Genomic DNA, 72089 nt, shown 5'->3' with positions numbered 1-72089 from the left:
CCAGAAATATGACTTCTAATTTCGACCAGTTCTAGCATTGTTGGCTCGATTCTACTTCCTGGTTGAGTTTTTCTCACTTTTCTGAAAACCATATGTGTTCTACATATGGCCATATCCCTCTGGGAGTTCATGCTCCATCTACCTGATTGAACGCTTTGAGCAACAAAGGGTACATCCGAGAATGTTGAATTCACCAAACCGTGGAAGCGAGTTTAATTCGCGGGGTCCCATCCACACGAGCCAACCCTTCCAAAAGTAAGGCTTCCGCGCGGTGCGTTCGGACTCATGACCATGGACCCTCTTTGACTAACCCATATCCCGAACATTAGAGAACTAGAGTCATGGTTAGGTTGCAAACTCATTGCATTATGTTGTGCCTACTTAACTACTTGTGCATCTCTTACTTGAGCATACTTATTATGTGACTAAAATAACCGTTTGGTTTGACTTGTGTTTGTAAATAAGTCTTAATAAACTAACCAATTACTAAAGGGATTTGCTTAATTAATTGATTAATTAATTTGATCTAATAAATATGCCTTAAATCAAGTCATAGTTCCTTTGAGTCAACCCAGATTTTTATTCCCATATACTGCACAAGCGTCAACTTGTTTTGGTCATATCTAGAGTTCTGGAAAGAGTTACGAGTCGTAAAACCTATGGATCTGTAGCCCCAAGTTTTATCTTTAATTTGGAGTTGGTTTCGTCCCAATCAGAGTCACAGATAAAAAATAATGACTAAAATACTACAACCTGTCCAGTTTGGTGCATATACATGAAGTCTTAACTTAGTCTTTGATCGAGTCTAGTCACATAGTCTAGCCACATGGTCATGACACGAGTCTTAACATGTCACCTACACTAAGGCACACACTTTGTATATGTCACCATGACCATGTCTTAGGTTCATGCATGAGTCGGTTTTTTCCGTCATTTGAGTTGGGGTATATTCTATTCCTAATTTTTTCATATCTCTCCATCTACATCATCTTTCCATTCTCTACATTCTTTCTCCATATCACAACCTTCATTCTTCCTACCTTCTTCCATCCATGCATGTTGAATCGAGTTTGAGTCATGTGATTGACAAACAAAAAAAATGAGGGTAATGATGAAACAAATGCACAAGACAAGCTTCTCACCAAGATTTCATGCTTTCTTCTTCTTTTTTTTCAAACCCTTCCCCAATAAGTCTAGCATAGACACCCTTTATCCTCCTTGAATTTATTTCTTAGAGTTTGATTTTTACCCTTCACTTTTTTAATAAAATGAGCATTTATTTTCTTGCATACGATCATTTCATTACATCGCTAAAAAAAATAAAAAAAAAAAAAAAAAAAACATGCCGAACTAAGCATAAGGTATACCCATGATTAGAGGCACCCCTTGTAGCCATATCATATTACCTTTCACCCTTCAAATATACAATCTTTTCTTGATAAACCACTTTGAACCTCGTCTAACGATAGACCTTTCTTTCTTCACCTACATCTACCTAACCTTGGGATGGGATGGTGTGTAACTTATGCAATTTTCAAAGAACAAAAGCTTGAGTGATTTCAAAAGATCAAAATAAAACAAAAATAAAAATAAATAAAAGTGTACAAAAGGGCAAGTGTTCCAATGTCATTGACATAAACATGTCTTTGATATGAACACGTCTCAGATTGCGTCTCTTATCGAGTGCTCGGTACCATGCCTGAGAAACATGAATGCCAAGTGAGTGATAGACCGCATGATCGGGATTTCCCACACTTATAAAAATAAAATAAATGCTAAAGCAAAAAAAAAGAGCTAAAAAAGAGTGAGAAACCTCAAGCATGAAAATACAAATATTCACAAGCAAAGCTGCACACCTTGAGGGCTTATCTAGGGTCTTGAGCCTTTATCCCTTTCTTCTATAACCCTTATCCTAACCACTTTACAACCCTTAAAAGACCTCTTTGAGGTATACACACACTTGTGCGGGGTTTTGCTAGAGCTACGTTCGGCCTGATTCCTAACGGATACGTAGGCAACCTCACATCGAGGTACGACCGTGATAATAATGTATTCATATTTACTTTCATAATTGATCATATCTAGGAAATCTCCTATGCTCATCCTTATCCATTTAGAGCTAGACTTGGGGGCTTGATCCTTACATTATTGGCCTACCCAGCCTAAGAGTCACCACCATTTGACTCTTTTCAATATGCTTTCCCATACACTTAGCCCTTGCGGCCTAACTTTTGTGTCACTATCACACACATCACAGATACATGACCAAACATACTTCCCTTAGGAACCCTTTTGTCATAAAATCTTAACACAATGTTGAAGCATGCTTTGTCATATCAACATCAATCATCATTGCATCACAAATTATGAAGTACTTAGCCTCCGCGCCTAAGTCACCTAAATACTTTTCATTATCGAGTCAACTAGGATAGTCTAAGATGTTACAATCCTTGTATTGTAAGAGAAAACGTTACTGGATTAATCTCATTAAACATGTACCATCAAACACTTCTTCTTTTTGTGTCTTTCTTTTTCGGGAGAAAATCGGTACCCTCCACAAAAATGACGGAAATTTTTGTTTTTCTGCATTTCGATTCATGTACATATCGGGCTTCATGAGTCAACACTATGCAAACACGAGTCACACAAAGTGAGTCATCATTAAGTCAAGTTTATACCTTGAGTCATGTCAAGTCAAAGAGTCAAGCAACACTAAGTCTTAGGTTAACCCTAAAGAAAGATAAGCAAAGTCCTATAGTCCAAAATATAAATGCAGGTACATTCCAGTGAGCAAGAACATTCCTGGATTTTTTTTTTTTGGAAAAACCGCAAATGAAAACCTGACTCCAGCGTCAGACCACAAGGCTGTCGCCTAGCAACAGAGCGAGAACGCGTCGACAATATGTTCTAGCAAGCGCCGGTGCAGCGACAAGATGCGTGGTCCCATATTGGATTATGCGGACCTCATACAACAATTTCGGGTTCCTTGGTATGCCAGTTAGCCCCTATAAGCAAATTGACATGATTAGTAGTCGGCTCGATTACAATCGCAGTAAGTGATTGACCTAACGACGATCGTCTCACTTAGCTTAAGCGCCTAAGCATTGGCTCATTACAAGCACCAACGCATCGGTTCAAAAGCAAGCACTTATACGACAATTTTTCCAAGATTGGATTGTCATCCCCAACTAAAATTATTTCCAAATATGGATTGTCGCGCAACTTCTTCAACGACAATTTTTCCAAGATTGGAGGGCAAAGTTTCCAAGCGTGATTGTCGTGCTCCTTCTCTGTTTGGCAATTTTTTCCAAGTTCGGATTGTCATCTCTGCAAGTTTTCCGAGATTAGATTGTCATATACCCAGTTCCCTATGGAAAAATTTCCCAAAGGATTATCGCAGGTCTCTATTCATCTTAATATTTTGGCAAAGGTTCCTCAACGTGGATTGTCATTCATTTCAGTAAGTGGCAAATTTTCCCGAAGTGGATTGACGGTCGACTCTTTTTTTGCAAATGTTCCAAGATGCGGATTGTCAATAGTGGCAATATTTTCCTAAAAGGATTGTCGCATAGCGTTGCTAAATTTCCAAGGTGGATTGCTCTTAAGAGTTATATTCCAAGATGTGGATTGTTGATCGTAGCAAAGTTTTTATGACAGATTGTTACGAAGCATTGACAACTTTTCCCAAAATTGGATTTTGGCAAATTTTCCGAGATATGGATTGCCACTTCATTGTAACAACATTTCCAAGGATGGATTGTTACGTGGCATTGAAAAATTTCCCCAACTCGGATTGTCATACATCATACAAGAGTTGTGTTGGCAACTATTCCCAAAGAAAAGAGGATTGTCATCACCCAAAGTATCGCAACAGCAAAGTTCAAGCGAGCATTAAGGATCGACAAGCGTTGATCTTCAATAATTTTCTACGGAATATTATCGCAACAACTAAGGATGGCTTCGGGCGGAGCAATCTTCGATCATGTTCCATGGCTTGCAAAAGATGGTCACAAGGCGATAGAAGATCGTTTTAGGCGAAGCAATCTTCGATAGTATTCTCTGGCTTGCAGAAGACTATCACAGCGGATATTGGAGGCAGTTACAGACATAGCAGTCTTCAGGCAGTATCCCCTAGCTTGAGGAAGATCGTAAAAAAAAAAAAAAAGAAGCTCTTTGCTCAGAGACGCATGGGCATATAAAAAAAAGCTCTTTGTTCAGAGACGCATGGACATATCGAAAAAGCTTCATTGTTCAGATGGTGAGAGACGAGTGAACATCAAAACAGCAAGATGGCGTTCCCTAGCTTGTGGAAGGTTGTCACAACATCAAGAGCAACAACAAATCGGTTACTTCAGAGACGTATGCTCGACGGTGAAAGATACGCGTTTCTTAACTCTCTTATCTGTTTTAAACTAACGCTAGTTTGAAGGTATCGGCGTTACAAAAATGATTTAGGATTGTAGAACGTTCGGAATCATTCTCCGTCCCTATCGATACTTTGACTTTTGTTTTCGAAACTTGTGTTTCTCCAAACTCGGTCAAAGTGGGGGCTTCTGTAGACACCCAAATGTGTCTCCCCAAAACCAAACCCAGTGATGAATACCTTTCACGTTATTTGATTATCGAACAAAGCGAAAGTGTGAAAATTCTAGTGATGAGGATGTTTTTATTAAATTATCTCTTCTTTCTGTTTTTGAAACTATTTCTTTTCTTACCCTATTTATGAAAAACGTGCATTCCAGTTTAGTTTGTTCCATGATATGGGTCCAATAATGGTATAGTTGGATAGGGCTTGAAAAGACCTTTCCAACGATATATTATAAGCCCAATTCCGATGAATAATGAGGAAGTTATGGCCAAAAATACTAAACTGGCCCCAAATCGGTTTTTACCTATGGCCCAATGATCATGTGGAGGGTCCAAAGATCTAATCCAATTACTAAACTAATTAGAATTATTAAGAAGCTTCTATAAGTTTCTAAAATATCTTAATTATCCTTTTTAAAAAGATAAGATTAAAGAGGTTGAGTTAAATAAAAACTTTCCTTTTATAAAAACTTTCCTTTTTTTTTAAATCCTAATTCTATTCGAATTTAAAGATGTTCAAAGACAGTCAGATATTATTTTTGTGCCTCATAATCTTTATCCAAATCTTATATGGTTGGATATATATTGGAATTATCTTTCCAATGATATATTATAATATTAATTCCGAGATATAACGAAAAAGATATGAATGGAATATGAAACTCTATCCAAAACTAACACCCTTCCACTATTTCAGACATATCTTTTTATCTAAAAAAGATTTTAATCTGATTCTAATTTTGTTAGAAGGTAGACTTCAAGATCTTTCCAACGACATATTATATGCCTTATTTGAACTTATGGATTGAAAGATATGATAAAAACAAAATCTGCAAAAACTGTCTTGCATCGCCGGATGACAGGCTTGTTGAGCGACGCTGCACTTTGTCGCGCGGCGCTGCACTCTGTCTCGCAGCGACAGAGGCTATTGCGGCGACAGCGTCGTGTTTTATTCCTTTTCGAATTTTGATTCTTTTTTTTTATCATATCCGGACTGTTTTCATTATGAATAGCCTCCTAAAACCTCCGTTTTCAATCACCAATTCTCATCAAGAACTCTTGACTCTCTCTCTCTCTCTCTCTTTCTAAACCAACCCTTTAACAAATACAAAATTCCTCATACATTATATCTAGACACACCTAGCCAAATTCAAAGTTGCCTTCGCCCTAGACGTGAAAGGTTTGATATTTCAAAGGGTTTGGTCCAAAATCTAGTCTAAAATTTCTTGTCTCTATTTCAATTATTTAATTTAATTGTTTAATTTTCCTTGAAGTTACTAACGTGTGTATTTTGTTATTAGAAAGAGGTACGAGGCATCAAAGTAAGTGTTTTAATTGTTTAATTGATATTATGAAATCATGTTTAGATTGTTATTTTGATTCCTAGTATCATGTTAGGATGTTTTATTGCTTCCTAGTATCTTGTTTAGGGTGACAAGAATAAGTTTCTTATATCAATTATGATTTCTATGATGCTTCCTATTTTCTTTCCTAATATCATGTTAGTATCATGTTAGGGTAAATGATGCTTCCTATTTTCTTTCCTAATATCATTTTCTTTCCTATTTCTATGATGCTTCCTATTTTCTTTCCTAATTCTTTCCTAAAACTTCCAGTTTTGGTTCAAGAACTATTGGAGTTAACGATCTCCTGGATCGTTAAGGGGTATAACCTTCACCTTGTGAACGGTTTACAAGTTCCTAAAACTTGTTGACGACTCTTTTGCTCTAGCTTCCTTGCCTTTGAACGCCACCATGCTTAAGTGTATGATCACAATGGGGTTCAAGCTTGGGATAATGCTTGAAATATTCCCTACAGTTAGCAAGAAGGCAAATGTGAACCCAATAACTATAAATAAAGAAGACTATCCTTGAAAAGAAAAATTACCACCCCGAAAAGATGTCTTAGTCCTCCCTAGATGGTTCGGTCTCGTGTTTGAGAATTATGAGTCAAGATTCAAGATTAGGTCTGCAATAGTCAAGGATCCATGCCGCTCATGCAAGATATGTAGAAAGCTTGAAAATCATGAAACCTCACAAGGATGTGGCAAAATCTCACTAAAAGCTTCAAATTCACCAAAAGGGAGCGATTGTAAATTTTCAAAAACAAATAGAATCTGGCTTCAAGGTCCCAATAGCTCTAAACGACTACCTTAGAATACTCTATCCTAAAATCAACAAAACATACTCTCAAACCGTGCACACCATTAAGAAGAAAAGCATTCAACTATACAAGTCCAAAAGTATTATGTCCAAAGCAAGAACAAAAAAAAGATACATTGCAAATTTGCCTTGAAAGAAACAAAAATCTTTTTGGAGTTTTTCTAGATATAGAACATGGAAATGCATATACAAAGGTGCATAGCATATATGAATCAACATCCCATCAAACATGATAGAATACCCTCCCCCAAGCTTGAATGAAACAATACACTCAAACATATATCAAATAATCCATGGGAGGGGAAAACAAGGTGATCAATCCAACAAACCAACATATATCCAACAAGTCATCATCCACTTGAGGAAGAGCAAGGAAAGATATTACCGGATATTAGGTGGGTGTAAATACCCACAAATGACCCAATTAAACCTTTCAAAGCTAATTTCCTCAAGAATTGAACCTTGCCTTCCATATGCTAGCAAAAATAGGAGTCAAACTTCCTTAATTCTTTATCCAAATCGAAGCACCAAAGTATATCAAGTCATGTACCTAGAAAAAGGCACACAAACATTTCCATGAGAGAAAATCCAATCTAAAAAGAAAAGAAATGAAAGCAATAAAACACGGGTTACTTCCCGAGAAAGGCTTGCTTAACGTCCAAGCTTGACCGCTCTAGAAAACAATAATTCAATGCACGCAAGAGCTTGTCAAATGCACTACTACACATTTCATATGAGAGCAAGTATGCACATGACAAAAATAAGGCATGCAACAAGCTTAGTGCACACCTATGAGGTTGAGAAGAGGAATGCCAAGAAGAAGAAGGAGAGAAGGGAAAAACGGGAATATAAGAAAAAGGAAGAGAAATAAAAGAAAAGGAAGAAGGCATACTCTTCTCAATAAAATATTTTTGGTTGGAAATCCCACCATTGTCCTCAAAAGTCATCAAAGGAGGCACTTGGGGGACTAAAGGCTCTTCAAAAGGAGGGGATATGAGAAAAGAAGGTAATGACATGGGATAGGAGGGAACAAGATCAAGCTTTCTTGAAAATGAGGTGTAAGATGAAGAAATGGGAATTAGTTGCTCACTTACACCACTATCCATTGAAACACAAGCTCTCTTATCCAATGAACTCACATCCAAAGGGCTCTCCTCCAACTTCTCATTATTCAAATTTACCTTATTCTCAATCACACCCTCCTCATAAACTTCACACCCTAAATGAGCTCTCAAAAGCTTTAAATCATCATTAAGGTTCAAAGGAAGCTCATCTAAGGGTTGAGGGTCAAACTTGGGAGGTAGCTTAAAATAAACATGAGAAGTACAATCTCCCTCTAAAAGGCCTCACCATTCTCAATGATGGAAAATGTAGAAGAGAAGGGATTATCAGAGGTGAAAGAGGAAGGCAATGGTTAAACATTTGAGATAGGAGTTGGAGACTCAAACTCACCAAACACTTCCCTCTCATCTTCATAATCATCAAAAGTAAGCTCTACCCCCTCAACCTTATCATATGGAACCTCTTCTTCATCAAAATCATCTAAGCTCAAGGCCTCACCCTCAAAGCAACCATGGTCATCATTCAAAGGAGATGAGGTGGAAGAAGATTGGTTTTCAAAATTAAAGAATGGAGGAATGAGATTACAATCAAGGGAGGTTGGTGGGGGAATTAACTTACCAATTGGTTTTTCAACACTCAAAACCTCTTGGTCCTCATCACCCTCAAACATCCAATCTCCCATGGAAACTACTTCATCCTTCTCATCCTCACTCTCTTTCCTCACGACTTCTCCACGCTTCAAAAATTGCAATGTCCCATCCTTCTTAACTTGAATTAATGTTTCCTCAAAATTAAGAGAAGCCAACATTTTTAGTTTCTATTCAACTAAAGGCTCAATGGAACGAAATTCAAATTGGAAAGGAGGTTCAAAGTGCAAACTCTCTTTTGGAACATCCATCTCCTCACCCTTTTCCTCTCTCATAGGCTCTCTAACATCCTCCTCGCACACCTTGTAGCTCTCAAAACAGTCATCATCATCATCTTCCATATCTACCAATGTGTTAGAAACTTCATTTACGTTCAACATCGATGACAATTGACTCTCCATCTCCTCATCCTTCCTAAGAACACCCTCGTTACTCTCTTCCAACATTTTTAACAATTCCATTTGGCTTCTCATAATCCGAAAGTCCCATCTCAATTGGTTCTAAATTAGAATTCATCTCTAATTCTCTCAATGAGCCACGAATTTGATTATGAGGAGACTCAAAGCTAGACCCTAAAGATTGGAAAGATGAAGAGCATTGAGGAGCATCATGGGGGAAAGAATTGTGTGCAAGCATGCGAGGATCAACATTAGAGATATGAGTGACATCATCAAAATGGGGAATGGGAGCACAAGAAGGCATGCAAGATTCATTATTCATGGAACATGGACCATAATAATCATCGATAGAAGCATTTGAATAACCATGACCACGATCATAACTATCTCTAGCAAACCATACATAAAAGTCTCAAGCATCATCGATTGACAATGCCCAAAATCTGCCATTAAACATGCTTTCAACAATGTCTCTAGTTTGCTTAGTAAAATTATGATAACATATCCCACAAGCCTCCCAAAGATCATAACCATGGTAACTAATGAAGTTCTCTAGTCTATTAAAGTACACCCAAAATGGCTCATTCTCAAATTGAGGAAACGAGGTATTTCTCATTTTTATCCAAAACAAACAAAAATCAAATAAAAGAAAATTTTATACAAAGACCTAGACTCAAGCAATCAAAAACACTTAAACATAGACACCGTTCCCCGGCAACGGTGCCATTTTGACGAGGGGTGAACTAGGTCGTTGAAACTAATCCTCCTTCGGTCAAACTAAATTTATAAGCACTTAACCAACCTAAATACTAGTAAAGAGGCAAATCAAGGGTTGAACCCAAAGGAACGATAATGTTCAAGCGCTCTCAATTATGCGCCTAAGCTAGGTCGAATTCTAAGGATAAAAGGAGAACACTAACCAACTACCAAACAAAGAAACCAAACAAATAAAGCACTAGGAACGGGGATCAACAAGTAATCATGACAATTGTAGCAACTCGGAAATACATGCAAGTCAATGGTTGTGAAGACTAATGGCAAGCTCAATCAAAAGAGTCAACAAGCTATCTCCTAGAGGTCAAACTAGCGCCAACTATGAGAGACTCTAACTAGGAGCATCACTAATCAAGCTCAATCAAAAATTGCAATTCCTAAATTAATGGTCCGTATCATTAGAAACTACAATGCAAACTAGCATAATTCTCAAGGCCTAATCGAATTACACACATGCAAACTTCCATTAATCACTTTAATCCCAACAATTAATCAACACAATCCCCAAATTAAGCACAATCAATCAATCATACAAGTTTCACCCAATCCCTAGCTAACAACTACTCTAACATCATCATCTAATCAACAAACAACTAAAGAAATCAAGATTCAACAATCTATGAATAACTATTACACTAATCTAAGATCAAACAACAAATCAAAATCAAATCAAACAAAGTAATAAAATGAGATAGAGTTAAGAATGCTCATTGATAATAGAGAAGATATTCAACACAATTGTCACCATTGAATCTTCAATCTCTCAATCACCACTGAAATTCCTCACTTTCTCTCTCTAAAATCTACTCCTAAACTAACCCTAAAAACTAAAGCTCTCAACTATGCTAAAATTATGATCAAAATCTAAAATGAAACTTGACCTAAAATTTACCCCAAAAATCGGGTTACAAAGATATGTAGGAGGCGCGAACAAAAACCGGACAAGATGAATACCCAAAGAGGCGCGGCCGCGCGGAGGGGCTGCGCGCCCGCATTCCCTTGGGTTTCTTCGATCTTCTTGCGGCTTCGTGCTTTTGCTAAGGTCTTCGAGTGTACACGCGATATGATGATGATGAACACTAATAGTGGCAGTCTCAAAAAGTACTTGATAGTGGGTTCAACACCCCATTTCATGAGAGCACGGCTTGAGAGCGCAAGAGATAGAACTTGGAGAATCCACTTCCTTGCATCTTGAGCTTTCCAATTGCCATGAGCTCGCTCCAAAAGCATCATCCACCTTAGTAAATCACCAATATCAAGACCCGGACCTCGTACAATATCTACAACTACGAAAATAGAGCTAATAAAGGAGAAAATAGTAGAAAAACAAACAAAATGCACAAAAGCTACAAAATAAGAGAGGAAAGGTAAAACTAAGACCGAATGCATAAAACTAGGCATTTATTACGCATGAAAGCTATGAAAAAAGGAAGAAAATAACCTAAATGCTCGTCAAATGGGTGCCATTTATGACACCCACCAACCTTAAACAAATAATATTTAGGCCCCGTTCACTTCACCTTATTTTTGTTGGGCTGAAATTCTTTTTACTGAAATGAAATTATTTTTGCTGAATTTAAATTTTTTTTACTGAACTGAAATTAATTTTACTGAAGTGAAATTATTTTTGCTGAACTGAAATTATTTTTACTAATTTTCAGTTATATTTCTTCTGTAAGAATATAGATTTTTACTGAACTTAAATTATTTTTACTGAACTTAACTTATTTTTACTGAATTAAAATTATTTTTACTAGAATATTATTTTTTAAGGTAAAGTGAACAGTGCCTAAATAAAAATAATTTTAGTCTAGTAAAAATAATTTCAATTTAGTAAAAATTAATTCAGTCCATTAAAAATAATTTCAGTTTAAAATTCAGTAACTATAAAGAAGAAATATAATAGAAAATCAGTAAAAATAATTTAAGTTCAGCAAAAATAATTTAAGTTCAGCAAATTTAATTTTAATCCGCATAAATAATTTCAGTTTAGTAAAAATAATTTCAGTTCAACAAAAATAAGGTGATGTACATGTGAACATACCCTAATTTGAGTTCAGTTTAGCTTCAATCAATTTAGTTCAGTTCAGCTCCTAATTTATTTCTCTTATAAAATATTCAGTTCAGCTCCAATCAGTTCAGTTCAGTTTAGTTCGGCTCCAATCAGTTCAGTTCAGTTCAGCTCAATTAATGTAAACAAAACTTAAGTTTAACCTAAATTTCTCTTTGTATCATTTAAAACAAAAACTTGAGAGAATCTCCTCATTATTTATATGAAGCTGAGAAGCTGAGAGTAGCAAAAGAATGTTTTTATTCAATTCAATTCATTTTTTTTCGGCAAATTCATGTTTATCACCGTGAGAGACAAAATATGTTTCTCACGGGGCAAATTCGTCTTTTTACGTGTTAAATTGAAGGCTATTATTGGAATTTGATGTGTCTGACTCATTTGGTTGGCTGACGAAGCTAACAGTCCCAAACGGCCAAAACGAAACCCTTGGAGTGAGAAAATTCTCAAACACCAAGGCTTTGCTGAGGGAGTGCATTTCAAATCGTGAAGTTCTTCGAAGTGTGGTAGCTGGTAAGTATATGTTAGTGCTTTAATTTTCGTGACTTGCTTGAATTTCAATTTGTTGGTGATGTTTGATTTTCAATTCGAACTTGTTAGATTAATTCCAATTTTTGTATTTGAACTTGAATTTCAAATTGTTCGTGACTTTTGATGTATACTTTAATTCCTTGGTGAGTTGCTGAATTGAGCATTCTTTGAGATGAGTTACTGAATTGAGCTTAGCATTGCAGTAAAATGTATTTAATGTTGCTGTTACTGCATTTAATCACCTTTCTGTCTATTTTGGAAATTGAAATTCATATTTTTCTGTTAAATTATGTTTGTTTGTTGTGTGCAATTGAATTCCTACCTGAAACTAGTGTTGCATCAAATGGACCATATATTTATGTATGCAGTGTAGCTTAGCTTGTAGGTATTATTAGGATAATTTCCATATGCCGCTTAGATTGTAGCAAATTAGTAATGTGTTTGAATATTGTCAATATGCAGCTTGTACCAATTAGGATAGTTTCTTTGGTGGTTGGAGGTCGTCTATTTGAGAGAATGGTAAGTGTCATTGTTATCTAATTCCCCAGTTGAACCTTTAATTGATAACATGAAATGGTGAGATTGTGTACCTGTAATATGGGGATTTTGTTTATTTTGAACAGGGCGATATGAATGTATTAAATCATACAAAGAGGAAAGTCTTAACCAAGGAAGTCTTTATGGTATGTTAAGTTTGTAAGTTTGTCTGAAATGTAATATTCAAGAAAATGTAATAATGCATTGCTTGGTGGTCTGCAGGATGATAGTTTAAGCATTGGTGGTATAGTGAAAGCAAAGGGTGAAGTTATAAAGCAACAATGTAATATTTTCCACCAGGTATGTGATTAACTCAGTTGTATTAATAATTAATAAGAGTACCATATTTGTTAATGTCCTTAAAGAAACTAGTGTTCTGTAATGTAATTGCAGCCGCCAAACATGAACTGTCGAGTTGAGACATTTTCTAGGATATGCAATACATTTGACGAGAGGAGGACAAGATGGGTAAATGAAATGGGCTTAGGTGGGTTGTTGAAAGTCCCAACTGACATTCATTTGCCCCGACAAATGGGTTATTGTTTAATGAGTCGTATTGATCCGTTGAATAAGTAGCTAGTTGCCCCGGATGGAAAGCAATTTAGGTTATCGGCTAATCAGGTATACAGGGTTCTAGGTATCCCAAATGGTGGGTTAACTGTTCCCACTGGGAAATCCATGTCAGGTGATCTACAAAAGAAGGTGAATGAAATCCAGCAAAAATATGGCCAATCTTCAAAGACCAGATCGCGCAAGCATGGAGGCCGTGTTTATACTTCTGTTGGAATACCTGTGAATTCCAGGTTGATGGAAAGGTTGGAGGGTGAATGGGATGTAGATGAGGAAGAGGAGTTTAAGACTATTTTTCTGTTAATATCATTGGAGATGGTTTTATGTCCTACGCAGTCTCCTAGGCTGGCGTGTGATTTATTTCCCTGCCTTACGTGTGCTATGAATGCTGCCTCGTACAATTGGTGTAAGCTTGTTCTGAATAAGTTGATGGAAAGTGTTGCTAGTTTTGCGCGTCGTTTTTATTCAACGAGAGTAGCAGGAGGATGTGGTGGATGTACCATATTTGCTGTGGTAGGTTTTGTGCATCTCTATATTACTAATGCCTTTACATTGTACCGCCTTATTACATTGTTCATGCATTTGTTGTTTGTAGGTATTCTATTTAGATAAGCTGGATAGGTTTCCCGTTCAATGGGGTGAATTCCCTAGGACTAAGGTTTGGAACCTAAATCAGATTAGCATAGCCACTAAAGAAGATCGTATTGCTTGTGGTGCTGATTATGGTGTGTTGGGGGTTAGTAATTCTATCAATTTTGTTACATTGTCTGTTGCCATTCATATGAATGAGTGTTTATTGGTCGATTAACCCTGTGTTGCTTTTTTGTTTTACATTTTTATAGACGATGAATGTCGCGTACGGTGAGAGCCACCCAAAGGAAGCAAGAGACACTGATGGACCTTGCAGGGTAAATGAATTTTTTCATACTCCTCAACACGACAGTAAAGCGAAGAAGAGGAGGGGTGCACCACCAAACTCTTTTTTACATCATAGTGAAAGCTCAAACCCTTTTTATCCTATAAGCACGCGATCTATTTCCGATCAATTGGTTTCTGTACCCTCTGCTGCTACAACTCAAGAGTTTTATGAATTTCTCCCAATGGTGGCAAGACTAAGATGATGGTTGTGTTGTTGATCAACCCTAATAACTTGTATTCTATACATTGTTATTACTTTTATTTTAGCTTGTATATCCAGCTTGTTGTACTATCTGTTAGAATTAACTTCTAATAGGGAATAGCTAATTACCATATTGAGTATCGGAATGCATATACTTGAACATCAGTAATTGGGCTGATTGATGTTAGTAATTGGGTTGGACTATGTATTAGAATAAGTGCGTGATTTATAATATATTTGGCCCACCATATAGTCTTATTAGTGTTTGGGCCAACATGTGCATAAGCATTATTAGTTTTCACTAGGGGTGTGAATCGGGTTTTCGTTTCTGTTTTGGGTTCAGTTTATCAGTTTTTGGTTTCTAACGAGTCGGTTTTTAACGGGTTGGAATTATTAACGGGTCAGTTCGGGTGGGTTTTAAATAATTTTGGGTCGGTTTGGCTTGGTTTATTTTAATTACAGTTTCTTTTCGGGTCGGATTCTAATCGTGTCGGGTTATAATTGGTTCGGGTCATAATCAATTCGGGTTAAATTCGGTCGGTTTAAAAATGGGGTTTGTCAGCTTAAAGCGGGTTTTGGGTCAACTCATATCGGGTCCTAATCGGTTCGGGTTGTAATCGGTTCGAATTGAACTTAGTCGATTTGACAACTTGTTTTGCCAGTTTTAAACGAGTTTCGTGAACGTATATCGTCTAGTATATCCTCAATATTCTTTAATTAGTTATTCTAGTTGATCATATGGAGTATTAATTAGTTGTTTAACTTTATGTCCCTTTTTTGTATAATGATTTTAAGGATCAAATAATAATGACAAATCTAGAGTTAGCTTTTGATTTAGATTTTAAATTTTTTTAATACAACTTAGTGTTTCATAAGTCATTACTCATTAGAGGACGATAATATTGTAGCATAAGAGTTTCAATGACATAAAAATTCCAAACCTTTTCAATATAACTACTTTATAATTCAAATTAAACCCTTTTGTTTTGCTGTTGATAAAATATACCCAAAAAAAAGGAAAAAAAAAATTCTCCGATCATAACGGGTTACGGACTTAAGGATTATAAACGGTTCGGTTATAACCTATTACGGGTTGTAACTGATTCGATCATAACTTATTACGGGTTATAAACGGTTCAATCCTAACTAGTGACAAGTTGTAAACGATTTGAGTTTATCGGGTTTTTGTCGGGTTCAAACGGTTTTGGTTTACAATGGGTCAGGTTGCTATTGGGTTCAAAAGTACTAGGTTTGGGTTGTTCTCGGTTTCGGGTCGTATCAGTTTCGCTTGATAACGGCTACGGTTCATTAACGGTTGTCAAACATTCGTATCGGTTCAGTTTCAGGTTTTTAAAAATCGGGTCGGGTCGGTTTATGGTTTTAAAATAACAGGTTCTTAGCGATTCGGTTTCTTTTCGGAACATTTCAAAATGGTTCGGATTCACCAGTTCGAGTAGGTTTTTGACAGCTTTAGTTTTTACTAGTTAACATAATCACACTCAAACCATACTTATCAAAATGAGCATGATTAAACTAATTGCTTTAAAAAGATAATCCGATTACAAATATCCAAAATACGATTTAATTGTTCATAAAATTATCAAAAATTTGTGAACTGCATGATTGAACTATTTTCTTATAAGAATCATAACAGATAATCACATTACATGTCCAAAATACGATTAAATTGATCTCAAAATTACCATAAATTTACCAAACTGCATGATTAAACTAAAACTAAAGTTCCATTGACAGAAAATCAAATAAACATGTCCAAACTACGATTAAAATGTTCAAAATCAATCTGTTTACTTAACAAGGATTAAAATGTTTTAAAGTTGAAACTATCAAACCAGACATATATTTAAATCTAAGCCAACTAAATTAAAAGATTAAAACTTTTCATGATACATTAAATCCAAAAGCATATTTAATTGGCTTAGTTTACTTTACCTCCTTCAGTCAAATTTTTCAATGCTAGAAGCTGAGTGACCGTAGTCACCGGTTTCCTGGTTAGAAACCTCCGGGGACCACCGGTCACGGACGTGGTACGGAGCGGGTGATACGACATCTCTGGGGTTGTCTGGACTCCTCTGCCTCACCGGCCACTGCCTTGGCCTTGCCCTCACTGGTGGTGCCATGGCCGGTGCCGCCACGACTGCCACTTGTGTCGGAACTACTTCCCCACCACCTTGCCCTTTTGCTCCGGCTGCAGATGTGTCTCCTTTAGCAGCATTAGTGCGACCTTGCCCATCACCAACTGGTGCTTTCCCTGCTGCGCCACTCCGACCATAAACCCTCTTAATAGTCGTTTCTTTCGCTACCTTAGTGGGTCTTTTGGTAACCCCCAACCTAAGCGTACTTTCGACCACCATCGTGCTCTGTTGCTTTTGATTTGGTGCCTCAGTGCTCTGTGCCTTTTGACGGCGAATGTTAGAAATGCTTGAAGTAACTTCATTCAGTTGGCTCTGCAAGCTTTGGCAAATGAACTGATGGTCGTTCAATTGCTCTCTCAGCACCTTCTCCTTCAACTCAAGGAATTGAAGTTTTATGTATTTGGGTTTATCATCTGAGGGTTTCATTGGATGTTTTCCTTTGTTCTGATTCACCATTTTTGCAATTTCAGAAACTAGAAAATTTTGGGAATTTGTGTTGCAAAATACAAGAACAATAGGGTAGAGAAAGAGAAAGAGAAAGAAATCGGAGAAAGCAAAATGAAGTTTGGAGACAAATACAGAGGGGAAGTTAATTAAAGATAGGGGAAGGAGAATTTATGTGATCAAGGGATGATGTCATACATAACTCCTCAACTTCCCAATTCTTCGCGCCAATCTATGTGACACAATTAGGAAGTTTTTATGATGACGTGGACAAATTTTCAAATCATCTTTTTTTCTCTTTTTTAAAAGAGACAATTAAAATTTTGTTACATTATGTTTATTTATGTGACACAATTAGCAAGTATAATTTGTCCTTCTTTTTTATTCCGTATGGTATTGCCCGAGTTACCCCGATCACAATTCACGAGTCAATTTTTAACTAGATTCAATCGCATCCGTGTTTTGGCACAAAACGAGCAAGATAAGTAACAATGTGCGGTCAGAACGAATAACAACTATCATATGAGTTACCCTTTTTACGCTTCGGAACACTGATGTCGTACTTAAAAATTGGAAGTTCATTTATAAAAAAAGGGTTATAATTGAGGTTAAATTAAAATTTTAACAACAAACTAGTAACAGTAAATCAATAACTTTGTTGATTTCGAAAGGTAACTCCTGACACGGTAGATTTTTTTTAATAAAATCAAATAAATCTTTCAAGTGTAATTACCAGCTTTTTAATTCGGAATGTTTACTTGATGATGTAAAATGAAATTTAATTAGTAGTAACAACATAAACACAATGAAATTTATCTAAGTCCGTTGAGTAAAATGACTAGCAAAATGAGAATTATTTTATTTTATTTTTGTTCTTGCTTTTATCTGATAGTCTATCCCTTAAATGTCTTTATTAGGGGTGCTTATGGTGAGAGTCAAGTTCGAGTTTGGGGTACGGCGACTCGACTCGTTAACATATTACCTCCGTTCATTATTATTTGCAACGATTAGACATTTTTCTTCTCTACTTTATGTCAAATCATTCCAAATAATATGTAACGGAGGTAGTACGAAGAGTCTTGTAAGTAAATTTGAAGGGGATTTAATTTGAAGGGGGTAGTCTTCCACGTATTGCGTGCGCCTCTAAACTAGCAGTCTTAATATGGTTTACACAATTTTTAATGTAAATTTTTACTCTTAACCACTACACTATTTTAAATATGTTGTTGGTATATGTGCCATCATCAATGATAATTGTCTATTTATTGTTTTATTTAAGTTATTGTCCAAATAATCAATTATAGTGTGCACTAGCATCAACTTTTTATTTTCATATTTTAAAAATCATTTCGTATTTTATGGATTTAAAAACGAAAGAATTACCGGTGACACTTGTTAAGGGTACATGCTCACACTTGTAATGGCTTCACGACGGATCTCGTACTTTCCCTTTTTTTGACACAGATCTAGAACTATTTTAGCGTTGTTCAAAACTTGTAACAAAACTTGTAACACTTGTAATCCCATTGTTACACCCGTGGTCTTGACTTTTCCCATTGATACACTCATAAATTTTTTGCGTTCCCATCTGTACATGGTTTGGTCTTTTTCCCAAACGTGATTCACATTGTTAAAAAGTATTTCATAAAGTTAAAATAATTAAGTAAAAGTCCATAGTACCCCCTTTAAACATTGAATGTGTCGATTTGCATGTCAAAAATTGTTCGGGTACATTTTTTGGAGCGATATTATATTTTAAGGAACCAAATTAATCTTGGAATTTGAAAAAAAAACGTTAATGTCTCGTATGCGTGTCAAAAAATGTCTTGATTTGCGTGCCTTTACTTTAGTGTGATAATTATTATTCGAATAAGGTTTTAGAGGTCATTTTGACCCTTTATGAATCTAACCAAACTCGAAATTGTCAAAAAAAGTAACGTAAATATCTCATTTTTGCATGTCAGAGTATTTCTTACACCGTATTTTTGTTCAGTTGAGCTTAACGAGACATTTCCGTTAATTTTGGTATTTGGTTTCGAACAAGGTCAATCTGATTCGAAAATCGATATTTTCAAAAAATTTCAATACGATCCCATTCAATTTAAAGTTTGGATCAGATCCAAATTAATAATTCGGCTTACTTTGGATTTGATTGTGATTTTTATCCGAATAATGGACACCCCTAGATTCGACTAAAAAAATGCGATAAACTAACTTTCTATTCCGGGATTATTCTTATTTGAGTTCGAAGGCCAACAATACTACGAGTACGGAGTAACACATAAACTCATTAAACATTAACCAAAACACATCCCTTTTTTGGGAAACGATTTTTTTTCCCTATACTCACATGCAAATAATTACAACATCGTTTTCATTGGTACATTTATGGGGCTACATCAGTTTTTTTTTTTTTTTTTTTTTTGCCTTAAATAACTTTGTGGGTTCCGCTCATTACTTCTATTCTCTGTCTTCTTCATTTTCTATCTTCTGAACTTAATCCTCTGTAATTCTCCTATCTCACACTCCAAAAAATGGCAAGTGGAAGCCAAATCACTGCAACATCAACACCTTTCAACCCACCGTCTTGGAATCCTGATCCAACAAAAAATTCAGCCGAGAACCTTGATAGCTTCGACGCCTACTTCGTCTTTTTGATGGCTAATATCAACTCCTATCGTCTTAACCTTGAACCAAATGCGAAGTCGAATATAGTCCTCTCTGATAGCGAAGAAGAAGTCTATCAGATGAATAGTGAAGAAGAAGAAGACGACGATGATGAAGCTGACAAAGACAACGGTGATGATGATAGCCAGGAGGGTGGGGATCAAGACAGCCAAGGAGATAACCAAGAGGAGGAAGGTGAAGATAACCACGGAGAGTGGGGATACGAGAACGAGGGCAGTGGGCATGAATGGAACTACGGTGATGATAGCTGGTATGAGTCTGACTTTGAAGTGGACTCCGGTGACTACGATACTGACAGCGCTAACAGCACCAGGAGCCAGTATTGGGGTGGTCGTTACCTCTAGTCTCCAGATCACTCAGAAGGTTAGGGTTTTCTGTTATTGATAATTGTTGTCTACTGGTTTTTTTCATTATTTGGGTTTCTGTGAAGTCCTATGAGGGGTTGTAGTTGGTTAGTTGAACTTAGATTAGTGTAAATTAGTTGTTTAAATTTTTTGTTCTCTAACAATGTCCTGATCCTGTTGAATTGTGGTTCAAAATTTGTTGTCTGGTATTGTCACTGAATTCAACTACTTTATATAAATTAAATATGGTCATGTAGAAGTTAAGCACCTTTGTAGTTGTTTACCTCTTTTGGATGTTGATATTAATTTATCTAGGGTATGCTATTCTTAGTGTTTGTAGGTTTCCATTTATGTATTTCTCCCCAAAAAAACAAAAAAAGGTTTCCATTTATGTATGGTAGGAGAGTGGAATGTTTAATTGTGGCTGATTTTTGTCTCATTGTATATCATTGAAGGAATAAATAGAGTATTGTGTGGCTTTTGTCTGAATTAGTTTATTTCCATTCAAAGTAGAACTAGTGTACCATATGTGTTTTTCATTAGTTTGTGTGTTGTATAGTCAAATTGGGTTATGAAGTGAAGTGAACTAGCACTGTTTGATAGACCTTATAAGTCCTAAAATCTGTATTAACCCTTTCTTCTGCTACCACAATCAAACCTAAATGGATTCTATGGATGAGTGGAATGGAATGGATTTGCTAATCAGTGATTCTGAATTTCAATCTATTAACCTCTATCTAGATTACATGAAACATTCCTTGAATAGGATCAAGTACCAAAAACTAGGCCAAACAACTGACCATCTTCTCAACTTAATCCAAACTACTTGTTCACTTAGAATAAACAAATGCATAAGGGGTAGTTGGTCATACTAGTTTAGTCAAGAAATTTGGCCTACTAGAATTGGTAAAATTATATATGTTATGCCCTCATTATCTGGGTTTGTGTGCTTCCCTAGATTGGTTAGTTGTTTTGTGATTAGTGTAGATAAGTTGTTTATTTCTATCTCATCTTCATCTAACCCGGTGTAATTCATTTGGAAGGGACTGGTTTGCATACAAATTAGAAACTATTTGGAAGGGACTTATTCTAAATGATGTTGGGTTTTATTTTTGTTATTATTTTTTTATGTGTTTTTTGGTTTGGGTGATTAGTTGGTATGATCAGGAGCTATGGACACACATGTTATAATGGAATACTGTTTCCTTCACAATACCCCTTGACTTGATCAATGTATATCTGGTAGATCAATATCTGTGTAACACCTAAAAATATGACACAACATTCTACATTGTATCTTAACCTTTACTGAAGAAATTCCTTGTCAAAAACGCATTTAACTCTAGCTATATACACTTTGACTGCCATGCAACCAATTTAGGATTCAATGCCACACTGATGATGCTTATTCAATTCCTATATATACACTCAATGCAGGCCTCTATAAATGCAGCTGACACCAAGAAAGTAGACAATCTGGATAGGGAAGCCAAATAAGTTCTTTACTCCCTTTTGAAGGTCTTATTGGAAGTTTATGGATGCAAATATGCAGACTGTTTCCTGTGTATATGCTCCACTTATGTAAGTAGGAATAAACAATTATGCAAGTCTTTTGTAGTAGTTTCAATCTTTTGTGGATAACTGTTTTTTGCTCTAAGGGGGCTTAACTTTGGAAGGTCTGTAATTATTTAACCTATCTTTTGATGCCTTTTAAGGCTTAATCTAATCTTTTGATGCCTTTTAGGGCTATATCTAATCTTTTGATCCCTTTTAGGGGTTAATCTAATCATATTTACCAAAATCTTTGAAAATAACTACTAAAACCATAAACTCAAAATATGTAGATAAACATGATAAGCCAGACATAAGTAGCACATGTAGGAATACATCCTACAAATTAGTACATAGCTGCCCAAGACACCACTTGAGCTTAGTTAATACATAGAATAGAGTTTTATAGGTCCATAGCAAAACATAGTCATCATAGAAAGTAAACAACTAACAGTAGTAGCTTAAACAGCATAATATAATTAAACATAGTCATCATAGAAATTCCTGGTACATAGGTTTAGTTGTGTGACACACCAACCCTTGTAGGCTTCAAGCTCCATCTCCAGTTTAGGCCACTCCAGTTGACATCTCTCTAGCTCCTTTCCCTTCCCTAGAAGATCCTTCACCCCTAGCTGCCTTATCAGCTCCTTGTGCAGGGGTTTCCTTTGCAGCCTGTGAAATTATGCCAATAAATATGATAAATAGAGTGAACTTAGGATATGCATAAAAAAAAGATGAACATTGTATGAGATATTACCTTTAGGATTCCTAGAATCCTAAGAGGGCTCTCAGCATCACCACACACAAGCATCTCATCAAATTTAACCCTGCTCTGGTCCCATATTATAGCAAACCCACCACTCAACCCTACACTCTCATCAAATGTCTAATTCATATCACCCTCAATTGCATTCACAACCTCATTAAATGTCTTCTTACCCACCCTAGTCTCAGAAATGATGACAATCATTGGTTTGTGGACTTCCTGAATCTTAAGGACATGTTGCATAAAGCTAGACCTAGTAATGCCACGCGCATTCCACAGCACAACAGATGAACCTAACTCAAAAGCCTTCTCACTACCAACATAACTTGTTTCAATGCTCACATCCATAAACCTAAGGAATGGATCGACCTTGTACTTTCCAAAACAAGCAACAACATCAATATAACTAATTTTAGCATGCAGATAAAAGATTTGCAAACCATCAGAGTAACAAGCAAGTTCAGTTCTTGTTTTTTGAATCTTAAGTGGGTAAATAGGGCCCTCAATGTCTAATTCAGGGATTGGATCAACTATTTTAGCCAGAAAATAGGGCACTATCTCACTAATCTTAGAGGTGTGATAAATGACTTCAGGATTATCAGCACTCAATTCCTTAAACACATCAACTAAGTTAATCATACCAACAACATCAACTAAATTAGGGAGATGGGCAGGAATAAATTCACCTGAAGGGCCAACCATGACCATTCCATCTAATTCTTCACTCAGGGGACTATCTGGACTACGAATGATGTCCCTGATAGTCCTGTCGCTGACAATATCCCTCGTTCCATTTGCCTTCTTCCCAGTAAAGTATATGAAACTGTTGAAATCCATTTCTGGAGTTCCAGACTTCCTAGTTTGCCGAAAGTTTATTTTGGCTTTGGTTGCAATAGGATAGCAACCAGCTGGGTAAGTTGGGTTTTCAGGGTCAAATTTTGGGTTCGCCATGGTGATAACACTTTGATTTTACTTTGGTTGAGTACTCTAGGTTATGTGTGTGGGAAATATTTGTTAAGAGTCTTATATAGAGATGTCCATTTAATTAACAGGTGTCCATCATCTATGTTTTGAAAAAGACACGTGTCAGTTATCAAACTCAAATGGATAAAAATTTCATGTCCATTGCATTCAAAGAATCAAATTAGCGCAAAGACATTACTCAAATTAAAAAAAAAAATTGGCAGAGCAAGTACTACTTCAAGTCCTACTGACTTTGCAGATCAGCCTATTGTCAAGAATTGCAGTAAAAGTGTTGATTTCATTTTCCCAAAAACCCATTTTACATTACGAGTTGTCAAGTCACAGCTTTTGTAAAATGAAGAAGAGCTTTAGCGGACTGTAATCATGTACCCTTTGGTGGAAAATCTGTAGGAAAAGTTTTCTGACACGTTAAAAAGCCAAGTCTATCTTTTGAAAATTTTGTATGATATTCAAAGTGAATTACCTAACGCAATTTACATTCCAAGTCTATCCTCAATCCGTATAAATTAATTAAGTTTAGTTCTATATCAACTAGTCCTCGCAATCCGAACCCAGACCCGATGAGCCGACCCAAAAGTGACCCGAAACCCGTGACCCGAAATAGACCCAATATCCGAATTAATCCGACCCGACCTGACCTTGACTCGGAACCCGAAAAGGCACGACCCGAATTAGATCCGACCCGAACTTGACCCGACCCTAAAATGACTCGACCTTTAACTTATTTTAGTAAATAATTATATAAGTTATAAAAAGTTTATATTAGAAAATTATACATTAAAACTTAAATAAATATATATACAGAGTTGAATTTAACCTAATGAATCACCCGAATATGACCCGACTCGGAGTTGACTGATGAGTGACATTTATGTCACTCTTAGGGAGTAGTTTTAGAGTCATTTTCGTGTTTATTTTATCTTATTTTCCTTTCTTTCTCTTTAATAAAGTTTCTAGTTTATTTTGGTAATTTTGTCGTGTTTTAATTCTTTTCGTAGTTTTTAGTTTATTTTCGTATTTTATTTGCTTTTGATTTGTTATATTTCGTTCATTATTTTTCCCTTGAAAGTATTCTAAGTTACTTTTATTTATTTTAATTGGTTTTGAGTCTATTTTATTTCACTTTCTTTACTTGTATAGTTTTATTTTATTTTTATTAGTTTAGTGTTATTTATCTTATTTTATTTTACTTTATTTTATTTTATTCTATTTTATCTCTTAGTAATACCCTCGTGTTTTTGGTTGTAGGTGTCCCGGGTTTCAAGGTCATGTTCGTGTTCGGAGGTCCAAGGTTCGAGGCGCAAAACTTGAGCCAACCCAAGCTGCTGCCTCCTATCCTTCACCCCATCTCCTTCATTATCCTACACCACACCAAAACACAGCAACATCCCCTGCTTCACCCCGCAGCAGCCACGCAATCCCAAACACCAACGCAACCCAGCCACCGCAATCAACCTCCCTCAAGCTTTTACAGCAGCCCGCAATTCACCTCACAACAGCCTGCTTTACACCCGCAATCAGCCGCACCTAAACCAGCAAAAATTAAGCAACCAATTCGCACAAGCAATTCGGCCCTCAATTAAGCAAATCAGAACAAATTGCAAATTAATCAAGTTTGAGCAAACCCATTAAGAAGTTCGGCCGAACGTCGAGTCAGAGACTTTGGGGGCTTTGTTATTCGAAGGGGAGTGGTCGAACATACCCTTGGTTCGACCGAACCAACCCCGTAGTTCGGTCGAACCCACCACCGGTTCGATCGAACCATTCCACGAGCTTCGCACGCGATTGTTAATGAAGACCAACGGCCTTGATTGATGCTCATAATAGGCGTTGATGATGCGATTGGTGGTGATAGCCGTTCATTTAGTGCTTGAGTGAAATCGGAGGGTGGTGATGTAATGAAGATAATTGATGGTGGAGCTTGGTGAAGTATGGTGCAGGGGATTCCCATTAGAGAGCGGCCATGAATTGGGAAGAAGGGGAAATCGGGGTAGCTGATAGGATTGATGGGTTTTGGTTTTCTTTTTCTTTTTCTTTTATTTTTATTTCTTTTCCTTTTCCTTTTCTTATTTCTTTTCTCTTTTGTTTTCTTTTCTCTTTTATTTTCTTTTTATTTTCCTTTTCTTTCTTTATTTTATTTCCTTCTTTAATTTTTCTATTTTTCCTAGTTTTATTAGCTTAGTATAAATACCCAATTTTGGGGGTAATTAGAAAACATGGAATAACTATCTATTCTTCTCTCTAATTAGTTTTAGGTTAGGTTAGGATTAGTCTTCTTTGGTAGAGAGAGAAAGTGAGGTTCTCTTCATTAATGAACTTGGATTTTGAAGAAGGAGCTTGTTCAATCCTTTGTAGACCTTCATCTTCAATTAATGAGCAATTTCTTACTCTCTCTCCTCTATTTTTATTTGTTTATTTTGATTATTATTTTAGTTGTTGGTATTGCTTGTTGATCATGTTGATTCTTGATTATTTGTTGATTAATCTTGTTATTATCATGATTAGTGAGTAATTTCCCCATTAAGGGGATGGTTGTGGTGTAGTTGGACCTTGAGCATGTTCTAGGGTTTAGAATTGATTTATTTGTGATTAAAGTCTTTATATGCTTGATATTCTTTAATCTTCTTGCAAGTGCACATTGTTGGTTGATTAAAGGTGAATCTTTGCTAACAAGAAACGGAAGTTGACTTAGTTAAGGTTCATTAGTATCGATTGATATTTAATAGTACCTCCTAGTATATGGTTCTAATGTGGAAACATAGAGGCTATGTTAGGAGAAGCCAATTGACCCCGGAAGGCGGCTAGATTGGATTCTTAATTTCGATATTCGAGCATGTTTAGTTCATAATTAATTCAATTTCTATGCCTTTGTTTATGTTCAAGTGAATGTTATACCTAAACCATTTCCCTTAATGTTTTATTTCTTGTTTTAGCATTTTTAGACTTTAGTTTATTTATCCCCTATTCCGGACTAGCTTAATTGTTGATAACATTTGGTGGTGTTTACCGTTCTCTGTGGTTCGACCCCTATGCTTGCCTTATACTCGTATTAGGTTTGTTTAGGTTGTATAAATTGTATTTGATCTAGGGATAGACAATTGACGACGCGTTTATTCCCTTGTCATTGACCTGACCCGAAGTTGACCTGAAAATTGTACCCGAAAATTGAACCGACACGAAATGCCCGACCCGAAAGTTTCCCCGACCCAAATTGACCCGACCCGAACTGTTGAATCGTTACCCGTCCCGACCCAATTAACAGTCGACCTGAACTAAGGGCATTTTCACGTTTACTGAACTGAGCTTCACTGAACTGAACTGAGTTGGTGGGAGCTGAACTGAACTGAACAGAATTCATTTGAGCTGATTGAAGGTCAACTGAACTGATCTAAACAGAATAGAACTGAACTTCACGGAACTGAATTGAACTTAACTAAAATTAAGTATAAATGTCAACAAGTCGTTAGAATATAATAGTTACATGTGTGATCATTTATGTAATTTGTATAATTGTTGTATCTTAAATACACTAGTATAATTTGTGAAAATAATTAAGTTGGTAGCGAGAAAATATATATCGTGATGAATTAGACATGATCACCGGCTACCATGGCTATAATTGGTCACTATTTATGTTTCACAATACACGGTGAATAGGAGAGGTGTGTATACATTACATACATAAGTACGATTGGCGGCTACATACACCAATGTAGAGTGGTCACGTATAACAAAGTACACCAATGCTCAAAATGTTAACCATAACATATGATGCAAATTTTTGATACAATGAACCGAAGTTAGGAATAAATAATTGCATTTTTTTTATTATCGATTCAATTTAATCCATTCAATTAACGGTAGTGAGAAGTACCATTATTTTAGGGTTTAGGGTTTAGGGTTTAAGGTTTAGGGTTTAAGGTTTAGGGTTTAGGGTTTAGGGTTCAGGGTTCAGGGTATAGGGTATAAGGTTTAGGGTTTAGGGTTTAAGGGTAAATTGGTAAATATATCAACTTATAGTTGTTTCTAGAAATTGCTTTTCTACATGTACAAAATCACTTTAACAAACCAATTTGAAAGGAAGAAGTGTCTTCTTATAACTTTGTCTCCTCCAAAATATCCAATCAGGAAAAAAAATAAAAACCCTCTTATTGTCATAATGCAAACTAATCCAAAATCAATTATCTCACAGTTGCACAAACTTGAGATTGGTAGCTCAAGGCGCAAAATCAATTTTCATCCTCACAATAAAACAATGTATTTCAAACCCGTGTGCGCATCTACCGAGTCGGAACTGAAGTTCAACAAAACAAAATACTATCACGATGATAGTGATTTTTCAACTGATAATCAGATTTCTTCATATGCCCTATTTTCTGGACTTAATACATATCCAGAGAATGGATCCCAGTTTATGTCCCAATTTTGGACGATGGTGGAACACGATCACCAGGATAAGTTCCTACTGGCCTATATCCCTCTCCTAGATGACATGGATGCTTATTTACACAAGGGTGTTTTAGTTTTCATGAAATGGTTTTGCTACAATGTTGAGGACATGGATCCTCCGTTCATTCCAGAGGACTTAGTCCCCATTTTTGATATGAAAATCATTATATCCCCAGAGGAGATTCCAATATTCTCCGTCCCTTTGGATCCAAGAGAAGTTGTGTTCGGTAGTAATATGTTTGGTGTTCACGTGTTGGAGGTTGATGATATGATAACACATGTTCACTTAAATGTCCTCTCTTCTATAGCTACATTGAGTCAAACTAGGTTCTATAACGTATGTATTAGTTCTCAAAGAATTACGGGCTCTTCAAAAATTAGATGTTTCATGAAGGGTTCTAAGTTAGTGTTATGGAATGCTAGAAGTATCCATCAACCTTCGTTTGATGAAAATATTGTCGTCCTATTTGAAGCTTATTCGCCTATGGTCGTTGTCTTGACTGAAGCTAGAGTAAACAAGCCATTTGTTTACATAATTCGCAAGGTGTTGGGTGAAAATTACTTCGTCGAGGTTATTGGTCCCGACAATGGATTAGGGGGCCTTTTAGTAATTTGGGATAGACGTGCGCTACCATATATTCATATGAAGCAACAGACTTTGTTCGGTCATGTATTGTCCACAACTATAAGTGTAAGTAATAATTTAAATAGTAATTAGTCATGATATCTTCTAAACTTAATTTTGTGTTTGTTAACAATAGCCTTTGTTTTGATTTTGTACAGCCTGGTTGGCAACGGAACCTGATTTCGATGAATGAGGATGATTTAACTACTAATGTAGATGAATATGAGAGCAACGATGGGGATTAATGTTGGTGTAGACTTAAGGCATACGAGTATATGTTATGTAATTGTCGCCTTTGGCGACCTAAGCTAGTATGAATTACTTTGTTAGTGACTATTAGTTGTTGTGTAACTATGTAATTGTTGCTGAAATTAAAGAGTCTTATGTGGTCTCAACTGGTAATTGGTGATTATTGTCCTTATTTAACCAAGATCAATCCAAAGCATTGCACCTGTATTAGTTTATAAACTTAAGATGTGATCTATTCCAAAGGGATCAATCCACAATAACCTAGGGTATAATTATAAGATCAAAAGTTGAAGCAATTATATTAGTTTTGCTTCCAAGACCAATAGTATGTAGTAAAAAAATATGAAGTATAAAGCTACATCCATACACTCTTTAAAAACAAAAAATTAAAAATTAAACAAAAAAAAACATCCATGCCAATCTTGTACTTAATTAGTATTTTACATTCCAGATATAATTTTTTGTAATTGGAGTTTCCCTAAATCGAAACTTGGAAAAATTACCAGTAAATAAATGGTCAAATCCCTAAAACTGACCAATAAATTGGGGGTTTAATATTAAATCCTTTAAGAAAGAAAATAGTGTCAGGTTGTATGTTGGAGTAAGTACATACATTTGGCTATTATGAAATCCAAAGGCAATAGTGTGTAGTCATAATATTTGAATTAGCGAAGTATAGGCTATAAAGCTACATCCATACTTAGCTTGTACTTAATTTGGTATTTTAATTTCAAATTTCTAGGTTTTGTTTTAATTAAAAAAATACAAAACAAAGATAAACAACTAGTTATTAAATTGTCAAATCGCTAAGCCATACCAGTTGCATGTCAGTTAAATATTATCTTTGAAGAAGAAAATAATATTTGGCTTTATGTCAAATCAACAAATAGAAAAGTCATTTAATTTTTTTTTAGGCAACCGTCGTTTTTTTAGTTGGAAATCAAAAGCTTATAAGTTTTGGGATGATGTCATACCATTAGATTTGGCATCCAATGCTGTGAAAATTGCATCTATTTTAAGTTATACCTCAACTAAGATTAACTTGTACAATGGAATAACATTATTAACCCAATGAATCACCCGTTTATCTATACAGAGTTGAAACTACTACGAGCCTTTCTCTTACGTTGAAATTAAGTTCAGTTCAGTTTAGTTGAGCTTTGTTCAGTTTTGTTCCGTTTAATTCTGTTCAGGTCAGATCCTAATTTCCTGTTGTTATGAAATATATTTTTTTCAGTTCTGTTGAGATCAGTTCAGTCACTGAGAACAAGCCCTAAGTATACAATAGTAATTATCTGATCAAGAATCTTCAAAACTGTTGTAAACCTATATATGAGTAATAGAGATAAAAAGATAAAAAGGTGAAGAATAGAATTTAATAATTCGGTGAATATCTGATGTGGTTAAGGGTTTAGGGTTAGACCGGGCAATCCTGAACCTGACCCGATGACCCAACCCATGACCCAAAATAGACACGAAACCAGTTACCGAAAAATGATCCAAAACCCGAATTTACCCGACCCAATCATACCCGACCCAAAGTGGAATTGACCCAACCTTCACCCAAATTGAAACCCGAAAATTGACCCAACTTGAAACGACCCGACCCATAGTTGACCCGAGACCCGAGTACAAAAGAATGGAGGAAGTATATAAGTTTTAAAAATTTTATATTAGGAAATTAGACATTAAAAAGGTTATGTGACGTGAGCTGGTCAAAGTAATTACCACCCCCGATTAAGGGTTTGGCCTAGGATGAGGGTCTAATCGAGAGAGTGGTCGAAGTCGATCACGAGCATAGGTTTGATCGACACCTAACCTTTAAGGATTACATAAGACCTAAAAACTTAAATTATGGTACTTATATAGGGTAACGAGCCAATTACAGCTAGAGTAAACTGGAGGTGAATTTCGACATAGACTTAACCAAGTCAACTGACCTAGTCCGAGTTCAAGCTTCTTGTTTGGGATTTAGGGTTTAGGGTTTAGGGTTAAGGGTTAAGGGTTTAGGGTCTAGGGTTTAGGGTTTATGGTTTAGATTTAAGTGTTAAAGGTTTAGGGATTTAAGGGTATTATTGTAAAAACAACCATGAGAAAATGAATACATTGAATTGGTGATATGTTGGACGTTGGTGATATGTCAGACATTCCAAAGTTCCTTTTTTAAGCTTCAGATCAACAGAAAATCAGAAAAGGATTACACTCTCCTATGTTCCTCCATCAAGTACTTCTTCTTCTTTATTAATCACAATTATCAAATAAAATTGACCATGAATTCTAACCAACACTCCATTGTATCCCAAATCAACAACCATCAACTCCGATCATCTAGTCGCCGGAGTTTACTTTACCATCCACAGAAGGGATCTCTGTACTTCAAGCCAGTTCACGCTACAAACGAAGCTGAGATGGAAATTAACACAACTATTTACTACCAAGACGAAACTGATTTAAGTTTTTACAATCAAGTGGGTGTGTCGAGTTTGAGGTCGGAGATAGCAAGTGACCCAGATAACGGACTACCATATAGATCTCCTTTTAGGGTAATGGTGTTAGCAAGTGCACCAACAGTGACGCAACCTGCATACATCCCTGTAATTGAAGACATGGATGCGTACTTGCATAGGGGAGTGTATGTTTTCATGAGATGGTATTGCCAACAAGAGGATTATGTGAGTCCTCTGTTCATTCCTAGTGATCTAGTTCATGTTTTTGATTTGAAAATAATAATATCCACTGATGAAATTCCCATTTTCTCACTTCCTCACAAGATTACAGAAGTCCTATTAGGAGCTAATAGGGTTGGAGTTCATGTATTTAAAATCGAGGATTACTTGTCTCATATAAATATCAATGTTCACTCTTGCATTACGCCATTTATAGGTACCCGTTTCTATAGTGTCAATATTAGCTCGCAAAAGACGGGTGAAACTCTTAGCCCAAAGAATTTCTTGAGGGGGTCAACTGTTATATTTTAGAATGCAAGGAGTGTGCATAGACCTTCTTTTAAAGAAAATTTGGGGAATTTGTTTAAGGCCTTTAGACCGATGTTAGTTATAATGACTGAGGCTAGAGCGTGTAAGCCTTTTATCAACTTCATTCGAAAGAAACTGGTAGGAGAGTATTTTGTAGAGGTAATTGGTTCGGACGTTAACATTGGTGGGATTATGATAATATGGGATAATCGAGCTTTTCCACGTTTTCATCGTAAGCAGCAAACTGTGTATGGCCACATTATGTCTACAACTCTAATTGTAAGGCAATCCCTCGAGCTATTTAGTACTTTTTACACACATATGAGCTTTTGTTGGTGATTTCAATACCAATTATAACTCTAAGTCTGTATACATTTTGTTTCAATGATGCAGCCAGGATGGATAGCATCTGATGATCTATCGAGTTCACCAGGCTTGAGGAAGACGTTGGTAGATTCCGACAGTGATGAGTACGAGTAATTTTAATTATAACAGATTCAATGCTTTATAAATCCGGCCTAAGTTGATTATGGCATGACCTAGTTAGTTTTATGCTTGGAGTATGCTTATAGTTGATTATGGCACGACCTAGTTAGAGTTTTTTTTTTTATTTGAGGGAGGCTGTCTTGTTACTTGTTTAAGTTTAAGACAAAGTAGACAGCACACATATGCTAGAGTTGTAGACCAAATAGAGCCTGCTAGCATATGTATTCAGCTGAGAAGAAGGAAAATGAGATATAGAAAATGCGTAGGAGAGACTTGTCTCCATTAGCCTAAACCGTCCAAAGGATAAAACCATGCCTTACCCTCTTAGTCAAGCATAGATTGCAACAATGTACTATGGGCATTAATACCTATTTAAATGAAAGAACGGATCTTTTTACTAACTTTTTGATATCAAGACTAACTATGTTAAAAGGGTTATGTAGAACCTTAATTAGTTGCTAGTCTAACTTGGTGATTGTTTGACGTAAAAAAAAAAGACTTGAATGTAATATGTTCACCGCACATATCGAGATATATACGATCTCGATTATCATATATATATATCCCTATTAATTGTAAAGTTGTGAGTATATAATGATCGTGTGGATGTTTATTGGACAATATGTGAATATAATTAATATAACTTGGTGATTCTTAGACGTAAAAATAAAAAATTAATATAATTTCCCAATATCCCTCATCATCATATACAAAGTTAAATAATAACAATTATGCACACATTTATCCTAGACTACAATTATGTAACTAGGTGTTAATAATATCAGCTTTTTAGAATACGAATTATGTTAGTTTATTGATTAGAAAGGATATTCAATTAGGGTAAATAGTTGGGTCAATCATAGCCAAAACATCTTACACTAGAATTCACTTAAACTCAAGTGTGAGTTTAATACATGCGAATTAAGTTATTGTATATGTATGGAAATGGCAACACTATTAGGGCACACTAAATATGTATTTCCCGCCAAAAATTTATGTGACGTGGCAGCTCTGTATTCGTTGAATAACATTATAAATAGTGGTGGTGGGAAAAGGCTTATTTTCCCACCAAACTAACAGTATCCTTTCTAAAAACCCTAACATTGTGTGCTTGCAACCATGGCTCCAAACACTTCCTCCATCACTTTGCCCTCACCACTAGGTTTAACCAAACCCTCTTCATTCCCGGCTCGTTGTCCTTCCTACCATAAAGCCAAGCGTACAATTAAGCCACGATGTAATAGGCGTTTCACAAGGAAGAAAGGAAGTCTGCTTGTAAGAGTCATCACTCGTAATGCCTTAAGCAGGATGCGAGCTGCTGTCCCTTACAAAAGCATGGCAGGTGGTGCTCAAGAGAGGGTGAAGGAACAAATGAGAGTTGGCAAAGCCTTAGCTGAGCTACACCAGGCACTCTGCTGCTGACAGGGTAAAGTCGTATCCCCTAATCAAAAATAATTACCTAAATCACTAACTAAAGTAGATAGGAAAGTAGGGTCGAACTCCACAGGGAAACAGGTCTTTTTAATTCTAATTAATTATTATAATCTAAATTATCTCAGTAACCAATATTTTTAGGTATGAATTCTATACTACGAAGAATAAGTTTAGGGAGAAAAGAATCAATAATAAGGAAACCTAGGGTCACAGGTTCACCAATAATTAATATTTCGGGATAGAACGAAGTAATTAATTATTAACAATGCACAGATAACATGATTAACAGGCTCTCGCAATTTATTAATCAACATAGATCTAACAGGCTCTCGCAATTTACTAGACCTAAGTTCCTATTAAAATTAGCCTTTAATATTAAATCAACATCTGCTCGATTCATCAATTCAATATTGCTAAGCATTCACAATCAAATTACATCTGCTCGATTCATAATCTAATTGCAAAGAATTAAAACAATTCAATAGGAAATTATCATGCAATATCAATAATCAATAATAACAAACTATCCCTTCATATTAATTATGGATCCCCATAAACCCTAGAATGGAACTACTCACTAATCATCATAACTAAGCCAATCAAGTAAATAATTAAAAGCAAAATCAAGAAAACAATTAAAATAGCTGAAATTAAAAAGGGAAGAAATTGTACCAAAAATAAATCTGGAATTAAAGGAAGTATTAAGAACAAAAGTTTAGAGAGAATTTAAGAGAGAGAAAAAAATACTAAGTAGAGAGAGAAAGTCTAAGAAAGAAGGTAAGCTAAAAATTCCGTACATAAACGTATTTAAACCCTCCCTAAAACAAGAATTAAAACTAAACTTAATCAGGTCCTAAGAAAACACGCGCCCGATCGGGCGAAGGGCCGCCCGATCGGGCCCGCCTTTTTACAATGCCCTTTACTGATGTGTCGCGCCCGATCGAGCTTACGCTCACCCGATCGGGCGCGCCTCTTCCTTGAGGGTCCTTATGCGCGCAGCCGCCCGATCGGGCGTATGCTTGCCCGATCGAGCCCGGTCTTCTTCTTCGAGGCTTGGATTTCGATTGGGCTCAATTCCTCGGCCCAATCTAAGTTTCCTCATCGGGTCTTGATTAATCGATCCAATAACCCCGGTATCACATACCGAGCTCTTAATCACCGGCTCTCACCGATCCTGGGCTTCAAGAGTGGTCGTATCCTTCTAGCTTCCGTAGTCGATCCATAAAGCCCGGGAAAATGCTCCAAGAGTGCAATTTCCTGTAAAATACAACTAAAACTACGAAAACACTAGAAAACACAAATTAGTAATAAAAGTGGCCCGAAAGATCCAAAAACACTACTAATAACGACCAAGGGACGGGGGTAAAACACTATATAAAATGGACATATCAAACTCCCCCAAGCCAAACCTTTGCTTGTCCCTAAGCAAAGAGCTCATCAATGAACATATAAAACATACTTCACCCCAATAATCAAATCAAAAACCAACGATTCAAAGCAAATCTAATGAACACGCTTCAACATCAATCAATCTTATCCATCTAATCACCCTTCCTCCCCAACAATTGTCAAGTAGAGCAAACCACAAGAGCATATAGAATTCAAGACTAGTGCTCACACACTCAACTCTCATTTATGTGGCGAGTAAAGAATGTACTCAACCGCTCTCCAACCAACCCCTTTAATGTGAACAATGCCCTCCCAACTCACACTCTCGTGTGTATAAAAACATTGAACGCTCATCCTACTAGTCGACTCGAAATATGTCAAGTCATAACTTGCATTGATAAACAACACTTTCACATTTACATAACTTCTATGCACAAGGTCGGAAGGTCTTTTAAGCTTGTAATGTAAGGCTAGGGTAAAGGTAGGATAAATTTAGGATTATGTGAGAGAAAAGCTATGCTAAAAGGGAGCCAAAACCTAATAAACCCATGATCAAAATAATGATGATCATACATCTCCATAAACATAACCAACTCCAACAAAAACCACCAAATACAACTCCAATCATCATAAACAATCCCAACACATACAAATATCACTCATAAAAATATGATAATATGGAACAAGAGTGAATAACAAACTTTGAACTCATAACTTGAAATATTTACATTGAAACTCAACCTTTTTTTTTCTTTCTTTTCTTTTTGATTAACCTTCACTTAGAACATTTGAACATCAAACACTTTTTCTCTTTTTTCCTTAGAAGTTCACCTTTTTTTTTCAAATTTCTCACTTTTTTTTTTAACTTCTTTTTTCCATCACACTTTTATTTTTTTCTCAAATATATACAACCTTTAAACTCATCAAAACAAAAATATGATCAAGAATAAATTACTTCTCAAAACCCACCCAAATTGTGCAAATAATGTGCACACTACAAACTCCCTCACCTCACTCACTAATAGCTCCCCCAAGCCAAGCTTGGGACTAGTAACCAATGGGGCAATTAAGGCTTGTAATGTGGCTATAAACAATAAAAAGTCAAGGCAACAACATGGGTAGCAAGAAGGGAACAAATGTATCTAAATAAATCTGAAGGCTACTTAAAAGAACAAATACCTTCGTCCTCCACATGTGCATAATAGTGAGTCATGAAACACTACTCATAGTTGCAAATCAATACTCAAATTCATTGACATACCAGGAATTATGGAACTATCTCACATTTCCTAACCAAATCAACTAGTCAAGCACTATATTCACAAGTAGTTGGACAAAATTGACGCATGTCTAGGAATCCAAGCAATCAAACTTCAAATCATGACCAACAAATCCACAATGTTCATCATCAAAAACCAAGAATCAAAACAATTTTTCTCAAGTATGGGGCACTGGGAAGCATGATTTACAATTCATTGGAACGTATTTTTGAATTTTTTTATTTTTCAATTTTTTTTGTATTTTTCATATATAAGAAAGCAATAAAAACTACACTAGGAAAGCAAATAAAAACTATACTAGAAAGCAAATAAAGAGAGAAAAGGAAGAGAATTACCAAGTGAAAGAACACCCCCCCAAGCCAAATCAAGCAATGCCCTCATTGACTTGGGAGAGTAGCCTACTCCTCATCCTCATCCATCCTCGAATAGCCCCCGCCGTGGCTAGAACCGGCTCCTCCATGGCTAGAGCCACCACCTCCATACCCCGAACCACCTGCAAAGTAGTTAGGGTCCACATTCCCACCCATACCCCCAAAAGGAGCATCACCCCCATATCCGTGGACCGAAGATTAGTCCACATAAGTACCATACGCACCGGGGTGAGAATACCCTCCTTGGGGGTATTGGAACCAATCGGGAGTAAGTGAATCGGGAAGAATAGCCCCTCGACGGGCGTAATCATCATACATGGGATAAAGGCCCCTCCCTAGGTTCCTCTCTATGTGACCAACCCGCCCATCTAAGGTGCTTAACCTAGAGTCTAGGTTTTGCATCATACCCTCAACTCTCCCTTGCCCCGTCTCGATGCGGTCTAATTGGCTCCTAAAAGCCGAAAAGTCATATGGGGCATTGGGGTCGACGTTGTAATCGACCGAGGAAGTGGGCATGCCATAGGTGAAGGGTGGAGGTGGTTGGTAGTGTGGTGAATGGTGAATGGGGGAATGGTGAGGTTGTGGTGAGGGGTGAGGTGGTTGAACCTCACCTTGACAATTTATCTCGAAAGTATAAGAGGGCTTCCCCCTTTCAAATTTGGTCAAGGCGGGGTTGGGTAAGGTAAAGGCTTGGTCTCTCCTACCCGATTGTCGGTGGACTATCCACCAAGTATCACTCCCCACAGGTTGCACCCAGTTCAAACTCCCGAAATAGGGTAGGTCCATGAGGTTCGATCCCACAACTTTCCTATGCCCATCCGGGTTCCAACCTAGGTGTTTCCTAGCAATGTGGGTCACTAACCCCCCAAAATAAATAGGTGCCCTAGACCTACTAGCCTCGGCCGCATTGGCCGCCCTTTGGAAGTGATTGGCTATCCTATGGGGTATGTTCAATTTTTCAGCAGTAGGAAGTATATAGGATGCCAATAGTTCCAATTCATCTCTCCTAACATTTGCCGGTTCATGCCTCCCAAAAATAGTGAGGCCGACAAATCTTTGCCAAAGTTTTGGGACGGGATGTTGAATCCACGTCCCTTTGGTATGCTGGAGGTTCACTAAATCCTCCCCGGTTAGCCTCTTATAGACCACGGCGGTGTGGTCTTGAGAGGGTTCAATAGGTTTATCCGATTTTAAATCAAACAACTTTCCAAATTCTTTAAGAGTTAGTCTCACATCGTTGTTTAATAATCGGAATTGTACATGAGTAATTAGTGCATTCATTTTAATAACATTAAAACTTGAAACAAATTCCAATGTTAAGTAATCATATGTATCATGGCACATTTGAAAAAAACCACTCATGCCTATACCTTTGAACAATTTTTCCACATATTTATCTAGGTCTAACCTAACTAATGTGGGATGATGAATAAAACGGGTAGAGATTACCTGACGATCGATGAGGTTTACCATCCTAACCCGTTGCTCCTCCGAGGTAATGAAAACCTCCTCCCATCCCGGAATTTGAAGATCCGGGTTGACCGTTGGTTGTGGTGCCCTCGAACTCTCACCCCTTTGGTTCCTTGAACGCTTTGAGGCCATCTTCTTGTAAAATAGTAGGAAATTGAAGGTTTCTCTCTCTTAGGGTTTGAGAAAATTTGAGAGAAAGTAGGGGAAAATTAGTGTAGATTGTGGAGGAGGATGAGGGGAGATGGCATATGTAAGAATTTTTGAGTTTGGATGGAAGAATTGGAGAAGATCTTGAATTGAAGTGTAGGTTGAAGGTTTGAAAATGGAGGTTTTAGAGAGAGAAAGTGAAATGAGGAAGATGAAATAAGGAGAAAGTGAGGAAAGAAAGAAGAGAAAACAAAATAAAGGGGGACGGGCTGATGGCGCGCCCGATCGAGCGAGCCTCGCCCGATCGGGCGAAAATGGGAATTTCCAGAACTCCAGTTGCGCGCCCGATCGGGCGCGAACACGAAGCAAAATTCTCCACTTTTCTTGCCCGATCGGGCGAGCTTCACCCGAAATATCTTTTCCTACTCACTCGATTTTCCACAAAAAGCGCCCGATCGGGCAAGCTTCGCCCGATCGGGCGAAAATGCCTCTGAATTCAACCCTACTTGCGCGCCCGATCGGGCGAAAATAGGTCCGATTTCAACCTTGCTTGCGCACCCGATCGGGCTTCTTCGCCCGATCGGGCGAATTTGCGGCTGAAATCTGGGTTGCTTGCGCGCCCGATCGGGCCCGAGCCCAACTCGGCTGCACTCCTTTTTCTCCGATTTCTTTTCTTCTTCAAATTTTTTCTAAGTCTTTATACCTGTCAAATTCACACCTGTACAACAACACTTAAAACTGGTGAAATATCACTCTCCTCGCCTCTCTAAGAAAAAAAAATAATAAAAATAAGGAAAAGGAAAACTAGCCTAGAAAGCATGAAATACGGGTTGCCTCCCGCAAAGCGCTGGTTTATCTAGGTCCCGCACGACCTTCTTACCACCTTGAAGCTCATGTTGGAAGTGGAGTTAGGAGAGTCTCCTCCACATCTCTAATGGTAGCACCTTCATGATATACTTTCAACCTTTGGCCATTTACCTTGAACTCTTCACCTTTGTCATTCACTAACTCCACCGAACCAAATTTGTTCACCTTTGTGACAGTGAAGGGACCGGACCACCTAGACTTCAACTTTCCTGGGAAAATCTTCAATCTAGAATTAAAGAGAAGAACCTTATCACCCGGTGCAAACTCTCTTGGTAGGATCCTCTTGTCATGCCACTTCTTGGTCTTCTCCTTGTAGATCCGCGCACTATCATATGCCGACAATCTAAACTCATCCAACTCATTGAGTTGAAGAAGTCTCTTCTTACCCGCGGCCTTAGAATCCATATTAAGCTCTTTGATCGCCCAAAAGGCTTTGTACTCCAATTCTACGGGAAGATGACATGCCTTACCATAAACTAATCTATAAGGTGAAGTACCAATCGGTGTCTTAAATGCTGTTCGGTATGCCCAAAGTGTGTCATCAAGCTTCATACTCCAATCTTTCCTTGACTTGGCTACTACCTTTTCTAGGATCGCCTTGATTTCCCTATTAGAGACCTCAACTTGACCACTAGTTTGAGGGTGGTAACTAAGCCCTGTTCTGTGATATACGCCATACTTCTTAAGGAGGTTATCCAATTGTTTTTCATGGAAGTGGGTACCCCCATCACTAATAATAGCTCGTGGAACACCAAACCTGGGCAATATGATCTTCTTAAAGAGCTTGATGACTACCTTAGAATCGTTTGTTGGTGAAGCTATGGCTTCTACCCACTTGGACACATAATCTATGGCTACAAGTATGTAACAATTCCCATTGGAAGATGGGAACGGCCCCATATAATCGATACCCCAAACATCAAATATTTCAGCTTCAAGAATCCCAGTTTAGGGCATCTCATGCCTCCGCGAAATGTTGCCAGTCCTCTGGCAAGAGTCACAAGTCTGCACAAAAGTGTTAGCATCTTTAAACATAGTAGGCCAAAAGAAGCCTGACTCATTAATCTTGGCCACCGTTTTAGTGGGGCCATGATGTCCACCATAGGGTGAAGTATGACAACTGGTAAGGACGCCGTGAACCTCCCATTTGGGAACACACCTGCGAAATAATTCATCTGCACACTCACGAAACAAAAAAGGATCATCCCAAAAATAATGTTTAACATCATAAAGGAATTTCTTTTTCTGTTGGTAGGACAAGTCAGGAGGTAGAGTACCACCCACTAAATAATTAGCAAAATCAGCATACCAAGGGTGATGCTCTACAACTGCATACAGGTTGTCATCAGGGAAAGAATCATCTATAGGTAAAGAATCCTTACCCTCATCATACCTGATACGTGACAAGTGGTCTTCCACTACGTTCTCTGCTCCCTTTTTATCTTTTATTTCTATGTTGAAATCTTGGAGCAAGAGAACCCACCGGAGTAGCCTTGGCTTTGATTCCGCCTTGGCTATCAAATATTTTAGTGCTGCATGATCAGTAAAAACAATAACTTTAGAACCAACTAGATATGATCTAAATTTTTCTAAAGCATAGATAACAGCAAGAAACTCCTTTTCTGTGGTGGCATAGTTGACTTGGGCTTCATCCAAGGTTTTGCTAGCATAATAAATAGCATGCAAAACCTTGTCCTTTCTCTGTCCGAGCACGGCTCCTAGTGCAAAGTCACTTGCATCACACATGATCTCGAAAGGAAGGTTCCAATCGGGAGCACATATGATGGGTGCCGATATCAAAGCCTGCTTAATCCTGTTCAAAGCTTCAAGACACTCGTCAGTAAAAATAAATGGGGCATCCTTGAGCAAAAGCTGTGTCAGTGGTTTAGCAATTTTAGAAAAATCTTTGATAAAGCGGCGATAAAACCCCGCATGACCCAAGAAGCTTCTAACTCCCTTAACATTGACTGGGGGAGGTAATTGCTCAATCAATGATATTTTAGCCTTGTCTACTTGTATGCCCTTATCAGATACAATATGGCCAAGGACTACTCCCTCTGTCACCATAAAGTGACATTTTTCCCAATTAAGGACTAAGTTGCACTCTTCACATCTTTTCAAAATTTTAGCGAGATTAATTAAACATGAATCAAATGGAGAACCATATACGCTAAAATCATCCATAAAGACCTCCATAATAGACTCTATGAAATCAGAAAAAATACTCATCATGCAACGTTGAAAGGTAGCGGGTGCATTACATAAACCAAAGGGCATTCTACGATATGCAAAAGTGCCATAAGGGCATGTAAAGGTAGTCTTTTCCTGATCTTCAGGGTGAATCGGAATTTGGAAAAATCCCAAATACCCGTCCAAATAGCAAAAGAATTTGTGATTGGCTAACCTCTCAAGAATTTGATCTATAAAGGGAAGAGGGAAGTGATCCTTTTTAGTGGCGATATTTAATCTACGATAGTCTATGCACATACGCCACCCTGTTACAGTTCTAGTGGGAATTAATTCATTTTTTTCATTTGTTATCACAGTCATCCCACCCTTCTTCGGTACTACCTGCACAGGACTTACCCACTTGGAGTCAGAAATAGGATAGATAATACCTGCATCAAGTAATTTCATGACCTCCTTCTTGACCACTTCCTGCATGTTGGGGTTTAATCTTCGTTGGGGTTGAATGCAGGGCTTGTAATTTTCCTCTAGATGAATCCTGTGCATGCAAAAATCAGGGCTAATACCCTTGAGATCATCAATACTGTACCCTATAGCCTTCTTATGGGTTTTGAGGACCCCTAGAAGTTGGGAAGATTGTAGGTCAGTGAGTGCAGTACTGATGATCACGGGGTGTAGTTCCTGTTCATCGAGAAAAACATATTTTAAATGAGAAGGGAGAGGTTTTAGCTCAGGTTTCTTAACCTCTGTAGGTTTTGATTCCTGAACTAAATTTACTACCTTCATTGTCTCCTTGGGGCTTAACTCTTCTAAGGAAAGAGCCTTTTCAATATCCTGTACCTCATTACCCCAAACGCTTGCATTGTCGCTAGATAAATTCCCGCAGAGAACTTCCTCTAAGGGATCCTTCGCAAGAACCTGTGGCAAGCTATCATCACAAATATCGTCCATTATATCAATTGTATCAATGTAGCAACAATTTTCCTCTAACATAGGCCCTTTCAAAACCTTCCCTAAATTAAAGGTAACATTATCGTCACCTACAGAAAGGTTAGTTTACCATTTTTCACATCAATAATCGCTCCTGCAGTGTGGAGGAAAGACCTACCTAATATAATGGGTATTTGTGTGTCCTCTGCCATATCTAAAACAACAAAATCAACAGGTATGAAAAATTTACCAACTCTGACAGGTACGTCCTCTAAAATACCTAAGGGGTATTTTACCGAACGATCTGCCATTTGCAAAGTTATATTAGTAATTTTTAATTCTCCCATATTTAATTTAGCGCAGATATATGATGGCATGACACTGACACTAGCACCCAAATCACACAAAGCTTTATCAATAAAAACATTCCCAATGTGACAAGGGATAGAAAAACTACCGGGATCCTTTAATTTAGGAGGGGATTTATTTTGCAAATAAGCGCTACACTCCTCTGTGAAAGCTACAGTTTCTACTTCATTAAAGGCCCTTTTCCTAGTCAGAATGTCTTTCATAAATTTAGCATAAGCAGGTATTTGAGTGATTAAATCAGTGAAAGGAACTGTTACCTGCAGGTTTTTCACAACCTCTAAAAACTTACCGAATTGTTTATCAAGCTTACTCTTCAGTTGTGTATTAGGGAATGGAAGCTTGATAACTGGGCTCTGCACATCTCCTCCCTTATCCTGCGATTTACCCTGCAAAGAAACATTAGTAGGGTTAGTATCTATTTGTAGCCCTGCAGGGCTAGCAGGATTACCGTTTGGTATAGAGGAATCTAGATCAGGAACTGGTCTATCTTCCTTTGGCATAGGAGGTCCATCATAATGTGAACCACTCCTTAGAGTGATTGCATTAGCATGATCTGTAGGATGGATAGGTTGTGATGATAGAGCTCCCTGCTGACGGGATTGTAGGGGAGATGAAAGTTGTGCAATTTGATTGTCCATGATTTTATTATGGGCTAGGATAGAATCAATTTGCGCATCCCTACTCTCCATATGCTTTTGCATATTGGCAAGCATTGCTCTAATTTCTGTCATGGCAGGGTCGGAAGATGATGAGGGTGATGCTTGGCTTTTCTGGCCGGCATTAGGATGATAATATTTTTGCTGTGGTGGTGTTTGCTGTTGTGGTTGTTGTGGAGGTGGAGGATTTTGTACATTGGTACTCCGGTATGAAAGATAAGGATGATTTTTATAACCGGCATTGTAGGAATTGGAATAGGGGTTATTTTGCCTATAGGTTTGAAAGGCATTAACTTGTTCCATAGAGCTCCTACAATCTTGCTCCTAATGACCTACAATTCCACAATTTTCACAAAAAGCTTCATGGTTAGCAACAGCAGAAACATTAGCTACAGAGTTAGGAGGAGCAGTAAGATTATCTAATTTTTGACAAATAGATGTTAATTGAGCTTGCAAAAAGGATACGGAATCGACATTATGTTTTCCTTTATTTGCAAACCCTCTCGGATTCCCATATTGGGAATTGTATATTGCCATGTCTTCTATAACCTGTCCTGCATCATCCACATTTAAATTCATAAACCTCCCACTAGCTGCCGAATCTAGTACTGATCTAGAAGAATTTCCAACTCCATTATAAAATGCTTGGATCAATTGCCATTGTGCTAGATTGTGGTGGGGGCACTCTCTCTGTAGATCCTTTAACCTCTCCCAAGCCTCATATAATGTTTCGTCGGCCTCTTGAGCGAAGTTCTGAATAGCACTCCTTAGCACCGCTGTTCTCTCTGCAGGATAATATTTATTATAGAAATTCAAAGCAAGAGTTTCCCAGTCAGTAATACCAAGTGCAGTTCTATTCAAACCATTAAACCATAATTTTGCTTTGCCACATAATGAAAAGGGAAAAAGAATCTCCCTGATTTGGTCTTGTGTGACCCCGGCTTGTCTAATGGTGTTACAATATTGGCAGAAAGCTGCGATGTGAAGATTGGGATCTTCACCCTTAGCTCCGCTGAACTGCTTCCTCTCTATCATAGTGATAAATTGGGGCTTGATCTCAAATTGAACTCCATCTAGAGCCGGAGTGGGAGTAAGGTGCGGGAAATCTGTGAGCTTCGATTGCGAATAGTCACTGAGTTTCTTCTGGGCCGTCATCTCTGATTCTGTATCTGAAGGAATATCTGTGTCACTAGAATCAGGGGGAGGATCTCTTCGATCGTTGTCCTCATCAGAACCCGCCAGAATTTGTCTATAGAGTCTCCTTTGCCTATGAAAAGAACGCTCAATCTCAGGATCAAAAGGGATGTAACCTGATCTGGAACACCTGGGCATAAACAAAGAACTAAACACAAATATGAGATTTGCCTCAAAGAACTAATGTTCTCTGAGGCAAAAAGGGGGGATAATCTAGACTACAAAAATATAATCAGAAAATAAAAATAAAACCGTTTCCCCGGCAACGGCGCCAAAATTTTGACAGGGTAAAGTCGTATCCCCTAATAAAAAATAATTACCTAAATCACTAACTAAAGTAGATAGGGAAGTAGGGTCGAACTCCACAGGGAAACAGGTCTTTTTAATTCTAATTAATTATTATAATCTAAATTATCTAAGTAACCAATATTTTTAGGTATGAATTCTATACTACGAAGAATAAGTTTAGGGAGAAAAGAATCAATAATAAGGAAACCTAGGGTCACAGGTTCACCAATAACTAATATTTCGGGATAGAACGAAGTAATTAATTATTAACCATGCACAGATAACATGATTAACAGGCTCTCGCAATTTATTAATTAACAGGCTTACGCTCACCCGATCGGGCGCGCCTCTTCCTTGAGGGTCCTTATGCGCGCAGCCGCCCGATCGGGCGTTTGCTTGCCCGATCGGGCCCGGTCTTCTTCTTCGAGGCTTGGATTTCGATTGGGCTCAATTCCTCGGCCCAATCTAAGTTTCCTCATCGGGTCTTGATTAATCGATCCAATAACCCCGGTATCACATACCGAGCCCTTAATCACCGGCTCTCACCGATCCTGGGCTTCAAGAGTGGTCGTATCCTTCTAGTTTCCGTAGTCGATCCATAAAGCCCGGGAAAATGCTCCAAGAGTGCAATTTCCTGTAAAATACAACTAAAACTACGAAAACACTAGAACACACAAATTAGTAATAAAAGTGGCCCGAAAGAGCCAAAAACACTACTAATAACGACCAAGGGACGGGGGTAAAACACTATATAAAATGGACATATCAGCTGCCCAGCAGTAGCATCATCTGAGCCAGACCTACCAAAAGGTCCTGTAGTTGAACAGGATGCGCGTGTTCCTCTTGCAGATTGACAGCCCTCTCCATACACTCACACTGTCCTAGTGAAGAGCAGGCAACGTAATGACTTGGGGGTGGTGTATGAGATGAGGAATGACGAAACCTTTGAGGAGATTTATGAGGATTACTCATCACGTGTGGATCTCAAGCCGCATGAAATTGTGCTGAAAAAAAATGACATAGTCATTTCACCAACCGATGTGGCTGCAAACTTGAGGATAATATCTGGTGATGTCTTCGACGCTAATGCGGTGGTATATAATCTCATTCGTACTTTAGTAGTGTTGGTGTTATACTAAATGCTTGTAAATAATTAGTTGTTTGAACTAATACTTGGTTAATTTGGCAAATTTTTGTTGGCAGATTCCTGGAACCAACATGAACACTAAGATTAAACATTTTACCATGAGAAATACGTGCACTCCATACCACGAGGTCCAGGTGTGTGCAAGGCTTACTACAAAGCTGACAAGGGTATGCAGAAGTGGGGTCAGCAGGTCAACAAGGATCCTAGGAGCATTGTTTTGATGCATCAGGACTTGAGACTGAACAAGCGTCTCAACGTTGGGGATGCAGGAATCAAGAACAAGGATTTTGTAATTGCGTTTCCAGAGTATTAAGTTGTAGGTGGACGTGGTCTACTGTGCCTTTTGGATTTAAATGCAAGTAGAAAGTTTCATATGTAGTCACCCTTTTGTTGTAAAATATTGTGTTCGGTGACATTTAATCTCGGGAATTAAGGTATTTAGTTAATTAGGTTGGTTTAGGTTGTTTTGATGTAATGGATCAATCATAATCCTTATGAACGAATTTTGCATCTAATGAAAATGAATGAAGTAGTTATTTACAGCCATGTTTATGGAATTTGCAACTTACATTTACATCCTATTTAAATAGTTTTGTTACACCAGTGGATGTTGCAAATAAGTTTATGGTATTGTGGGTTGGGTATAGAGGTGTCAATTCGGATAACAAGATGGAGTTTGGGTCGGGTCTATTCGGGTCGGGTATGTTCGGGTCGGGTATGTTCGGATCAAAATTATCCTTTTGTCCCTGATCGGGTCGAATCGGGTCAAATTCGGGTCCTGGTTTATCGAGTACGGGTTCGGGTCAACTTCAGATCGATTCACTTTCGGTTCGGATATATTTGGTCCGGATTATTTCTTTGTAGTAAAAAAGTTAACTTATTAATAATTAGTAAATATATAGTATAAGAACTTGAATAAAATAGTAAATAATTAATTATGACCAGTTTAAATTCAGATCGGGTAAAAATCAAATCGAGTTAAAATCAGATCGGGTTAATATCAGTTTGGGTCAAAACAGATCGGATTAGATCGGTTATTTTTCAGGTCAATTTCGGATTGGGTTGAGCTCGGGTCGGGTCAAATCGGTTCAGTTTGAGTTCATGCCGGGTCAAATCGGATTCGGGTTGAGTTCAGGTCGGATCAAATCGGCGTCGAGTTAAGTTCAGATCGGGTCAAGTTCGAATTCGGGTTGAGTTTAGTTCAGTTACATATCGGGTTTGGGTCTTGAATTTCTCGGATCAAATCGGATCGGTTACGGTTCGAAACGGATAATTTTTTTCGGGTCGGTTCGGTTTTGACTCCTCTAGTTGGGTATGGTAATGTGGGTTGGGTATGGTGTTGTGGGTTGGGTTGGTAACCATTTAACAGTTGGATTCGGTCCAGTCCTAAACTGAACCCTTTGGCATGATAAATATTGTTGGATCTAAATATAGGATGCACTTTTAATTAAGCCCATATTGCACAATAGTTTGGTTGTTTGTAAATTCGGCCCAATTGTTCAACATTTTTCGTGTAGGACCTGAATTGCTCATAATAGATTGGCCCATATCGTATTTTTGTTTTTTTTATTTTACAAAAAAAAAAAAAAAAACCTCCATAATTTTTTGACTAGATCTTAGATGCACAACTACAAAGTGAAACAAATCAATACTACGATTACAAAAAACAAGTAACAAAATGAGTAGTCTAAAACTATCAAGTCACCCAAATTAGTACTTCCATTACAAATAACACATGTTGGTAAATTGCACCCCCTTAATTAAGTTTGAGGACAACTAATCTCTTGTTCAAAATCTTTCACACTAAAAAAATAATCACTTGAAAATGATACAAATATTGGTTAGATTCAAAAACAAGTGATACTTAAAGTGAGTATCATCATTTGATACTTAAAACCACGACCCCATGAGTGATCAAACGTAAGGAGACTCGTACCAGTGCTCTGTGAGCCCGTGCTCTATGGCACCCCATGGGTCGAATTCATCACGTTCAGCATCAGGAGTAACAGTGTTGAATTCAGCATATGGGTTTTGTCTTGTTTGACGTTTCCTCTGTTGTTATATAAAGTATAGTTAGTTCACATTGTTGCATTAATAGTACACAATCTGAAATAGTTAACACACAGAAAATTACCGGTAACTTTGGAGCTTGTCTTATGCCATCTCCAAGTTTGGTTGCCTAATTTTGAAATGGACAAGGAACAGAAGAGGTAATTAAGAGATTGGTAAATGCAAATTAAGACGCGATAGGACAAGTGAAGAAGGTAGTTGAGGTTGTTACCTGTGCAGCTTTCGACTTACTGTGCTTGTAGCCTAATTCAGTCAGGGTCTTATTTCTAGATCCCTTTGGACGCCCCTAGGCCTTTTTGTAGTTACGGGATCATGTATTACTGAATGCAGAATTGCCAATTCCGTTGTCTGGCCTTGTTACTTGATGTGGTGACTCTGTCACAGTCTTAGTCATTGGTGTGCTGCCTAATTCAGCCAGGCTCTTATTTTTAGAGCTCTTCAGACGCCCACGACGCCTTTCTTGGCTTACAGGTTCATGAATTACAAATGCAGAGTTGTCAGTTCCTTCACCATGGGTATGGTTCTGATGAGTTTCGGTGTCTGGCCTTGGTGGTTGCTGAGGCTCGTTAACAGGCATCGGTGTGGTGCGTAATTCAGCCGGACCCTTATTTGTAGAGCCCTTCGGACGCCCACGACGCCGTTTTGGACATAAAGGATCACTAATCACAAATGCTGAAGGTTTGTGATTAGTTCCACTTTCTGGTATCGGTGCCTTGGACACTGACTTTGGTGTACTACCTGGCCCTTGCTGGGGTTTAGATGATCCAATTTTGGAACAAGGGAATGCTGAACACTCAGTTGGAGCATTGGCTACCAAGTGTTTAGCATGGCATACCCTTATTTCCGCTCGAATCTGTCACTGCTGTGCGAACTGCCTCAACTGTATCATCGTCCACCGCTGATGCTTCCTCGCACAAAGCCTCTAGATCATGAATCAGGTTGTTCCAACGTTTACATTCTTTGGTTTCAATGGGATCGTGATAAGCCACCTTGACTCGTGTGTGCCTCCGGGGAATATCCTTCCGCCACTGATCAAGTATATACTTTGATGGAATATCTTTGACCTTGTTATCATCCCAAACTCTAATGATGTGCTTACAAAGATTACCATCTTTCTCAAACTTGCGACAGTCACAGGTAGTGTCTTTCGTAATAGGATTGAAAACAAGCGAGTAAAACCTTCGACATTCAGTAATGATTTCTTCACTTGCTCCTTCAGGAACGATCCAAACTCTATCTTCTTAAAGATAGTGGATTTTTGTTTCACTAACAACTCTCTCACCCTTAGGAACGACATAGAGCATCCTTGAACATTCCTTTTGCACTTCTTGAAACTTGGAATCTGTGTAGATTTTTTGGAAGAGCTTCTCTGCTCTGAATCCACTGACAAGCCGCCTTATGTATTTAGAATCCCTTGCGTCAGCATCTATCTCATCGGTGGTCCTCTTCTTCATTGCTTTGCAATATTTTTCAGGAAACTCACAAAGTTTAGTTTTGCGCGTAACAAATCCATCAAAGAACCTGTTAATACTCTCTACTCTCTGTGTTGTCTTCATACCAGCCCAAAAGTACTCTTTCATGTAAGCCGGTATCCACACGTGCCTCTCAATGAACAACTCTTGTAGCCATTCATTGTCCTCAAGCTTGTACAACTTCATTGCATCACACCTACGAGTCACAAATTCTTCAATAGTGAAACTTTCATATATTACTTCCTTTAAAGGGTTCTTGAACTTCTTATACCAATGATACAAAAAAAAAAAAAAAAAAAAAAAGAAGATGTATGAAACAGCAGGTTTTAAATAAGTACAAAACGAAGCTTACATTAGACTACTTACAAGGCACAACTTCCAAGTCTGTCAGGGAATTTCCTAAGTATATGCTATATGCACCTACCAACGATGGCGTGTATTGGGCATAATTTTAGCTAAAGCTTCCTCATTGCAGCTGCTTGGTCAGTGAGAATAGCAGCCGACGCTCTATTCCCCATGCAAGCTAACCATTGTTGGAATATCCAACGAAAGGTGTCAGAGTCTTCGTGTGAAACAAGAGCACAACCTAATAAAATGGACTGGCCATGGTGATTTACTCCCACAAAATTGGCAAATGGTAGCTCGTACTTATTTGTTAGATATGTGGAATCAAAACACACCACGTCTCCAAATTCCTCATAAGCCACCCGGCTCCTTGCATCAACCCACAACACATCCTTTAGACGACCCTTCTGATCCAACCTATGGACATGGTAAAAGTTTTGATTATCAGCCTGCATATAATTAAAGTAATCCATCATTGCCTGTGCATCTCCCCCGGCCATCTTCAAGCGCCTATGCTTGTAAACCTCATGCTGCATATCCTTCACATTCGGCAAATTCTTATTCTCCGCGCCTAAACACCCACGAATTTGCGACATAGGAACACCCTCCTCATAAAAATTAACTAACCTCTTTTGTACAGTTGAGGTCAATTTCTTCATACGATACTCTTTCACCAAATTAGCCATGCTTGGTGAAAGAATATGAGTATGTTCTAAGTGGACGGTTTTCAAAACCCATAGGCCATCACTTGAAAGACTAGCATATATGCTAGCTAAGCAGAAACATTTTTTGGATTTCCTTTTACCACGTGCAAGCTCATCCTCACCAATGTCACCATTCACATTACTTGCAGAGCCTCCAACATCCATTAACTTGACCCTTTTCCTTGCCTCGTGCCTGGCCCTCATATATGGTGGATCCCAACATTCACACCTCCATGTGATCCTGCTTATCAATTTGGAACTGTTAGAAGCAGCTTGCACCATGCTAACTCCAAATCCACACTGCTCTGCATATGTTTTGTAATACAGCTCAATGTACTGCCAGGACTTAAAAACCATACCAATTTTTGGAGGGTCAATAGTGGTTATCACACTGAACTCATTCGTTGACACAGTAGTCTCAATGGTTTGAATTGTCTCATTTGGGAAGCAGTTCTGCACTGGACTATTAGCTTTACCATTTCTAGTGGGCAAAGGTGAAGTGTTTTCAATGGTCTGTGTAAGGGTGATGTTCTCCAAGGACCGTGTATTCGCGTCTTGACACCCTTCCTGTTCACTGCCATCAAGACCAATTTCAATCAAATTGCCCACTTCATCACACCCACCTCCCATTGAACTTAAGATCTGCGCACTCAAAACTTCACACCCCTCATGTTCACTGTCACTCCCATCTACACCAATTTCAATCAAGTTGCCCACTTCATCACACCCACCTCCCATTGAACTTAAGATCTGCGCACTCAAAACTTCACACCCCTCATGTTCACTGTCACTCCCATCTACACCAATTTCAATCAAATTACCCGCCTCATCACGACCACCTCCCATTGAACTTACGTTCTCTGAATTCAAAACACAACCTTCGTGTTGACTGTATTCTACACCAATTTCCATCAAATTACCCACCTCATCACACCCACCTACCAAATTAACATCCATTTCCACCTACAAATATCATCTAATATCAAATACTAAACAGAAATTAACAAAATACATACCCAAGTATAACAAAATGACAGCACTAGCAGATTCATAGCAAAGGCACAAATACAAGTACACTAAATAGCATAACTTAACGAAAATGCAGCTTTTATTGACAAAATTAAGCAACCGCAAAGGTAATTCACATAGCAAACTTTCACCAATGCCCTAATTCAACAACAGGTCACACAAATTAACAAAAATTAAACATTAAACCACAGAAATTCATGATATAACTCCATGAAAAGTGGCAAAAGAAACAACAACAACACGATAGATGGGAGCTTAAGTTGAGCTTAAGTTGAGCTTAAATTACCTTAAATTCAGCTTGCCACCTACGAACACCGACACCACCACGCGAGACGTCCAAAGCAGAGCAACAATTGCAGGTTCACAATTGAAGGTGTGAAGATGAAGATGGGAGCTTCTTCAATTGAAACTCGGGAGAAACTCAGGTGATTATTGTTGGAAGACTAACACCGTGACTTAACGGAATAATGACTAAGTTGTATGACATGTAATGTTTTTAACTAAAGTTGCCAACTGGTATGCCACTTGTTCGTGAGAAACAATCACCGTGAGTAACCTGGGAGAGCTCTTTTTTTTTTGTGCTTCATCAATACACTGAGACTTAAATATCATACAGCACTTATCTAAGAAGTTTGTTAATATAACGTTAATCTATAATCTTACCTTTTTATCACCAATAATAAATATTTCCTATAAAAGTAATATGAATGCTGCGCTCTGAATACAAACACCCCACTCTCCATTAAACTCCACTCTCCATTAAACTCCACTCTCTTCCTTCTCTTACTGTAATTATTATATGAGAGAGATTGAAACTTTGCTTTTAGTTTTTCTATTATTTAATATTTCTAATTGATTGATTTAAAATGTGAACTTTTTCGTTGTTTTATCAGCTTTTCACTTTTATTACTTTTTCTTCATTTTATGCCCCCATTTAATTTGGGGTTTTTTGTAACAATTTTCCATTTTTCATGCTTTTCTCTGAAAAAATGGCGATTTGGATTTCTGGGTTTTCCACTTTCATCTCTTTTTTGCTGTTTCATGTCTGTTTTAGCGATGCCCAGATGACAGGTAAAACTTTTAAGTTGTTTGATTTATTCAATTTGTTTGCTTTATTATTCTTGTTTTTGTTAAAAGTTGTTCTGATTTTTTTTTTTCATCTTAGTAATTTAAGACTGTTTTTATAGTGCTTATGTTAATAACTTACATGAATTGTTAGTGGTTTTTTTACTTAAAAAGAAAATCTTGACAATTGCAATTGAAGCATGCACCTATTTGTACGTTTTAATTCTAAGAATTTAGTTGTTATTATTGTATAAAAGTGTCATTTATGATGACATTAGCTAGGTTGTTTACCACTTTCGTTTCGGATTTAGTTATATATTAGTTGAAAGATATTGTAGTTTGTTGATGCTGTCATGCTGAATTGAATGATATTGTAGTTGAGTGATATTATAAGCTGTAGGTGGTTCATTGTTTTAAGTTTTCTTTTATGGTAAGTTCTGTGCTTTATAGGATTTGTGGAAGATTATTATAAGATGTAGAATTGTAGATAGCTCATTTGATTGTGCTGATTTTAACATAAATCCGGCTCTAAAATTGCCCTTATTTTCACCAGTTAGCCAGGCGCGTATCTAAGATTTTGACTAGGCAAGATTATAGTAAGCAGGATTTAACTGTGTTATCGTTTGTTCTGCTGCCAACTACTACTATACTTGTTATGATAAATTTTATCTATCAGAATCATCTCCTTATATTAGCATCACTAAAATAGTATAATATGACCTAACAATTTGACTAGATAATTCAAAGTGGAAGATACTTTAACATGATTATTGGAAAGGTCGAACGACTAGTGATATAGGTCAACATGATTTTAACCTTTTCTCTCATCAAATTTTGAGGAAAGTCACGTATCTTGTAGCAAACCCTTCTTGTATATACTGTATAAAGTGGGACTGCATAATTACTCTATATGAGATCCATTTGTTTGTGCACTACACTTGTAAAAAAGGATGCTTGTGGGTTGTGGCCGTTGGCTTGTAGCTGCCGGGCTATCCCTTTTGTAAAACGATATGTTGTGGTCGATTTAATTGTTGATTTCCTTTTCGAACAATGTCGAATCGTAGTGATGGTATGATGTTAGTTATTTTAGCTGCATCTGGTTGGTGCTGGTTTGTTGTCTTAATATTCTGTGACAAATGCAGGATTTGTGAGTCTTGATTGTGGAGGTACAGATAGTCACACTGACAAACTTGGTATTCAATGGGTTCCTGATGACCAAATTAGATTCGGACAGACAGCTAATATATCTAATCCAGATGAAACACGGACACAGTATATGAAAGTAAGATACTTCCCTAATGATAACAGGAAGTACTGCTACACTCTAAATGTAACAAGCAGGACTAGGTTCCTAGTGAGAGCCACATTCTTATATGGAAACTTCGACAACAACAATGTTTATCCAAAGTTTGACGTTTCGATTGGGGCAACCCCTTGGTCTACCATTGTCATCTCAGATGCTACTACTGTGGAGGTGATTGAAATGATATTTCTTGCTGCTGAGCCAACAATAAGTGTGTGCTTATCCAATGCTACAACAGGGCTGCCCTTTATTTCTACACTTGAGCTTCGGCAATTCAATGGTTCAATGTACATAACAGATTATGAAAATCAGTACTACATGAGTGTATCTGCCAGAATTAATTTTGGAGCGGATAGTGCAGATCCTGTGAGGTAATAACTCCTCCAATTAATTATAACATACCCACAGATTGTGATCTTCATCATTTTTACCTATGTGCCAATAGTAGATAAATGTGATTTTTATTCTAATTGAAAGTTGAAATAGATATATTTTTCTTTCAGAAATTTAAAAGTGCTGCAGTTCTTAGAGCTTAATTTTATCTTCTGTGTAATCCATGGAACAACACATGTAAATTTTGGTTTTTTCAGGTATCCTGATGATCCATATGATAGAATATGGGAATCTGACTCTCTGAAGAAACCGAATTATCTAGTTGATGTTGCTGCAGGCACTGAGAAAATTTCTACAAAGCTGCCAATCGATGTTAGTGCAGATGACCGACCACCTCAGAAAGTGATGCAAACAGCTGTAGTAGGCAGAAATGGAACATTGTCATACCGCTTAAACTTAGATGGCTTTCCTGGTGGTGGGTGGGCTTTCTCATATTTTGCAGAAATTGAAGACATAGGTCCGACTGACGTAAGGAAATTTAGGCTTATGCTTCCTGATGCACCTCAGGTTTCTAAAGCAGCTGTAAATATCCTTGAAAATGCTCAAGGAAAGGACCGTCTCTATGAGCCTGGATTTCAAAATTTGACCCTCCCTTTTGTGATGTCCTTTAAATTTGTCAAGACATCTGATTCTTCATTGGGGCCTCTCGTGAATGCTATGGAGATCAATAAGTATGTCAAGAAAAGTGGCGGTACCATGGATGGTAAGTGATATTTTATGCTTATTTGTCTTTCTTCTTCAAAGATGCGTGGGATCATTTTGGATTTTGGTTTTCCGCTTGCGGTATTGATTGTTCGTTGATAATAATTTGCTATAAAACCTATTTCTCTAAAGCAATCTACCCAAAATAACACATGCTGTACATCTGATACTGCTTTGGATGGGACTTCAGGATCTACTATAGCAAAACTTGTTACACCTTACTTATCTGCTGATTGGGCTCAAGAAGGCGGTGATCCATGCCTGCCTGTTCCTTGGTCATGGTTGGAGTGCAACTCAGACCCTCAACCACTTATAACTGCAATGTAAGTGTATCTTTGTTTCTTTCTTTTCTCCTTTATGTCCCTTTCTTTGTGGCTTGAGCTGATGGAGCATCCATATTTTGGAGATATGTATCGTCTGCTATTCCCATGGTTTACAGTGATTTTGTTTGAGACCCGACTCTAGTCAAGCAGCCTCATGGCCTGGATTATTGTCTCATGAAATTTTATCTTTGATTCCTTGCAGTCATTTATCGAAGAAAAACTTGACTGGAAATATCCCTTCAGAACTCACAAACTTGGGTGGTTTGATTGAGCTGTAAGATATATGATTCACACCATTTTTAAACCTATGAAGCATAAGCTGTACTTGTTTTGGAGTAGTTGTTGAATCTAACATATTCTCCTGTGACTATGACTGCAGATGGCTTGATGGGAATTCACTAACTGGACCAATTCCTGATTTTAGTGGCTGTCCGAACTTGAAAACAATGTATGCATGATTCCCTGTATTTATGTGAAGCAATGTTTCCCTTTAAACTTTTACTGATGTTCTTTGTATATTGCAGTCATCTGGAGAACAATCAATTGACAGGTGCAGTTCCATCATCCTTGGCTGATCTCCATAATCTGAGAGAAGTGTATGCTCCATGCTTGTATTTCTAACTGATTGAATGCTCGTCTTTAGGAATTCACTAATGCATGAACCTAATGGTTGCAGGTTCTTGCAAAACAATAAGCTGCATGGAACATTGCCGTCTGACCTTCCTAATAACCTTGTTTTGAAGTAAGTAATGTCTCTCCTGTATATGGCTACATAAAATTCGTGCTTTTGCCTGAATGAAACGTAATAAGGTAGACAGCTTTGTCTGACCTTAACAATAAGAGGGTGAAATATACGATAAGATCTACTCATATTGATGCCCCAGAATTCAAAAGGAAAAATCTTAGATTGTGTACTAGTGCTTGTTAACTATATAGCAAATATGAAGTCATGTCAATGTTAATTGTTGAAATTCAAAACAGGCTTCTTTATTTTTGATAGGAAAATTGATGTGTTTATGGCACAACTTACAAAGAAGCTATAAGTACAATTGCAGAGTTCTATCTCCAGTAAGCAGCACTGGAATGGCCTTTTATGCTTGCTATTGCTTTTGTATTTACTCTTTGCTCCCTGACATCTAGTTCATTGTGTGATTACTGATTAGCTTTAACTTTTTTTTTTTTTTTTTTTTTTAATTTTATTATTATTTTTTTTAAATTCTCAAATTCAACTCCACCATCATGCGGTCTTGTGCGAAGTCTAGGAGCTAGCAACCAAGAATTGCTTGATTCTGTAAGGATCTGACGATTTCTTCCTAAAGGGCTATTATGATTTCCAGTTAGAGGGACATCCTAGATAATCAGCTCCTTTCCATTTTAGGGAACAGTGCTCATTATGTATTCACGTAGCATTGGTTTTAGATAATTAGAAGCTCAGACATCCATGGTTATCTATGGTATAAAAAGAGGACTGGATTTAACACTTTACTGAGCATGGTTATTCTTTCAACTTTTGACATTTTAAGGGATGCAAACTTCCTGTGTATCGATATTGAAACAAACACCTTAAAGTAACAAGCACTGGAGGGTTGACACTTGACAGACTGAGAGTAGGGATTTCTTTATAGTCACTGGCAACTTTTGGTTGAGTAAATTTGTCCCTGGAAACTTGAGCTCAGCAGAAATTGTCTCTGTCTAGGATTGTGTACATGATATATCTGAACACTCTTCCCCTTCCCACGAACTGCCCCCTTCCCCAAACACCCCGGAGTCCAGTGTGAGATTTGTTTTCTATTTCTCAAGTCGATTAGCAAATTCTCTGTTTGACTGGCGAAATTCACTCTGTTTTATTGCTATGTTAACACATGTAATTATAATAATTTTTTTAGCATCACTGGAAATGCTGGTCTTCATAAAGCAAGCAGAAGCTTTCGGACTGGTGTAGTAGTTGGAAGTACAATTGGCGCTGCTGTTTTTCTCATAGCAACTATAATATCATGTCATTTTCTGCACAAAGGAAAGAAGTCTAAAAAAAGATATAGTGACCAAGGTCTGATGCTGAATATACTCTGTAATCTTTCCCTTATTTTTTAATTTTGTGCTATACTGTATTTTTATGACTTTTTTTTTGTGTGATGTTTGAGTTTCAGCCCGCCTTGGGAATATTCTTCCATCTCAGAAGTTATCTTCTTCCTTGGAGAGCACTGCAACAGAAGCTGCCCATTGCTTCACTTTTTCAGAATTGCAAGAAGCCACAAAGGATTTTGAGAGAAAAATTGGCTCTGGAGGTTATGGGGTGGTGTACTATGGTAAATTAAAAGATGGACGAGAAATCGCAGTCAAAGTTCTAACTAGTAACTCCTTCCAGGGAAGACGAGAATTCTCAAACGAGGTACTTTTTTCTCAACAAAATGTGTCCTATTTAGGAAAACTCTTGGCAATTCAAATTATAATTGCTGCTGATAAACATTGAGAGAAAATCGATGAGAGAAATTGAGATTAGGGGCATGCATCCATGTAATCATTACATTTTTCTGTATTCTGGCTAGGGGTTTTTACCAAAATTTCCATTGATCTGTTGAGGCCCTACAACAAAACCTGGTGAAGGAAGCAAGGACCCTTGCAACTTGGCTATCCTTTTGTATATCTTAAATCTATGATTGAGTTCAAGCTCAAGACTGTAAGAAATAATGTGTTAATGACATCTCTCGTTTCAGGATTAGTTAAAAACTATTACACCACCCCCCCCCCCCCCCCCCTCCCTTTTTTTTTAAAGCACGTTTAGAAGAAGGCTTTACAAGCATTCTAGCGCCTTGCATCTCAGGACCTCCCAGTTAGGTTTGCCTGCATCCAGCTGTGTCAAAGACCCTGTCTATCAACCCAATAATGACTCCCAAGCTTTAACCCTAGAGGGGTGTTTTTGGTAAGCAGCAAAGGTGCTCCTGAGCAACTGCTCATCGGCTAATGTGAAGCCTATTTTGCCATTATTAGGAGCTAGTTTCGCCTTTGATATATAACTACTTTGAAAATATGTCAATTTGGAAATAATGTTGTACTTTGTACATTGTAGTACTTGAATTCATATTACAGATGTTAGGACTTTGATGTTCTTGTATACTTCCTCCTTTTTTTTTTCTTATGAGTTGGTTGCAAACACCGTTTCTTTGTTTATGTGAGACAAGTTTATCTTAGAACCCATTTAGGTGTCTTTTAAAAAGGGGGGTATCACGAACTCGGCAATCTACCAAAGAAAATTTTATTTTCTAGACAAAGGATGTTGAGAATTAGTAATCTGGCAATTATCAAGTTAATAAGATGCTGAGGCTAAATTCAATTCATTTATATGTAGTTACATCATTATGACGCCAATGCCTCTTATGAGGCTCTCAAATAGAGAAAGGTTAAAGAGGTTGGGGATGAATTGGGAGTTGTAGACAGTGCTAGCCCAGCAAACAAATTTGTTTCAGCCTGTTTCAAATATATTTGTCACATCCTTATCAGTTGTTCTACTGGCCCTTAACTATTGGCCCTGAATATTTCATATTTTCCATGAACTTGAAACTTTCAGAGTAGCTGATGCCTAGTTCTGATTTCATATAACCATTACAAAAAGCCTTGTTCAGGATGATGAATGTGCGATGTTCTGAAAGGGCAAATTAAAGCTGGTATGAAGTTGCGATTAATTATGATTTTCTGAGAATTATTCAGGCTCATCGCTCATCCACTTATTAAGAAAGACTGGAAGACACTTGCAATGTAAATTCAACAATCATAGATAGCCACACAAAAAAAAAAAAAAAAAAAGTCTTCCTTTTGAAAAAAATATATATTAGGAAATATTAAAGACGATTTTATCTTGTTTAGGAGCAAGCTTTCTTAGTTGTTCCTTCTAGCCTTCCTTTCATAATAGCTTGTGAATTTGATCCTTGATTTATATATCGCTGATAGATATGGTTTGTTCATTGACATGTGACCCAGGTGACTCTCCTCTCAAGGATTCACCACAGAAATCTGGTGCAGTTTCTAGGATATTGCCAAGAAGATGGAAAAAGCATCCTTGTTTACGAGTTCATGCACAATGGAACTCTCAAAGAGCATCTCTATGGTAGTTATCCCACCATAACTAAATTGAGTTAATACAACACAACATTTGCATATTCCTCAGTTGCTTTGGATTTTAGGTCCTTTAACCCGAGAAAGGAGCATAAATTGGATCCAGCGCCTTGAGATTGCTGAAGATGCGGCAAGAGGTTTTATACTAAACATATTCTGTTATGACTGTGAAACACAGTTATTGTAGCGGAGCAGTGAAAGTGATAATCTTTTTTTTTGTATTTCAGGAATTGAATATCTTCACACGGGCTGTGTGCCAGCTATCATCCATAGAGATTTAAAAACCAGCAACATTTTATTGGACAAGAATACTAGGGCCAAAGTTTCGGATTTTGGTCTCTCAAAACTTGCAGTGGATGGAGCTTCGCACGTATCAAGCATTGTCAGGGGCACTGTTGGTTATCTAGATCCTGAGTAAGATTATTGTTGGCCTTTCGTTCTCTTTTCTACAATGAAATATGAACTGAATGGTTAAATCAGTCAGTCAATCAATCTAAAGCCTTAATCCCATAAGTGGGGTCAGCTACATGAACATGAACCAAAAGTGATTATTCCGTATAGTCATCCACGAAAATCATCCTCCTCCATCCCTTACGATCAAATACCTCATTTTCATGCAAATCCATTTGTTTTATATCCTTCCTAACTCCTTCATGAATGGTTAGAACTTGGAACATTCACAGCATGTCATCCTTCTTGAATCTTTTTCTTTTTTTTTTTTTTTTTCTGTAAAAAAATTAACAACTCCTTTACATTTTCCATTTTGATTAATTGTTCATGAGTTTCTTAGATACAAGATAAGACTTTCAAGATTCTGTTTACAAGATACACCTTTTTATTCATGGATTTGGGGCTCAGCCATCATGATTTGCATTAAAGTGAATAAGATGCAGATTTTTCTTTCTTTTTTAAAAGGGGGTAGGGGAGATTAAGTGGAGTCAGAAGCGGTAAAATACCCTTGGAGTTCTTCTGAAGAATAGAAGATTAATAACATAAAAGGAAGAAATATCCTGACCAAATTGTTGGTTACATGAGATGGTATAGCTTGACCTTTGGCAAGATATATGATCTCATCTAGTTTTGTAAAGATTTATCAATATTAAAACAAATCAAACACCGTTCTTTGAGACCCTTTTCAGCTAGAGGGGAAAAGCTCTTTTTGCTTGGTGTTAATATTCTTGATTGCGTATGGTGGCTCAAGGACATGTGCACTATTACTCCGAGGGTGAAATTGTGCCCCCAATACAAGCCCATACAATTTTCAAGTGCAAAAGTCTAATGAAAAATAAAACATGTGACGTCCAATTGCAGACATAAAGCCACAACAAGTCTTATAAGAATAAATCGATGTTGAATTTCGGTTCCATAAATACTTTAAAGGACGTGCAGTACACAATAAAATATGTTAGGTTATTCCCTTCTACTTGGAGAAAGAGTTAACACAAGACTATGGGCTACTATCTCACTTGAATTTCCGTAGGGGTTATTTAAGCCTCGGCCTCGTATGATTTGTTTCATTAACTTACACCTAGTTAGTCATAAATGGGTTTTATTTCGAGTAGAAGCTGTTTGAATTTCCGTGTGAATGAGGAGCAGAACACATGCACAAACACAACAGGGAAAAGCATTGGAAGAGAAATAATAAGTAATTTCTGTAAGCAGTTCTGGCTTTACCTTCAGATCAAGGGTAAAAAAATTTCCTATCACTCGGCAAATTTTGCCACTTCATTTATGTCATCTGTACTTACACACCCAACAGTTGGATAGTTGTTTTGAACTCCCAAATTGGGTATTTTTTATCCATTCCTAATGTCCACATAATTGTTAGACTACCACTGTGAAGTTGTGAGTGATGTTTATGGAGAACGATTGTTTCAAGGTGGTTATTCAATGTTTGTGCATGCCTCTTTTTTTTTTGAAATGACAGTGTACCCACCAATTTAATTTTGTGAGCTTAATTTTTTTTTTTTTTTCCTCTCATTGAGGTTTCCATTTACATGCATGCTTTATATATATGATTATAATTGCATTGTTTCTGTCCATATATTTCTAAATTAAGATTAACAGAACTTGCTCATTTGACGACATATACTGGAAGTATAATAATATTTCTTTTCTCTGTGTGCATTTTCCCCTACATATAGTTACGTGTGCAACTAATTCAATTGAAGGTTTCCTTCTTGTGTACTGTGTTGGTTTCACTTTATTTAGTTTTGGTATGAACTGGCTCTATTGTAGGGACCCAAACGTATAAAATTTACAGTTTCTGTCAATTACCATACGCTTTTCATTAATTTTTATTGTACGGAGTATTTCTATAATCTGTCAACCTGTCCATCCTTTTTTCCCCAAGAAAATTACAATATCACACAATGACTTCCCTGATGATCTGCAGGTATTATATCTCACAACAGCTGACTGACAAAAGTGATGTCTATAGTTTTGGTGTAATTTTACTCGAGCTAATATCAGGGCAGGAAGCAATATCTAACGAAAGTTTTGGTGTTAACTGTCGGAACATAGTTCAATGGGTAAGTCTGGTGTATAACCATGCTCTCTTTATTGCCATTGCTCAAAAAGTCTGCATCATTGGTATCCAAATCTGACTAGTAAATTGTTGGTATTAGAAAGTGACATAAAATAATTTTTTTGATTGTTGTAAGTGATATACTACCTCCGTTAATAGTTATGTGCAACTTTGGGGGAGTTCACGGTTCATGATGCAAAATTTTATAATGGTGATTAATGTATTCTAGGGGTATGTAATTAAGGTGGAGAGAGAATGTTAGGATAATTAATCCACCACCACTGCCACCAAGACCAACACCACCACTGCCACCAGCCAACACCACCACAACCACCAGCCAACACCACCATTGCCACCACCAAGACCAGCCAACACCCTAACACCACCACCGCCTTCAATTCACAACGACAAGCCAACAGTCCAACACCACCAACACCACAATCGCCTTCACCAACACCAACACCACCGCCGCCTTCAACGCCGGCTTCACTACCAACCTACAAAACCAACTCCACTACCAACCCCACGAAACCGCCACCACTACCAACCCCCATAAAACCACCACCACTGCCAACGAAAAACCACCCTAAACCCACCCTCACGAAAAAAAAAACCAGCAAAATTCAACCACCACCACTGCCAAATTCAACCACCACCACTACCAACCCCCACAAAACCACCACCACCCTAAACCCACCCCCACGAAAAACAAAACCCACAAAATTCAACCCACCATTCTCACGGAACACCCCATAGATCTAACGGAAACCACATGCGAACTCATCACCACCACTCCAACAAATCCATCACGAATTGAAGTTCTTGAAAGTTGAAAAAAGAGAAAGAAGATCTCAAATCCATGAAACCCACTACAAATTTTTTGAAAGTTGAAGAGAGAGAAAGAAGATTAAAAAAAAGATGAAGAGAGATAATGATGTTGAAAGAGGAGAGAGAAAATATGGGGAAAGATGAATTGAAGATGAAGATGAATGGAGATGAAGATGAAGATGAAGATGAAGATTTAGATGAATGAAGATGAGGATGAATGTAGATGGTTTTGGGTTCCTTGAGTGGAAGATGAAAAGTTGATGAGTTAGATTGGGTTGGTGGGGTGAAAATTGGGTGAGAAATTAGTGTTTAATTAAATCTGATTATAGTTAGTAAATTGTGTTTAAATTTTTTTAACGAGGGTAAAATTGACATTTGACTAGTTTTTTTACTAAAAGAGGAAAGAAATATTTTTATTGCACATAATACTTAGCGGACAAAAATGGCAAAAGTTGCACATAACTATTAACGGAGGTAGTACAATTTAGAATAAAAATGTACTTAGTTGTAGAATGATAGGAATTTTTCAAACGTCAGGTGGTGCAAATAAGTTAGATTTTGGTTGTAGATTGAAAAGTAATAATTTAAGCGTCCGTTGGTGCATAATAAGTTAGATTGATGATTATTGTTTCAAAAAACAACTCTTGCGTTGCTAGACCTTGCTGATCATAACTATTAATATGTCAAAGTTTGTTGAAGGTAATCATTGAAATTGTAGTTATGATGATACAGATATTTTATTATAAATCCTACCGATACTATGAAAACAAAGGTTAATATTAATAAAGTTAGACCTCAACAATAAAATGTCTTATATTTTTGGAAGTGAACAATTCTGTTAATGTATAACTTGGATTTAGTACTCTAGTTTAGTATGCTAGAAGATAATCGAGAGATGCTCAAAATGAATTCTTTAATGGACCTGGATCACACTAATTTATTGTGGACCACTAACATTAGAGAAACTATAGTTGTTTTATTTATAAAAAAAGGGGTCACTATAATTAAAAAAAGGGGTCACTATGTTGAAATAAAAGTCATTTTGGTAACATATAGGCCTAAGTGATTAGTTTTTTTTAATGAAATATTTTATATACTGATCAATATGAATAATAAAGGCCACTATGTTAAAATTAGGGTAATAACGTCGTATTTCAAGTTTACAATATTATTAAAATGTTGTAGTAGCTTTAATAAAGGTTACTATGTTAAAAATAAGGGTCACTATGTTCAATATAATGTCAGTTGCGTGTGTCTAGACCTCGGGTCCACACAAGTCTTTCTGTGCAATAGTGCATAGACTGATCCAACCAAGTCATCATATCAATCACATTTCCACTTTTAGATGGCCTGAAATTAAACATATATTGTGCTAAGGAATAATGATGTGGCTGAAAAGCATAGTGCATATTGCATAAGCTACCTTCCAGTATGAATATCATTTCAAAGTGAATTTACTGTTTATGCAGCTGAGCTGTAATTCTTACTGCCTTATACTTTCAGGCTAAAATGCACATTGAAAGTGGTGACATTCAAGGAATAATTGATCCCTCGTTGAGAGATGAATATGACATTCAATCTATGTGGAAGATAGCTGAGAAAGCCTTGCTGTGTGTCCAAGCTCATGGTCATATGAGACCATCAATGTCAGAAGTGCTCAAAGAGGTACAAGACGCTATCATGATCGAGAAGGAAACGCAAGCAGCAAGAGAAGGCAACTCTGATAACATCTCCAGACACTCCTTGCACTCCTCCATCCACTTAGGCTCCATGGACTTAGGGCCAACTGATAGTTACTTGTCAATAGATGAGTCCATTGCTAGGCCAACTGCGCGGTAGCTATTTAACATATATGATACATCCACCTAGTGACACTTTTTTTGGTATATTTATTCTACGCTTCAAATTTTGCTGGTTCTTCTGTGAAGCTGCTCAGATGAGAGGGTGTTCTAGAATTTAGAGCCTGTCCCACGTGCAAAACAGGGTTGCAGTCAGGTTGTAAATTGGGTACGTGACACATGCACATATATTTCTTCAAGTTAGTAATTTATGCTTATTCTGTGTGTTTATATTCTCCCTGTCAGAATTAGTTGACACCATAAGATTGTAATTTGACTGACCAATGCGATGATACATATTATTCTCTGTCCCTTTTAGTACCAGTGTAAGTGTGACTGTCAACTAATTAGGAACGGGGAAGTAATTTGGTTGCATGGTATCGTTGAGATTTTTTTTTTTTTTTTTTTTTTTTTTAACTTTTTGGAAAAAATACCGAACATGTTGATGGTTTTACTTATTACCTCGGTACCTCCGATTGCTTGGTTCCACATATTTCGTTTCAGAAAAAGAACTTAGTCTAGTGCTTAGCCTGTTAACCAAATGCGCTATTCTGCTGCCTTGTCTTGTGACACAACTGCTCAAACAGCAGTTCCAATACTGTGGCCATTCTGGGCAGCATCGCTACCTAGCCTCAATGAGCGCGGGGAAATTATGTCGTTGACTAACCTCCTCACGGCCAAACAAAATTTATTATAATCCTAAACTAACCCCTAAACAAGTCTAGTGGTAAGTTCGGAGTCGAACCACAAGGAACGGTAATGTTGGATTGTTCTCGATCTAATGCTTAAGCTACGCCGAAGTCGGTTTATGGATACTGGACACTACAACTACACTAACACACATATAAAGATCAAGATATTACAAAGTCTACTAGGGGCAAAGATCCATTTTGAACAATTAACAAGTTAATGGGAATCGATTTGATAATCAATCATGCAAAGAAAGAATTAAAATGAGAATTAATTACCACCAAGAGCAATCTCTCAAATTCCTAGCCTAGATCCCTCATTGACTAGGTGCATAGAAGAAATTTACCCAAAATGCAATCAAATATATAAATTCTAATTCACAATCCCTTGTCAAACTAGAACTAACATGCAATTAAGTTTGCTATCTTGGGAGATCAATCCAATCTAAAACAAACAACATGCCATCATCAATTCAATCAATTTAATCACACAATTATCATCAAATTTATCTCAAATAACTCAATTAACCATAACAAAGCTTCACTCAACACCTAGTAGAAGGAAATCTACTCAAACATGATTAACAAAGCAATTAATAAAGCATAAAGAGAGAAGAGAGTAAGAAATGCTCATTGATATAAAATGGAGATCTTCAAATCATCCAATTCCTCCTTTGATTATCCAAAATCCATGAAAACCATTGTTTCTCTCACTTTCTCTCTCCAAAATTTGAGAGTTTCTCTCTCTAAAAACCTAAAACTAACCTAAAACTACTGAAAATATGAATTCCCCCCTAAAATGAGCAAAAAAAATCTATTTATAACCCTTACTAAATTGCCTAGGAAGCTCCGCAAAAAGTCGAGCAGCGCGTAGAGGAGCGGGCGTGCAGGAGGTGGAGCGCCCGCTCCAGGTCCAGGAGCGGGCGTGCAGAAGGTCGGAGCGCCCGCTCCAAATCTGGAGGAAACAATCTGTTTTTTTTTATTTTGGATTTCCTGTGAGGAGCGGGCGTGCAGATTTTGGAGCGCCCGCTCCTGGTGGTGGAGCGCCCGCTCCAAGAACCGGAGCGCCCGCTCCTCTCGGACTGGGCAAACTACTCAGCTTCAAATGAGCATATCACCCACGTTTTACATCGGAATTGAGCATATGACCTGTCGTTGGAAAGCTCTCGAGATAAGCTTTCATTTCCAATTGGAATCGCCCCAAAATGTTTTGTAGATCAAAAGATATAGGCGTTTGAAGTATGATCTTTGCAAATCAAGTGCACATTTCTTCATTACTTGTTCTTTTATGTTTTATATTTCTTCAATCTTGAGCAATGAACTTATCCAAGTGTTCCTAAACATAAGAGTAAACCAATAAAGTTTAATCTAATGTCATAAGCCACCAAAATATGCAAGAAAATCCAAAATTGAGCAATAACGACATTTCACACACAAACATGATAAATGTAGTAAAACGCTATTAAAACCAAGTAAAAAGATAGAAAAACTATGAAAAACTAACTACAAAACTCCTAAAAATAGCGACATAAATGACACTTATCACTCAACTATTAATTGAGCTTGACTCAGGCCTTGTTTAGTTCACCTTTTTATTTTTTTACTTATTTCAGAAATAAAAAAGTTCATATCAGATTAGAAAAAATAAGTTCAGATCAGATCACTGTTTTATGTGCAGTTTTTTTATTGCTAAAAATCTAATTATCTTTAATTTCGTAATAAAAAAAATTATGAAAGTCACATATTAATAAAATACGGAGTACACATTTTTACAAATTTAACCAGATCATACTTGATATATTTTTTCTGCATAGATTATCGTATATTTTAGGTCAAAGTTTAGTTAAATTTGACATTTAGATCAGATTAAATCAGACCAAATCAAATTAGATAAGTTCAGATTAGCAAAATTATGGTGAATCAAACAAGCCCTTAATGTGGAGAGAACTATGGTAGACTGACAGTGGCTTCATCATCTATAAAATGGAGTAACCATGACAAGTTGACAACAATCACCCAAAATGATAACTTTTTGCAAAAGGTTACAGACTTGGGTGAAGGCAGTGCCAGTCTAAGGCCTGCAGTGGCGGTGGTTAGAAAGGGGGAGGGGTTTTTTGCTAATTGATATTATATTTCAAGCATTAAGATGCAATCTTATTCCCGTTCCCAAAAAAAAAAATGCAATCTTATTAAAAAATTGTAATTGTAACTATAATGTGTGGGAAACTTGAAGAAAAAAATTAAAGATAATAACTTGATACTCTTATTAGAAACAACGTTTTTTTAATAGATAACTAGATTAACCCCGTGCGATGCACGGTTTTAAAATAAAAATTGAATTATAGACTTTTAGCAACACGTACTAAAAGAAAATAACTTTTTCATTTTTCCTAACTAATTTCTAATTAAATATGAATATGCAATTCCCGAAAGTGCATAATTTTCATTTTTAATTAAGAAATTTCAATTAAATTATATTACTAACAAGTGTTAATAACTTGTTAATAGCTAAATAGCATGATATGGGTAGAATACTCAAAATTTAAAATTTTATATTTCAAAGCTATGTTAAATAGGGTAGCTTAAAAAGGAAAAAAAATGACATCATCCTTCCATTTTGGAGGGAAAAAATTAAATAAAAAAGTGACACATAAGCAATGATGACATCAGCGGTTGTTATTTTAGTATATATATATATATATATATATATATATATATATATATAGATAATACACAATAGATGGAAAACATATGGAGACTTTGTTTGGAACACCTTTTTGGTGTTGTTAGATTAACGTTCAAAAAATGTAAAAAATGAAAATTCATGGGAATTTGCAAATGGAGTAGTTATTTGGCTAACAACAAAAAGTGAAAATAGAGCAATTTGATATTCATGAGAATTTTGACTTCCCACTAAAACATGGGAAGTTAATTTACCTACCTCTCCCTTGGTCACTTAAAATTCCCATAAATTTCAAATTTCCCAATAGCCTGTTTGAAATACAGAATTAAAATTCTGTATTTGGCCCAAATTCATTGTTTGGATGTAATGGAATTTGGGAATTGGATTTGGTCCAATTCCATGTCAATTAATTAGTCAGCTAAATTTATTACATTTTAAATCCAATATTAAAGGTTAGCATTTGAAGTTCAATTCCACATATCAGCCGTTTATTTCTACTGCTTCCCAAATTTTTTTCCTCTCTCCTAGGGTTCTTAGCCATTGAAGCACACAAAAGTTCTCTCACCCCTCCTCCATTGAAGCGAATTTGAATTTCTTGCTCGACCATTAGAGTGTACACTCATTTCACTTGTTCACCATTGAAGCATACTTTGATTTCTGTCGCTCAACGATGAAGTGTACTCCCAATTCTCCATTGAATAAACTTGTGAACTTTTTCTCTTCCATTGAAACAGCTTCTACCGTTGCAATTATTTCTCTCAAACACCAAAAAACAAATGTACTTTGACATTTCTAATATTGTGTGGATGTCCAATATACTCCTTGTATCATTCAAGAATATTCTAAATAGATCTAGGGTTTGTATTCTTATCCAAGCAAACCTTAATTGTATTATATATATATATATATATATATATATATATATATATATATATATATATATATATATATATATATATATATATATATATATATACCCCAATCATATGGAATAGTCTATAGACTGATTAATTCTTTCCCCCAATTTCTCTCTCATTCTCTTTGTTTCACAAACACATTATCAACACCAAAACTCTATATGATCAATCGATTAAGATTATAATTTAATCAAAATTGAAGGTAATTTTACCAATAATTTGGAAAGCAAAGTAGCATTATATAATAAATTATTGTTTCCTTCAATTATGTCGATTTGGAGAAGAAATAAATTTTAACGAATCTGTTTCAATGATTTGTTTAATGTCAAAACACAAGAATTTTATTGTTATGTTTTTGGGTACCTCCAATGAGTGTTATTGTCATATTATATCGGTGCAAGTCGGCAAGTCCTCTATATTAATTTAATAACCACCAAGTGGGTTAGGTTTATTACGCAAATAGCAATTGTGGGAGGCTTGCCCTGAGTCTTAAGACTCTAAGTGACATCATCATTTCTAGATTTTGTGATCTTAAGACAAGATTTTGTTTTTTTAATGCATTTAAGAAGCTAAGTCTTATCAAAATCTGAAGTGGAGTCTTGAAAACTCAAGACTCAACTTAAGACACAACTCTACACACTATACACAGTGTTTGTAGATTGCTAAATACCGCCAACGTTTTTTATCAAACTGCATCATTTTAAGTAAAGGGACTTTCTTGCCCTTAATAAATGTTTACCCAATTATTTTAAATTTTTTTTCTAACTTTAATTAATCGACTACAATTACCGTATCACTACCTACATTGGACCACCACCACTAATATATTGGACCACCACCACAAACGGAAAAGTTATCGGAAATGGATGATAATCACGGTGATTCGTCGGAAAACCAACTGCAATCTTAACCCTCGGCTTTTGAACAAGTACGATTATTTATTTAATTAGCTAGTTGTATACTAATATGATTATAAATTATGCTGAATTTGGAATGAATTATAAATTAGCTAGTTGTATACTAATATGATGACGTAAAACTTGATTTGAAACCGGTTAACCGGTGCACGAAACCGGTCAACCTCCCCGGGAATCGGTTTTATGCGGCGGTTGACCAGAGTTGTTTACCGGTTTTGAACGCCGGTTGGCCGTGTTGGTCTACCGGTTTTCCGCGCAGGTTACCGTGGGCAACCGGTGCTGAAATCCGGTTATCCGTCACGGTCAACCGGTGGTAAAATCTGGTAACCCATGTCGGTCAACCGGTTTGCAGCTCCGGTTGACTGTGGTGATGGTGCTTTTTTTTTTTGTAAAATTAATATTATTATATTAACTTTTATACTAGTATGGATAATATAAATAAATATTATTCTATTTAAGATTATTATTATAATTATAATTATTAATGTTATATTGTTCGTTATTATTAATTAAAAAATTATTTATTTGTATCAGGCGTCATTATCAGATTACGGCGGTGATGGTGTTGATTATAGCCCGCATTTTCAGACTAGAGAAGTTTTCCCGACCTATCAAGCAGCTGTTGATTGGGCTAGAGAAATTGCCACTCCATTAAGGTTCTTTTTGACAAATTCATCGTATAAGAAACAAAGAAATGGGCTTCCAATTAATTACATGAAATGTGATCGGGGGGAGAGAAACAGAGGGGAAAATCGGGACCGTGAAAATGCCCCACGGAAGAACATGAAGAGCAAGGGTTGTAAATGTACGCTTCAAATCTCGGCTCAATGTTTGCGGGACATGGAAGGATGGATAATTAAATCTAAAAAGGGCTTGAAAGGCATGCATAACCATCCGCTCATGGTATATCGAGAGGGTCACCGACAGGTTAGTGGTCTTAGTCCAGCTGCAAAGAAGCTTGTTATTGACATGACTTCTGTTGCAGCCAAGCCGCGTCACATTATGGAAGCCGTGAAAGAGAAGTTTCCGAATGAGAGCCCTAACAAGAGACATATCTACAATGTGAGAAGTCGTGCTTGTCTAGATGCTTGTGAAGGTCGAGATGTTGCGCACCAGTTTGTTCACTTGGCAAATGAGTACAAGTATGTCACTTGGATAAATGTTGATCCAGATACCCGTGCCATCACCCATGCTTTTTTGGCCCACCCAGAGATGGCTAATATGTTACGTACCTATCCACATGTCATTGGGATGGATTCTACGTACAAGACCAACAGATATAACATGCCATTCTTCGAGCTCGTTGGTGTCACGCCTACAAATCAAAACTTTTTGATCGGATATGCCATATTGAAGAGCGAAACTTATGAAAGCTACAAGTGGGTTTTGGAGAAATTGCAGTTGTACATTGGATTTGAGGTGGCTCCGAATGTTTTTGTTATTGATTGTGAGTTGGGGTTGATGAAGGCTTTGAAAGAGGTCTTTCCAAATTATGCGCATTTATTATGCGGGTGGCACATTAACAAGGATGTATTGGGAAGGGCGCACATTTTGTGTGGGAAGGATATGTTGATGGCCGAGAGATTTCAAAATGGTAGATGGAGAAGAGTAATGTGTTCGACCACTATTGCCGAGTATGAGTTAGAGTTGCAAACTATGAAAGCGACATGGGGAGCATCGAACCCACCACTGCTGAAATACGTCGAGGATCAATGGTTGGTCCACAAGGAGAAATTTGTGCGAGTTTGGACGAATTTCGTGATGCACTTCGGCAATGTCAACACATGTAGAGTAGAGAGCCAACATTCCGTACTTAAACAATGGTTCGACAGTTCTACAGGAGCATTAGACACTATCTTCCGCTGTGTGCACATCAACATTGAGGGTATGCTTATTGAGATTCGTCACCATTTAGAGGACTCGAGACGGCGAATGGGGTCACAACACAACATCATGCCTTTGCTTCATCTTAACGGCTTTATGTCATTTCGAGGTCAAGATACACTAGTAGAAAAATACAAAAAGGCAACCCCCAAATGGCACCGGTTCAGGCCAAACCGGTGCCAAAAATTGGCCTAAAAATGGGCGGGTTTTTAGACAAAGAGAAATGGTGGCACCGGTTCAGACCAAACCGGTGCCAAAAATACAAAGGGCACCGGTTTGAACCGGTGCCAATCCTTTTTTAAAAAAAAAACCGGCTTTTTTTTTATTCCATATATATAAGGTTATATACCACTCAAAGTCTCAAACCCTAAAGCTAATTCACTCACAA

General features: G+C 37.2%; 2 protein-coding genes across 2 annotated transcripts in view; both read left to right on the top strand.

Annotated features, from left to right (window-relative positions):
- Positions 1–52045: 52045 nt before the first annotated feature.
- LOC145623941 (putative LRR receptor-like serine/threonine-protein kinase At1g67720) lies at positions 52046–64947 on the top strand. Its single transcript, XM_081676859.1, has 15 exons — positions 52046–52593; positions 53730–54261; positions 54481–54986; positions 55176–55308; positions 55511–55582; positions 55688–55756; positions 55833–55904; positions 55985–56050; positions 57195–57355; positions 57456–57697; positions 59284–59410; positions 59487–59555; positions 59646–59832; positions 61814–61949; positions 64277–64947. Exons 1-15 carry the CDS (start codon positions 52494–52496, stop codon positions 64610–64612), a joined length of 2808 nt encoding a protein of 935 aa, XP_081532985.1. The 5' UTR covers positions 52046–52493; the 3' UTR covers positions 64613–64947.
- A 5200-nt stretch (positions 64948–70147) lies between these two features.
- Positions 70148–72089, top strand: part of LOC145625011 (protein FAR-RED IMPAIRED RESPONSE 1-like) — a 3942-nt gene continuing 2000 nt past the window's right edge. The window contains exons 1-2 of the mRNA XM_081678095.1: positions 70148–70174; positions 70352–71824. Coding sequence (XP_081534221.1) covers positions 70148–70174; positions 70352–71824 — 1500 coding nt within the window. The remainder of the gene's footprint in view (positions 70175–70351; positions 71825–72089) is intronic.

Source organism: Chenopodium album, chromosome 3 (genome assembly GCF_948465745.1).
Source record: "Chenopodium album chromosome 3, dcCheAlbu1.1, whole genome shotgun sequence".
Taxonomy (NCBI): domain Eukaryota; kingdom Viridiplantae; phylum Streptophyta; class Magnoliopsida; order Caryophyllales; family Amaranthaceae; genus Chenopodium; species Chenopodium album.
The sequence above is the reverse complement of the archived record's forward strand: the minus strand, read 5'-3'. Positions and strand labels throughout refer to the sequence as shown.

What these genes read in the sequence shown, in the direction of transcription:
- LOC145623941 (XM_081676859.1), top strand. Translation starts at nt 52,494, where the DNA reads ATGCTTTTCTCTGAAAAAATGGCGATTTGGATTTCTGGGTTTTCCACT. An exon ending in CTCCATAATCTGAGAGAAGT is followed by an intron (nt 55,905 to 55,984) that starts GTATGCTCCATG and finishes TAATGGTTGCAG; the next exon opens with GTTCTTGCAAAACAATAAGC. An exon ending in TCTCAAAGAGCATCTCTATG is followed by an intron (nt 59,411 to 59,486) that starts GTAGTTATCCCA and finishes TTTGGATTTTAG; the next exon opens with GTCCTTTAACCCGAGAAAGG.